The sequence below is a fragment of the Myodes glareolus genome, chromosome 6, assembly GCF_982192425.1.
Source record: "Myodes glareolus chromosome 6, mMyoGla1.1, whole genome shotgun sequence".
Lineage (NCBI taxonomy): Eukaryota > Metazoa > Chordata > Mammalia > Rodentia > Cricetidae > Myodes > Myodes glareolus.
In genome coordinates, this window is record NC_142031.1 from 19,166,502 (window position 1) to 19,219,246 (window position 52,745).

Consider the following 52,745-nt stretch of genomic DNA (forward strand, 5'->3'; position numbering starts at 1 on the left):
CACCTACTGCCAGCCGTGTAGTTTTCCTGTCCCACCTTGGGGAGGAAAGAAAGCCTGAGGGCTGGGTGTGAAGTCCAGGGACCAGGCACAGGTTCACAGGTTCACCCAAGCCTGAGATTCAGGACCTGGGAGGTGACTCAGCTGGTAGAGGGCTTATCCAGCATGCACAAGGTCCTGGGTTCAATCCCCAGCACTCCATAAATTGGGTATGCTTGTAATCCCAGTAGAGTTCAAGGTCATCCTTGACTTTGTAGCCAGCTCAAGGCCAACCTGGGCTACAGAAGATTACCCTTCCCCCAAAACTGGAGTGTAGCCCCTGCACTATGGGAAGGTTCGACGGCTCGCAAGTAGGGCAAGGGGGCTGGAGATTGAAACACATACACACACACAGACACGGGTCATCCTTGAAACAAGAATGCCAAGAATGCTCCCTTGAATCAAGAATGCCAACTTTATTGTGTGCCAGGGCAGCTTATATAGGGTCTCCTTGACTAATGGCCACACCTTAATTCTTAGCTGCAAGCCCACCAGAACCCACTCCCCTGCCATCAGGAAACTCGTGCTCAGGGCAGCTGCAAACACAGGAAAACAAGTTGTTTACAGGAAATTCAGGATCTGGGGGTCCACAGTCCCCAACACTGGACACCCAGTCACACACTAGATAATATTTTTTCTCCTCTTACACTTTACACCTCCCCTCACTGACGAGGAAGCTAAAGTCTGAGCTAGCTAATTCACTTGTCATATAGATGACAGACAGGTGGAGAGGCTGGAGTGTGAGCCCAGGCGTGCGTGCTGAGATTCTAAAGCCTCTGGGTTTCATGGTCCCATTCCTGTTCAAATGCTTTTCTCTGGACCACTGCCCGCAGAAGAGTTTTGTGCGACACCCCCTTCATCTTATGATGGACTAACGGGCCGTTCCAGGGTGAAGCCTCCCACAGAAGAGCAAAGAAGGGACCGGTGGCAGGGAGTGAGCCCTTAGCCACACTCTGTCCGGAAGTCTTGCCACAGTGCTGCCTCTGGCCTTGGGGGAAGCGCCGGGTGTGCTGGGCCCCCTGGCTTCCAATCCAAGCTATTTCAGAGAAGGTGGATACCTCACCCTTGGTTAAATTAGATTAGAGAGCTTGCTACAAAGCAAGTAAAGATAGGCAGCCTCCAGCCCAATGTCCTAGGAGCTGAGGGGTGGAGTGGCACGGGTCCCCAGGAGGGTCTCCTGCATTACCCAGCTCCATCTGTCTTACCTGCTGGCTCTGTGGCACAGGCCATTTGCGTATGCTGTCCGCCTGTCGTCTCTCCCTTAGAGCCTTCACCGTACATTCGTGTTCCCACTTGGGGCCCAAGTCTTCCTTTTGCTGGCTCTCACACCATCCCCACCTCTCCTCAACAGAGAGCTCATTAATCATATCACCACGGAGCTCTGGGGGCTGCAGGTGCCAACATATCCGGCTGGGTGACCAGCTGCTGGGCGGAGGACTGGTTCATTTTGTCCCACAGCTACAAGATCTTTTCAGAAACCACAGGCAGGCACTGCCTCTTGTTGTTGATAATACAGTTTTTTAAAATTTTTTTATTTCCTCCTTTATAATTTCCAAAGTTATCCAAGACTTGGCAACAAACAGCTATAATTTTATAAACCTTCCCACATCTTGTTTTTAGTAGGGGAAACTAGAAGGCAGAGAAATGTCCAGCTATGTACTGAGATCCACTGAGTAAGGCCAGCCAAAGTGTCTGTCATGGGCCGTACAGGCCCCATGTTGGAAGAAGCCCCGAAGGTCATCATCGGCGTGCCTGGCCTCCCAGGTCACCTAGGCTGGGACAGACTCTCTTCTATGTTCACCTTTGCTTCTTCCACGTCTGCTGAAGTGTCCTTCTCCCATCTCCACAGTCAAACTGTATTCACCTTTCAGGGCCCAACACTGTCCCACCCAGTCTGGAAGGCTGTTACAAAGCCCTGCATCTCCCAGTTGGGTTGGCCATTGCCCACTTCCTCTGATCAATGAAGATACCTTACTTGGATGCCTTTAGTGATCTTTATCATCTCTTTCCCTGCCTCAGAGTCACCTGCACCCAAGTCTGTTTCTGGGTGGGGTCTGCATAATGTTTACCTTTGTAGTTCCAGGGCCATCCTCAACCTCATGCTTCCAATGAGCGATGGATATACAGAACTTTGACAATCCTATTCTAAAAGATATATTCTGTGCCATGGGAGCGGAAGTGTTCACCACCATGTGTGGCCTCAACCTACTCAATGCCAGCAAATACTTCCAGTTGTGACAACCAAACTCTGTGTGCTTCGTCAACTGTCCCCTGCAGAGTAGAGGTGCCGCCTGCCTGCTGTGACCCACTGATACACATTGATAAGGGATTTTCATAAGGCCTTTCTGATTGATGAGAAAGGCAAGGCTTGTCAAGAGCTTTTGTGGAAACTGAGTCCTGTACCTCCAGCTTCCGATTCCTTCCTTCCTTCCCCCCCTCCCCCCCCGTTTGAGACAGTGTTCCTCTGTGTAGCTCTGACTGTCCTGGAACTTGCTTTGTAGACCAGGCTGACCTCAAACCCAAAGAGATCTGCCTAACTCTGTCTCCTGAGTGCTGGGATTAAAGGTGCTTGCCACCACTGCCTGGCTCAGCTTCTGATTTCTAAGGCCAGTGCCTACCACACAGCCTGGAGTCCTCTGAGGACTCCAGCAAAATCTTTGCTCCTCTTCTTTGGTGTATTGGATCCAGCTCTGTTATGTCCTTGTCCCTTCCCCCTGTCCCATCCCATAGCCTGTGCTAAGTTATGACCCACTGGCTGGCTTGCTGGTCCATGTTGGGTGGATCTCAGACGGTCCCTGGTCATTTCCATTACATCTTCTTCAATTCCTTGGGCTCTTCCCCGTGTTTGAACACGCTGATGGTGACCTGGCCTGTTTCTGAGCCATACTTGTTCTTGACAAAGATTCCATAGCGCCCACTGTCTTCACTGGTGACCTTTTCAATGGTGATGGTGACCTCAGTACCCTTCACCTCCATGTGGTACCGGTCAAGGAAGGAGACAGGCTGGTCATTCTTCAGCCAAGAGATTTCAGGGGCTGGGTCTCCTGAGATGACGCAGGTCAGGCACAGGGTCTGTTTTGATTGACAAGAAGAGAGCCATTTTACTTCCCTGTAACTTGAACTCAGCAGTCACCTTTATGCAGCACACGGAGAGCTACCGGTACAGACAGCTGCAATGAGCAAAGGTTATGCGTGCGTGCCTGCATGTGTGCACAGGTGTGTTTGCCTGCGCGTTTTAATGCTTTTTTTTTTTTTTTTCGAGACAGGGTTTCTCTGTAACTTTGGAGCCTGTCCTGGAACTAGCTATTGTAGACCAGGCTGGCCTCGAACTCATAGAGATCCGCCTGCCTCTGCCTCCCGAGTGCTGGGATCTCGCATTTTAAAAACAAGGTCTCAGTATCCTAGACAGGCCCTGAACTTACTAGGGAGCTGAGTTTGACCTCGAACTTCTCTATTCCTGCCTCTATATCCTAAGTGCTGAGATACAGGCATGCCATGTTTATGTAATGCTGGGGGTGGAAGCCAGGGCTTTGGGCATGGTAGGCTAACACCACCAACTGAGCTACACCCCCAGCTCTTCCGTGTGTTCTGTTGTAACCCATAAAGGGAGACGTGTTCTATTTCAACCCCACTTTCTCCAAACCTCAATCTTCTACAGGGAAAATTCCTAGGTAGACTCTTAGACAGTTCTCTAGCAGTGACCAACCCAGAATGGCCTGCACTCTGCAGTTTTGCTTTTGGTAAGATATATGTCGTTGTGACGTTACCACGCAAGTAAGAGTATATTGGTTTTTGTTTTGTTTTGTTTTTGAACCAGGGTTTCTCTGTAACTTTGGAGCCTTTCCTGAAACTTGCTCTGTAGACCAGGCTGGCCTCAAACTCAGAGAGATCCACCTGCCTCTGCCTCCCAAGTGCTGGGATTAATGGCGTGTGCCACCATCGCCCAGCTGATTATATTGTTTTAAAAATTTGTGTATGAATGTTTGCCTACATGTATGTATGTATGTACAGCACATATATGCAGTGCCCTCAGGAGTCAGAAGAGGGCATTGGATCCCCTCAAACTGGAATTGCAGATGCTTGTGAGCCACCATGTGGGTGCTGGGAATTGAATTTAGTTCCTCTGGAAGGGTAGCCAGTGCTCTTAACTGTTGAGCCAGCTCCCATCCCTGAAGACTGTATTGCTTTAACACAAAGGTTTGTGAATTGAGTTTGGAAGTTCTTGAGTGAGGTCTAAGGCAGAATACTATAATAATATAATAGTATATAACATAATAATGAAACACGCAGGCTCTGGAACTGGGCTGCTAGGGTATGAACCTCAGCTCTACCCATCAGGTTGTGTGACGTTCGCCAGTCCCTCAACCACACTAGGTCTCAGTTTCCCTGGCTGTCAAGAGCGACGAGAATCAATACTCCTTTTTCAGTGGTTGCCTCGGAGGCAAACTCAGCAGAGATATATACTAACACATACTAGTAGCCAGCAGAAAGCAAACACGAGACTTGAAAACACTATGGCTTTCAGGGGTTACCTAGTTGAACTCTTGCGGAAGCTCCCACCAATACTATGGAAAGATAGGACAGAGGCAGGTGGAGCACAGGGACCTGACATCAGGCTCCAATACACATATGATCATTGAGCCACTTGGCCAGCTGTGGTAGGTCCAACCTTTCCGGTCAGCCTGTCACCTTTGGCTCTCGAATCCACAGCACTCCACTCTATTGTGACCCCGGAGGGATCCTCAAGGGAATATAAGCATGTGGATATCTGACTGTGGGTTGGGAAGAATGATACCTTATCTTCCATGATGGTGGCCACATCTGGCAGGCCCCTCACCACCTTGGCCCGATCTGGAATGGAAAGAAAAGAGCCGAGTGGTGAATCTGGTAGCTTCTCTCCTGCCCAGCAGCTCCCCTCAGAGTGGAGGGCTGGTATCAGGGAGAGGTCCTCCCATTCCTTCCTCAACATCCTCTCCCGTGCTTCTTGTTCTCGCAGGTAGGAGATAGGTTATATGAGCGGCTTCTGCCATGGAGTTGAGGTCACTATGATTAGTGGTACCCAGGGGGTGATAGTGACTTGCCTCTGTCCTCAAGAGAAAGAGGGCAAATGAGATTGCTCTGGACTGGAACTAACAGAATCTACCCAATAAACTTTGTCTCTGACCCACGGTGAAGGGTGTGTGTGTGTGACCAAAAGGGGGCCCGGGAAAGCGGTAGCTTTTTGGACACCCTGTCTCTGGTCCAAGGAGGGTCCTAGCAGCCACAGGAAGACAGTGTAGCGATAAATTACTAAGTAGAGAGTCAAATGTATCCCTTAGATGCACCAGAGGTCGTGGGGAAACCTAGACCTCGTGTCTCTGAAGTGCAAAAAGTTTGCCATGTATGGCTGCTGTCTACTGGGCCTTAGGGAGAAGGATGGGGAATCAGACAGGGAAGGCCCCGGGGACCAACAGTGCAATGGGCAGGAATTTGCGCCGGCTTTCCACAGCTGAGGGTGCGGACCCAGCAACCACAGGTGGTCAAGTTTAAATTCCTTCTATGGGAGTCCTGGATGGGAGGGGACTTTTATGTCGAGCATATAACTAGGTGGTGGCGGGAGGGTCCCCACTCTCCTGAGCACACGGGAGGCTGGCTTTTGGATGTGTTGTCTCCCCCAAGGTTGGCTGACTCTGTGAGGTCACTTGGAACCTCGGATTGTCAGGGCTGCCGTTATATACCCAATGCCTGTCCTACCTGTCACTTGGGGACAGTGGGGAACAATGGCATCATGCAGGGAGGGGCACCAACATCTCTGTGTTGATGGTCCTGTAGTATCCTTGATGCGCACAGTCATCTGGCTCCCTTGCCTAGGTCCCTAGGCAAGACTGTGGGATTCTGCTGCCGCCACTGTCTGTCACCGAAATCCCTATTTCCCATCACTGCGCCTGGGACACCTACGGGCTATACTCCTAACACTGGGCTGTGCGAAGCTGACTGTGGGGGCACCTCATAAGTGAGGCAAATTTGAACATGGATTGGCGGGGTTTTATTGGGGGGTAGCTCAGAAGCTGTGTCACACCCCTGGACCTGAGGCTGCTTCTGGGCTAGATTCACCATCACCTCACCCCTGCCCCAAGCCATATTCAGGTTCCAGGCCACCCCCTTCCATGGCTGACTTGGAAAGGCCCAGGCTCATTCCTCTCAGTTCCCTGCCTTTGGGCTCCCATCAAGGTTTGTGTGCACCTGCTCAGCACCACACCCACACCAGGCCTGTCCAACCCGTGACGTCCTAATCTGTCTCTTTACAGCTAGCACCCAGGGGTCCCCAGGAGCAGCGTGAGGGTCCCGAACTCCACAGAGCCCACTGGGAGCTAGGAGGCTGGGGTTCTAGAAAAGCCGGCTTAGACTCAGGAACACAAAGAAGGAGATCACTGGGGACTCACTCTTCTCAATGACAGCCAAAGCTCTGAAAGACAGAAATGGGAACAAGGGCTTGTGTCTCAGGTGTCTGCTCTCACCACGTGAGACAGGAGGGTGGAGCTAGATAGGGCTCCCAGTGGGGGCCTGAAAGCAGTCCCTCCACCCCTGATGGGACCTGGGACCCGTGATTCACAAGGAGAGTATGGGGGACACTCACTTCAGTCTCTGGTGCTCTGCCAGGGCATCGTCAAAAGCTGTGGGACAAAGAGGGTGGGGCAGGGCTGAGGGGACTGTCTTCAAGGCCCCTCCCCTTCCAGGATTCTCCCAGGCCAGTGCCAGGTTTGGAGAAGGAGAGAGCTTCCCCAAACACCTGGGACCTTCTTTTCTCTTTCTCTTTTTGAGACAAGTTCCCACTGTGTAGCCAAGGATCTGACTTTGAACTTGGCTATCATCCTGCCTCCACCTCCTCAGGGTCAAGACCGCAGGGATGTGTCTCCCTGCCTGAACTCATCATGGAATTTTCTTTAAAAATTAAAAATTGTTATTGCTGGGCGATGGTGGCGCACGCCTTTAATCCCAGCACTCGGAAGGCAGAGGCAGGCGGATCTCTGTGAGTTCGAGGCCAGCCTGGTCTACAAGAGCTAGTTCCAGGACAGCTAGGGCTGTTACACAGAGAAACCCTGTCTCAAAAAACAAAACAAAACAAAATTTAAAAATTGATATTATTGAACACAGGTGTGAAGGCAGAGGACAACTTCATGTAGTTGGTTCTCGTCTTCCATTTTTTAAAAATATTTATTTATTTATTATATACACAATATTCTGTCTATGTGTATGTCTGCAGGCCAGAAGAGGGGCACCAGACCTCATTACAGATGGTTGTGAGCCACCATGTGGTTGCTGGGAATTGAACTCAGGACCTTTGGAAAAGCAGCCAGTGCTCTTAACCGCTGAGCCATCTCTCCAGCCCCCCCCCTTCCATTTCTACGTGGGTTCTGGAATGTGAAATCAGGGCTGCAGGTTTGGGTCCAGAGTGTTTTTAACTCCTGAGCCATCTTGTCCGTCGTTCCCCCCCCCCCTCCCCCCGCTGTGAGACTAGGTTGTAGTAGTCTGGGCTGGTCTCAAACTCACTATGTAGCTGAGGATGGCCTTGAACTCTGGATCCTTCTGCCTTAGTGTGGGGGCTTCAGATGTGTGCCACGGTGCCTGATCCCAGCAGACAGACAGACAGGAGGATGACTTACCTTGCCCAGACAGATCTGCTGAGAGCTGCCGGGCTTCCTTCCCGGCTGTGATCTCCAGGGTGTATTTGCCCTTATCTGAGTCCTTGGGGTCCAGGATGTGGAGCCAGATCTCATCCAGGGTGGTGCCCGCCCGCACCCGGTCACCACTCTCCAGACGCTTGTCTCTGCGTTCGAAGGCAGAGGATGGCTAAGGCTGGCTGTGGGCTGACTGTCCACAGCCCCTCTTTGGACTGTTGTTTTCAGATGGAGGGGACGGGAAGTGTGACCACCCACCAGCCGGTTGCTATAGGGCCACTCATCCATTGTTCAGTGTTTCATTCATCAGACGACCATGTATTCATTCAGCATCCAACCACCCCTCCCCTCTCTCTTTCCCTCCCTCCCTCCCTCCCTTCATCAAATCCCATGATAGATTAATTTCATACCAAAGCTGAGTCTCTATATGTCATATGCTGCAGGTTGGGACAATGAGCAAATGGTTTTCTTGGGGCAGTGACTTCCCTGCCCTTGGGAGCCATTCCCCCACCTCTTCATTCCCATCTTAACCCTCCTAGCATTTCTGCCCAGTCGCTCCTAACTTGGAAACCATCAAAGTTTTAACTCTTTCCCTTTTTCATTTAAATTTCCTCCCCGAAGGCCTAGCCCATGTTCCCAGTGCTCCATTGCCCAAGCCTCTTGTCACAGGGCTCAGAAACTCTGGCTGAAAAGGGGGCCCCTACCTCCCTGAAGCTTCCCGTGGCCCTCACCCTCTCTCACTGCAGATTTGCCCAAGTCAGTCCAGGCGTCAATACAGAATGGGTGCAGTCACGTCTGCTCCACAAGGCTGAGGCATACACATGACAAGATGCTCTCAGGAGATCCTACTCTCAAATTATCTGGGGGAAAGCTTCCCGATTTTCTGTCCTGACCCTTCCACAGCTCTCTCTGCCTGTACCTGCCCCCTGAGACTGGCGACCTGGGTTCGCAGAGGCCCACAAGTGCACCTTCACTCTTGGGACTGGCTTGTCCTGATTCCCACACCCTCTCCTCTTTTGGTTTCCAGTCACTACTCTGGGACCATAATCCTTCTGTTGTCATGGAGACCTCAGATCCAGGTCCTGCCACCAGCATTCCCATCTTCCCTGGGTGAATCTCTTCTATTCCTCTCATTCCTGTGTGAGAGCATCCCCTCTGCTGATTCCTTGGGTCTGGGACCTGTGGGAGGACTAGGTAGGGGGAGTAGGGGACTCCTAACAGGGCAGGTGCTAGGACCTTTCAGCTTGTACAGGCTCTGGACAAGGCCAACCTACTTGTGAAACCAAGCGGTCTTCATGTACTCCATATGGTAGTATTTGACCTTGCTGAAGAGCCGGATCCCCTCTTCAGTCCCCTGGATTTTCAGTGGGGTTGCTGAGAGAGCTGAGGATACAGAGGCCAAAGGTCAGTCTCCCCGCTACTCCCCGCCCCCAAACCTGTGTGTGGTGTGTTTTAGGACCAGCCTGCTTGCTCTGGACAGTAAGCTAGGAACACAGGACTGTGTGGGGGTCAGGGGCTTTCATCCCCTTCACCCCTTCACCGAGGGCAGACACTAGACCCATGCCCACAGCTGAGGCTGTTGGGGGGCAACCTTGGAGGCTCTTTAGCATCAGGACAAGGCAAAGAGAAGGGGCATGCTCACTTACCACCAATCCTGCCCAGCTCAGTGAGGAGAGCATCCAAGCCTGGGGAAGACAGAGAATGTTCAGCTGGGTGGGTTCCTTTGGGGGATGTCCAGGGGTGGTGGTAGTGGTTTTGGAGAAGGATGAGGGAATCAGAGCCTCCCTGAGGGTGGGGGCTCTGGAGAACGACTTGGGGATGGGAGGGGTCCTTGGGAGGTAAGTGACAGATCAGGCATCATACTGCTATCTGATAATTTTCTCGTTATATGTTCCAGCCAGCCTCAAGGATAACAAGGACCCTCTGTGGGTGCAGGGTCTTCAAGCCTAAGTTGACTGTGGCATGACACAGCAGCACCCATGCCGGGTCCCTGCCACTGGCTACTGTGTAACCTTGAGCAACTCACTTAACTTCTTCGTGCCACAGTTTCCCCAAGTGACATGGAGACCCCATAAATCTTAGTCGCTGACTCCAGTGTGACTCTCCACAGCCCTCGCGTCCCATCTCTGACATCACTGGCTCCTACCTTCACCTGTGAGGTCCAGGATGGTGTCATCTTCCCCTCTGTCATCAGACACCACTGCTCTGTAGAGTCCCTGGTCTTCTTTGGAAAACTACAGAAGAGGATGACAGTGTGTGCAGGGGTTCCAGAAGGAGAGGTGACAGCAAGTCAGGAGGTTCCGGTCCTAACCCTGCGTGCCTTCTGTTCTGGCATTGGTGGGTGTAGGGAGCATGTGCATGTGTGTCTCTGTGTGCGAAAATGTGTGGGAGAGTATGTGTATATGAATCTGTGAGTGTGTGAATGTATGTGTGAGAGCTTCTATGGGAGAACGTGTGTGTGAATCTGTCTGTGTGTGTGTGTGTGTGTGTGTGTGTGTGCATGCACACGCGTGTGTATGTGTCCTGAAGGTAGAAATGGACACCCTATCTAGATTCCCAGTGATTCCTTGGAGCCCTTCCCCGCTCATCATGTCCAGCCTGGGCAGAGTTCGTCTCTAGAAGACACAAACTCTCCAACATGCTTTGAGATCTCCCTAAGGCCCTGATGCAAGGGTCCCCTGCAAGTTCCCCAGAAGGAGGTGTGTTTTCTTTGCATCAGAACATGGGGATCCTTCTGGCTTGTGTTTGCAGTCTCAAATCTGAAGCAATGATCACCGAAGTGAGAACTTGGTTGCACTTTTGAGAACGTTCGCTGAGGATGGAACCTTGGCCCTCTTGCAAGCTGGGCAAGGCAGCTAAGGCAGTCTGGGCCCAGGGGCGTGCTTTGGGAGCAAGAAGCGAGGTCAGAAGTGACATCTTATCAGAAGGCAACTCCTTCAGGGCTCCTCAAAGGTTCTTCCCACCCAGGTCACCCCCACATAAAGACTTTGGGGAAGGATCCAAGGCAGAGAGAGGTAGGTCTGTCCCTAAAACACAATATTCTCCCACACCGTTTCTTTTTTACCCACAGAAGACTATAAAGTCCCAGTCCTACTGGGGTGGCCCTGGAAAGAGCAAAGGTTCCTAGAGCGGGCACTGGGGACAGAAAACCAGGGATGCCTCAGCTTTGTGGAGCGGATGTGGCTGCACCCACTGGGGAGTCTCCTGTCCTTGCACTTCACCAGTCAGAGCCTCAGTTTACTCGTCTGTGAAGCAGCTGGGGTGTTCTTGCTATGTGCCCCAGGTTCCACGAGGGACCCAGAGGTTAAAATTGGGTGAAAGCCAGAAAGCCCTGCCTCCACAGGACAGATGATTACATTAAAAATCCATGAGTGTTAGGTACCCACTGAGAGACACACCCCTTTCGAGGCGCATGCTGACAAAGGCTTACATGGCACTGTCCCCATCAAGGTGTGGGAGAAGACCCTGGACTTTACCATTTTCATCCTGGTTCGAACCCGTGATCAATTATCCAATGCCCCCAGCACCCAATCAGAAGGTTCTGGAAGTCAGCAGTAGACAGAGACACCTGGTGGGCGGGGAATCAGCCTTGCATGTCTCTCCCAACCAGCCTTAGTCATCTGGGGGCTGTGTGGAGGGACCTAGGAAAGAGTCTAACTCTAAACTTGCTTTTCCCTGGACCTGCAGCCCTGGGGGGCATCCTTCCTGTCCTCAACCCTAGACTGTGGCAGGGAGCTCACAGAGCACAGATAACTGTAAGGCTGGAGAAGGCCAGTGGTGAGCCTAAGGTTGCAAATGCTAGACCAGAACCAAACACTTATGTTCTGTTTTTGTTTGTTTGTTTGTTTTTGTTTTTGTTTTTTGAGACAGGGTTTCTCTGTAGCTTTGGAACCTGTCCTGGAACTAGCTCTTGTAGACCAGGCTGACCTTGAACTCACAGAGATCCGCCTACCTCTGCCTTCCAAGTGTTAGGATTAAAGGCCTGTGCCACCACCGCCTGGCCATGTTCTGTTTTTTTTTCTTAATATTTTTTTAAATTTTTTATTACATATACAATATTCTGTCTGTGTGTCTGCCTGCAGGTCAGAAGAGGGCATCAGATCTCATTTTAGATGGTTGTGAGTCACCATGTGGTTGCTGGGAATTGAACTCAGGACCTTTGGAAGAGCAGGCAATGCTCTTAACCACTGAGCCATCTCTCCAGCCCCCCATCTTCTGGTTTTTAATGTTAATTTTGAGTTTAAAATTTTTATAAATAAGGTTTTGTTTTTTTTTTTTTGACTCATGTAACCAAGGCTGGCCTCAAACACCCTATTTAGCTGACAATGACCTTGAACTTCTGATCCTCCTGCCTCTACCTCCCTAGTTTTGGGATTGTAGGCAGGCACTTTCGCACGAGGTTTAGGTGGTGCTAGGGATCGGAAACAGGATTTTGTGCGTACCAAGCAAGCTGTCTACCAGCTGAGTTACATTCCCAGGTCCTGATATTTATCTTCTAAAAAACATTCTCTTTAAAATTTTTGTGGGTGTCACGTTTGCTTGTACGCCTGCGCACCATGTTAGTGTAAAGAGGGCGCCATGGAGGCCAGAAGACGGCGTCAGATCCCCTGGGACTGGAGTCACATACAGCTGTGAGCTGTCCTGTGGTGCTAAGAGCTGGAATCTGGGTCTGCTGTAAGGGCAATGAGAGCTCAGAGCCGCTGCGCCAGCTCTCCAGCCCCTAGCATATATCTTGACTGGGTCTGGTGCCCCGTGTGACCAGCTCTGCTCTGCTCAGGCTCCACATAGTGCTCTCGGTACCGTTCAGGGTGCAGCTGATCGGGGTGAACCCCAAGCTCCCGCTGCTCTTACCGCTTCAATGCAGAGAAGTCCGGCTCCCGTCTGCGGGTCGTACTGCCCACTGGGGGCCTCTTTTTTCTGGAAGAACCACTGAAAACGAGTCTCCTTCTTGGTGTTGGTCACCTGAGGACAGGGAGTGAGGGATCTCCATCAGTCCATCAGACTTTTCAGTTAAAAAATAAAAACCCAACTCAGATAACTTCTTTACAAACACAACTCCTCCCACGGAGACCCACACACTAGTCCGCTGGTCCCCTCCTCAGGCCTCATGTCTCATCCGCTAGCCTCTGGATCCTGACTTTTGCTAAAGTTACTTCCTGCCTCTTGGCCCCTTCTGCTCTGTTTTCCCTGTAAGTAGTTAGGCTTCTTAGTGAGTCAGACGTCACCTCCTCCAGGTAGTCCTCCTCCAGGTAGTCCTCCTCCAGGTAGTCCTCCTGGAAGGACCCCAGAGAGTGCCTCTCCTGCCCTATAACTAATAATGTCCTGAATGTGTCTGATCATTCATAAAGCATGCCTTATGTTGTAATTATGTAATTCTGCCTTGTGTTGAGGGCTCCCCGGGGCCTAAGGGAACGATGTGTGCCCAGGACCTTGCTGAGCACTGGTGGTTTCTTCTCAGGAAGCGAGTGCTGGTGTGAGGTCCCCCTTGCACGTTATCAAAGGAGCTGCGAGATGCTGAAAGGACCGGGCTTTGGGGTCAGGTGACTTGGTTGGGACCTGGCTGCTGGAACCTATGTGTGTCCAGCTATTTTCCTGCTTGTTTTCTCATCCCTGAGGTGGGGTAGCAAAGTACAGAGGACCGCGAGGCAGAAGAGATTCAGTCATCCCTGAGAGCGCTGAGCAGCGTCTGGCGAGGGTTATAATGAACAGGAAGCCCCGTCAACACGTAGCCCTCGCTAGCTCCCAACCCCCTGGGCCCGGAAGCTGCTGGAGATCTGGTTTAAGGCTGACTCAACACACACTAATCCTGCTGCCCCCTACTGTGTGTATGTATGTGTGTGTCTGTCTGTATGTGTGTGTGTATGTGTGCATATATATTTGTGTGTATGCATATGTGAATGTGTGTATATGTATGTATATATATATGAACGTGTCTATGTATGTGTGTGTATGTCTGTATGTATGTGTATGTACACGTGTATAGATGTATAGGTATATGTGTCTATGTATGTGTGTGCAAATGTATACGTGTGTGTACATGTGTGTGTATGTATTTGTGTGTGTGTGTGTGTGTGTGTGTGTGTGTGTGTGTGTGCCACTTCCTAGGTGTGGGATCAGCCAGGCACAGGAGATAAATTCCAGGATGGAGGAGGCAGGGAGAGCCACTGGGCTTGGGGATGAGTCACAGGTCGTGCCTCACGGGGCTGATGGCAGAGCTGGAGGTGGGGTGGAGACTTGCCTTGCATGTCAGAAGCACTTGGCAGTCCTCTGTGACTTTCCACTTCAAAGGCTCCTGGAAATAGGGACCTGCAGGGGAAGAGAGGGCATGCTCAGGAGTCATGAGCTTCAGGCTGAGCCAGGGCGCCACCTGGTGGTCAGATCGGGGAAACGCAACCGGACAGGAGGCTGCTAAAGACCCTGGTCTCCAAGACGAGGACAAGGACGGGGTGAAGCAAGAAGCCTGGGGTCTCTTTAGATGAAAATAATTTTAAGGAGGTACTGGCTCTTGGGCTGGGAAAATGAAGTTTTGTTCTGTCACTAGGACAGGGTTTGACCAGATTATGGTGAACTTCCCTGGCTGGGTTGGTATTTTCCAGAGCGGATCAACCGCTCTTACCCTGTTTTCGCTTCCAGTCTCTTCGCGTTGCGTCTGCCTTCCTTAGCAGTTTGTCAAACTCTGTGAAAACATCGGGAGGAAGCGGCATGAGCGGAGAGAGCAAAGGTCCCGGGAGTGGGCACTGGGGCGGACGGGAGAGCAGGGATGCGCTCCGCAGACCCCAGAGCTGGGAGCCCAGATCCTCGGGAGGGTGTACAGGGAAGGATGGGGTCAAGTCAGTGGGGCAGGGGCTTCAGGGCGGGGCGGGGCCAGCTGACCGTCATCCACCAGGGCGAGCGTGATCTGGTTCTTGGCTTTTCCGTCTTGGAGCTGGGCGGTGTACGACCCTTTGTCATCCTCCGACAGTTGCTGGATGATCACCTCCACTAGGCCCTTCTCTCGGACAAAATTGATCTTGCGGTTCTGAGGGAACAAATCTCTGAGTCCTTTTTGGGCGTTTCCTGTTCTGGGTGCTCTGCCAGGGGTACACGTCAGGATGCGATCAAGATTGAGGTGCTATGTGCAGAACTGTCAGTATCCACGAACTGGGGAGGGGATCCTGGTAGCTTTTTCCTGCTTGAGTAGACTGGAGTCCCCAGCACCCTATGCTTGAATTAATTATAATAATAAATTCTGGACCTTTACTATGTCTCATTGTTGGTTATTTTCAATTTCTTTTACAATTTAAATGAAAAATGAGTGCATTTTAACTTGGTGTGTGTGCGCGTTGCATGGTGCGTGCATGTGTGCGTGTGTGTGTGTGTGTGTGTGTGTGTTGTAGGGGGTGGGGAATGCATAGGCCACAGCACATGTGTGGAGGTCAGAGAACAACCTGAAGAAGTCAGGTCTGCTTTCTCCTACTCTGTGAACCCTGAGGATTGAACTGATGCTGCCAGGCTTGGTAGCAAATGCCTTTACCTACAGGACAATCTCTCTCCCACCCCCAGTTTTTTTTTTCCTTAAGAGATTTATTTATTTCTATTTTATGTGTATGGGTGTTTTGCTTGTCTGTCTGTGCCCCATGCTCATGCAGTGCCATAGAGGCCAGAAGAGGGCATCAGATCCTTTAGAACTAGAGTTATAGACAGTTGTGAGCTGTCATCTGGGTGCTGGGAACCAAACCTGGGCATCTTTTGCGTGAGCAGTCAATGCTCCTAACCACTGAGCAATCTCTCCATCCCCCGGGCCCCATATTTTTTTTCTGAAGCAGGGTCTCATGTAGCCCAGGCTGGCCTTAAACTTGGCCTGTAGCTGAGGATGACCTTGAACTTCTGATCCTTCAGCCTAGACCTCCTCCGTGATGAGCTCACAGGCTAGCACTACCTACACCCAGTATTCCCCTTACAATGAAATACTCACACTCTAGAGATACCAGTTGCTTACCGCTTGCTGCGCACTAACAGTTTGAAATTTTATTCTCCGAATTTAGGTTCTTATGACTCCCTGGCTTTGTCTGCATGTGTGACTGATGGGAATGGCCTATTGTATTTTTTCTGTAAGGATGGCCAATTATCCAAATAGTGTACACTGAAGCCTCCACACCAGTGTTTCTCTACCTTCCTGAGGCTGCGACCCTTTAATACTGTTCCTCATGCTGCGGCGACCCCGACCCCCAACCATAAAATTAGTTTGTTGCAGTTATGAAATATGAGAACTGTAATTTTGCTAGTTCTATGAACCATAACGTCACTATCCATGTTTTCTGATGGTCTTAGGTGACCTCTGCAAAAGGCTTGTCCGAGCCCCAAAGGGTCGAGACCCACAGGCTGGAAATCACTTGTCTAGACCTTACAGTGCCCCAGATAACATGAGGCAAGCTCAGTGTATACTCTTTACACATAGCTTTCAAAACTCTCCCTGGCCTGTTCTTTTTTGATCCTAGGGAAACCTGCCCTGCTGTGCAGACACAGAGGGAGGCAGAGAGGGGACACGGGCCACCCACAGGGCTGGTTATGCATTCCCTGCATCTGTCTGATGTGTCCTCTGATCAAATCCATCACCCCCTTCTCTGGAAGACCTAGTCCCTCCCTCCCTCTCTCCCTCCTTTTTTTCCTCCCTCCCTCCCTCTCTCCTTCCCTCCTTTCATTTCTCCTTCCTTCCCTCCCTCCCTTCCTCCCTCCCTCCCTCTCTCCTTCCCTCCTTTCATTTCTCCTTCCTTCCTTCTCTCCCTCCCTTCCTTCCTCCCTCCCTCTCTCTCTCCTTCCCTCCTTTCATTTTTCCTTCCTTCCCTCCCTCCCTCCCTCCCTCCCTTCCTCCCTCCTTCCTTCTCTCCTTCCCTCCTTTCATTTTTCCTTCCTTCCTTCCTTCCCTTCCTCCCTCCCTCTCTTCCTTCCTCCCTCCCTCTCTCCTTTCCTCCTTTCCTTTCTCCTTCCTTCCCTTCCTCCCTTTCTCCCTCTTTCCTTCCTTCCTTGGTTCTAACTCAGGGTCTTGCCCATGCTAGGCGCATGCTCTCCCACTGACTTGCATCCCTGCTCTAGTCCGTGTTTTCCAGATAGCGGCTTTGCCATGTGGCAATGAAACCCACATGTGACAGGACACTGTTATGAGGCTCCATTTCAGGTAAAAACAATTGAAGTCCACAGTCCATTCTAGCAAACCTTTGCACCTTCCCTATGCATTAAAATGTAAACAATGTGATACTCGTGTATAAAAAGCATTTAAAATTAGACCCCATATATTTTGTCATATAGACTCTTGGATACAATGCACTACCACTGACCTTGCCCTGATTTGTAATGAGAGAGGGGAAAAGCACAGGACCAGAACAGGAAGATGGACAAGCACAGCATAAAGCAGCTGAGAGAAGAGCAGCTCTCCCCTGGATGTCTGTTAAGCCTGTATGAAAGTGCTTTAGATTGCCCCAACACAGAGGTTTAGGCTTGGGAAACCGTCAGCCCCAACATAGACTTTCCATCTCAGGGATGCTGGGGAGGAGTTTGAAAGACGTAGTGTGTGTGGAAAGTGCTTTGTGGAAATGTCCCCTGAACTGGTTAGTAACCAGAACCACTGTGCTCTCTCCCTGTCCCCGCCCACCATAGACTGAGAGCCAGGACTCCCCTGGCTAGGATGGCCAAAGTGGCAGCTATTTCTGAAATGACAGCCAGCTCCAGGCACCAGCTCACAGGTGAGGCCTTGGGGCAGGGGAGCCTCTCTAGGGACTGGGGGCACCATTTACCGGTGAGCTGAAGATCTCTTTCTCATTGAAGATGAGGTGCAACTCCGCGGCCGGCGACAGCTTTTCCACCTCCAGCCAGAGCCGCACCTCGCCTTGCTCGAGGACCTCTACATTCCAGCCGGAGATCAGCTTGATGACTGGGAGACACAGGGAGGGTGTGGGTGGGAGCCTTCTCCTCTTCGCACTCCCTGGCCCCACCCAGTCCCACCCTTGGCAGGGAATATGGAAAACACTTGCAGGGCCTGAAGAAATCAGACCTGGCTGGAGGCCCGGAGGCTCTCTATAGACTAAGGTGATTTCAGGAGAGCATCTTCTCTTCAAGGCCCCTTAAACACTGGAGTCTGGGCCTCACCCCTGCCCATTCTGACTTGGCTGGGACATGGCCTGGGTGCGAGATTTGGAAAAGTTCCCAAGCTGGTTCCAACATGTGATCAAGTGTTCGACTGGATTTAACGATTCCACCATCCAGAGACAGAGGAAGTGGAGGTTTAGATGATCTAATGTCCAGATGTCTCAGGAGCTGATAAGGATGTTGACGGTGGTGGTGATGCTGATGATGAAGGATGGGGATGATGGTGATGATGATGGTTGTGATGGTAATAGTGATGGTGGTGATGGTGATGATGTTGCTAGTGATGGTGATGGTGGTGATTGTGGTGATGGTGATGGCGGCGGTGGTGATAGCGATAATGATGATGGTGATGCTTATGCTGATAAGAGACTGCCTTGTCTTCCTCCTTTGCACATCTCTGGCTCCCTGCTGGCTATCCTTTTTCCATCAGTATTTCTCTGGTCTCTGGTCTTCCAGTCTATGGTTTCCCTACCCCTTGCTTCCCGGATACCCCTGGTACTCTGCCTGACTCAGTTCTGATCAGCACATGTTCACAGACCTTTAGGAACCACAGGGAGCTGCACCTCAGTGTTTACCTGGGTTTCTGATCTCATGACTCAACTTCTTCAGCTTGTTCAACTCTGGGACAGTGAGGGACAAGGAAGAAAACAGATACAACATTAGGACACAGGGTTCCATTAAAGCCATCCTGTGCTGAGCTGCTCCAAGAGAGCTAGTTCCCCATCGCCATCAACTTGGGGTTACATGCTCCACCGAGGCTGGTGGTGAGAACTGTGGGCTTTGGTCCTGGGGCACTGTGGGAGATACTGTAGCTACTCTTGACGACCCCAAGGTTGCATATGCTCCCCACCTTCTTAGAAAAGCACCTCTTAGATGCCAGGCTCTGCAGGAGTGACCACATTAGTACCCAGCTCTGGTCAGGCTGAGCCTCGATGTCCACCTGGCTTCTATGGGCACTGGTGCTTGGGTTCTGGATCAGGATTTGTTCCCCTGAAGAGGTGGCAGGGAGTGAGGCCATTACCTTCTTCTGTCAGTGTGTGGCTTGCAGAGGTGTCTTCATCAGCATCAGGGACCACCACTGAGTAGATACCCAAGTCTTGAAGGTCAGGTTCTTTCAAGATGACCTTGGACCTGGCAGAGAGAGGCAATCTGATGCTCTGAGATGGGGTTTGAGGCTCATGCACTGAGTGACAGGAGCTGGAGAATCTTGGCTCTCCTGGCCTGTACCCTGTCCCAGGTCCTGGCCAAGCTTGACAACAGGGACAGCTACCTTCTTGTGCCCCCTTGATATCTCCTGTGGACCAGCAAAAGCTCTTGAGTTGGGTGGGCAGTGTGGTACATGGGTCTACAGCCAAGCAGCCAGGGACTCCATGAAGGCTTGAAGATTTTAGGTGGTGGCACTCATGGCTCCCAACCAAAAGAGAATCCCCAAAGAATGTCTCCTTTTGACTGCAGCTGGTACCATCACAGCAGACGGGGCAGCCCTGGCCAACCTGTGTGTCTGCCTTCCAGGCCTGCCACTCTTGGATGCTACCCCCTCCCCCGTCTCCACTCACTTGTTAATTTCATCCTCCACTTCCACCCTCTGTGGGTCAGGTGGACCCTTGTAATCCTTTGACCACTGAAACTCAGAGAAGTCAGGGGCTTCCGGGGCTTCGAAAGCCAAGTAGATACGGCCCTCTTCGTCCACACCAACTTCGATCTCCCGTGCATCTGGGGGTGACATCCAGGAAGAGACAGTAAAGGGGCAGTTTCAACATTGTAACTGTGGTTGTGTGGCTTCCCTGATTAGAGCACCAGACCTCTTGTGATCTCCAAGGTCTTTCATGACCCTCAAATATCACCTCCTCAAGAAGTCCTTCTGGATGATTTTTCCTCTTCCTCCTCCCCTTCCTCTTCCTCCTTCTTTTCCTTCTCTTCTCCCTTACACCTCTTAATTCTTCTCTTTAACATAAAATTTTGGTACATTAGCCCAGATTGGTTTCGAATTCACTATGGAGTCCATGTTATCCATGATTCTACAACCTTAGGCTCTGTGGGACAATAGTCTTTTATCCTGTCACTTGTATTATTTTTAATAAAATGCTGATTGGCCAGTAGCCAGGCAAGAAGTATAGGCTGGGTGATGGTGACCAGGCAGGAAGTAGAGGCAGGGCAATGAGAATTCTGGGAAGGGGGAAGTTTCAGTCTGCAGTCGTCACCCAGCCACAGAGGAAGCCAGACACAGAGCAAGCAAGATGTGACTGCCTCGCCAAAAAAGGTACCAAGTCACGTGGCTAACACAGACAAGAACAATGGGTTAATGTAAGATGTAAGAAAGAATTAATAAGAAGCCTGAGCTACTAGGCCAACCAGTTTATGATTAATGTAGACCTCTGTGTATTTCTTTGGGACTGGACGACTGCAGGACCGGGCAGAACAGAAACCTTGGTCAACAGGAGTGCTAGGGTTATAGATGTGTACCTATAACCCTGGCTCCCGTCTCTAAAAATCCATTTTCTCTTTTCTTTCTTTTCATCTCTGCAGTGCTGTGACAAAATCCAGAGCTAGGCAAGCCCTCTACCACTGAGCTGTATCCCTACCTTACTCCTAGTTATCCTGGAATTTCCTTGTGGAACAGTTTGACATCTGCTTTTACTGTCTGTCAACTCCCTGCTCCCATCTCTCCTATTACAACAACAGAGACTTGCTTCCTCCACATCTGTGCCCCTGGTGCATGCAAACCTAGATCTGCTTCCTCACATCTGTGCCCTAGTGCATGCAAACCTAGATCTGCTTCCTCCACATCTGTGTCCCTGGTGCATGCGAACCTAGATCTGCTTCCTCATATCTGTGTCCCTGGTGCATGCAAACCTAGATCTGCTTCCTTCACATCTGTGTCCCTGGTGCATGCAAACCTAGATCTGCTTCCTCTGCATCTGTGCCCTGGTGCATGCAAACCTAGATCTGCTTCCTCCACATCTGTGCCCCCGTGCATGCAAACCTAGATCTGCTTCCTTCACATCTCTGTCCCCAGTGCATGCAAACCTAGATCTGCTTCCTTCACATCTCTGTCCCCAGTGCATGCAAACCTAGATCTGCTTCCTTCACATCTCTGTCCCCAGTGCATGCAAACCTAGATCTGCTTCCTTCACATCTCTGTCCCCAGTGCATGCAAACCTAGATCTGCTTCCTCCACATCTGTGCCCCCGTGCATGCAAACCTAGATCTGCTTCCTTCACATCTCTGTCCCCAGTGCATGCAAACCTAGATCTGCTTCCTTCACATCTCTGTCCCCAGTGCATGCAAACCTAGATCTGCTTCCTTCACATCTCTGTCCCCAGTGCATGCAAACCTAGATCTGCTTCCTCCACATCTGTGCCTTGGTGCATGCAAACCTAGATCTACTTCCTCCACATCTGTGCCCTGGTGAATGCAAACCTAGATCTGCTTCCTCATATCTGTGTCCCTGGTGCATGCCAACCTAGATCTGCTTCCTCTGCATCTGTGCCCTGGTGCATGTAAACCTAGATCTGCTTCCTCCACATCTGTGTCCCCGTGCATGCAAACCTAGATCTGCTTTCTTCACTTCTCTGTCCCCAGTGCGTGCAAACCTAGATCTGTTTTCTTCACATTTGTACCCCTGTGCATGCAAACCTAGATCTGCTTCCTTCACATCTGTGCCCCTGGTGCATGCAAACCTAGATCTGCTTCCTCCACATCCGTGCCCCTGGTGCATGCATACCTAGATCTGCTTCCTCCACATCTGTGCCCCCATGAATGCAAACCTAGATCTACTTCCTCACCCATGTCTGTGTCTCTGGTGCATGCAGATCAAGATCTGCTTTTTCATCCACAGCTGTGCCCGGCTGCATGCGGACCTCACCAAATACTTGTGAGTTGAACACTTAACAAAATGCTTTATAGTTAGCCATATGGGTGAGTTTGTCATCTGCTAGCTGTGGGCCTTGGTGGCTTAATTGTTTTGCATCGGAACAAGTGAGTTCCTCTGTATGAGGACCTAGGAGCAACTCTTGACATGCCTAACAAGAGGGACTACAGGACCTGTAAGCTCAAGAGAGGCAAAGCTACATGGAATGACTGAGATGGAGCTGGGTATCAGTTCAAGTTGTTGCATAACTTCATGCTTATGGCATCGAAAGAATGGAAGTCAGTGGAAAAGGGTAGTGAGGGGGGGCAAATCAGAAGGGAAAACTGAGCTGCCAGTGGGTAGAGTGGTGGGTGGGACAGAACCCAATGGGTCCAGGCCTCCAGCTGCAGCCTCATGTGTCCCCCATCTTCCCTCTGAGCATCTCCTGCACTCAGACCCCAATCCCTCAGAGCAATCTGGTACTCCCTGGTCATCCTACCTGGCTTGTCTTCAAGGAGCACAGGGTCAGTGGGGATCGATGGTTGTCCTAGACCAGCTGAGTTCATGGCCTGGATCCTGAATATGTATTGCTTTCCTGGCTGCAAGTCAGACACCTGGGGGTGGGAGAGCAAAACCTGAGGACAGGACGGATGGGCCTGCCCAGATTCTGTCCAGAGCTCCTGGGACCCCTCCTGGGCTGGGGCCGGCCAAGAATATGCCCTTTTCTTGGGATCCAGGGAGGGTTTTGCTTTTGTTTTGAGATAGGGCCTCTCTCTGTGTGTGGTTTATTTGGGAGCTGGGTGGCAAGCCCCCCAAAAAAATCCAAAGAGAAAAAAGCCAAAAGAGTAAAAAGAGTAAAAAGCAACATTTCGGTGTTCCAAGACAGGGCTAGAGTAAAAGAAAACCCACCACCAATCCTCATTCTTGGCCTCCAAGTCCTAATTTTTGTTTTGTTTTAAGACAGGATCTCTTGCAGCTCAGACCGATCTTTAACTTGCTTATGTATCTGCGGCTGGCCTGGAACTCTGAGCCTCTTGTCTGCATTTCCCAAGTACTGGGATTACAGGCACGCCCCAGCATGCCTGCCTGTCAGTCCCATTTTCTATTGGCCTCTCTGTCTGCCTTTATCCTCTGGGCACCGATGCCTGGAACCTGACTGAACATAGCTCACTGTCCTCCCATCTAGAAAGCCCTTTTTCTTCCTGCTTTTCTCATCTCTCCCGGATACAGCCTTCTCCTCAGAGACTCTGAGACAGACCTGGAGACACCTTCCACGTTCTTTTCTTAGCCCTAAACAAGTTATTTTTCTTTGCTCTCCTTAATGGCACTGGGGATTGCACCCAGGCCCTCCTGTATGCTAAACAAATACTCTACCACTGAACTGCATTCCTTACATAAAAAATTTAGCTAGGTGTGATAGTGTATCTCAGTACAAGTATCCCAGTACAGAGGCATAGATTTCTAGGAGTTTGAGGCTAGCCTGGTCTACATATAGGTCCAGGCCAGCTAGGCTACACAAAGAGACTGTGTCTCAAAATCAATCAATCAATTAATTTTTGGAAACAGTCTATGTAGTCAGACCTATAGTCAAGGATGACCTTGAACTATATGACCTTGAATTTGATGATCCTCCAGCCTCTTCCTCCTGGGCAAGATTGCAAGCCACCCTGCCTGGCTTCCATGATGCTGGGGACCAAATGCAGGGCCTTGTGTATCCTAGGCAGAGAGTCTGCTACCTGAGCCACATCCTCAGCTCTAATATTTTATTTTGAAATGGTCTCAATTAAGTTGCCCAGATTGGCCTTGAACTTTGGAGCCTAGGCAGGTCTTGAACTTCTTACCCTCCTGCCTTTGCCTTCAGAGTATCTGGGATCACAGACAGCACCGCCCAGTGTGGCTCCTTTACACATCTAGAAGGAGGCTGTCCTGTGCATGTCCCGGCTGTGCCTGGATGGAAACTCTGTTTCTGCTTCTTTGGATTAGCCCCACAGTTCCCTCAGAGGTATCTCTGCCCCCTGGGCCTTGCTCCAGTCTGCCTTTACTTCTACCGATCTGCCTATGCTTAACTCTTCTAGTGGTCTTCAGGGCAGCTTCCAATTCTGATGCTTATGACCTAACTTTTCCCAAAGTGCCTAAGCCTCTGCCCTCTTACTCCTATGTAAGTGACTGTCACTCTCACGCTCCCCCAGGGTCTCTGACCCTGGCCCTTGCTGAGGTCTCGGCCTGAACACCTTAGTCCCACATCCTTCTTGGTCTAACTGAGTCCAACCCAGGCTTCCTTGTTCAGCTGTGACCTATGCAAGGATGCCAGGGAGCGGCTTTGACTTCCCTGAAGTTCCCAGAAACCCTCTGATCCCTCCTGTCACCAATGCCCACGGCATGTTTAGCTTAAAATGTCTGGGACCTGGTCCAGATCTGGCAGTAAGTAGGTGTCAAGAAGTGGTTAGAGAGTTACTGAGTAGCAGCCAACTATCCAAGACGGAAACTATCCCAAGTCACTGAGGCCATCTGCCCTGGCCTGGGCCGACACACGGGAAAGGGCAAGGAGACCGTCTACCGTGCATCGACTGACTCTACCGTCGGGAGACTGACCCAGAATCTGACAGACTTCTACCTCTTTATTGATTTCACTTAATATCAATGCGCCAGTGTCTAAAAGACCTAATATCATCTAAACATTCCAGCCACCATTCCGTAGTGACGTTTGTTGGTATTAAGACTTTCCCTGTCTGTCTTCTTTTGTTTATGAGGCTCTTGTTATCTTGGTATTTGTTATTGCAACCGACTCCCCGGCAAATGCAGTAGCAGGGAGGACAGAGGGGCAGAAACTCACTCTGAGATGGGTGCCGGAGGTGGCGTCTGGGGTGACAGGCTTCCACTCCTCAGAGCCTTTCTCCTGGAAGCTGACCCGGTAGCCTGTGACTGGCCCGGCTCCTATATACAGCGGGGGTTCCCACTGCAGCATCACGGAGGTGGCCTTCACCTCAGACACCCTCACATCATATGGCGGGCCTGTGGGGGAATGAAATGTGGGCAGAGATGTGGGGTTGTTCCGCCAGGTGGCAGCTACCCCACAGCCTTCAAGCCAGACAGTAGGGCAATGAGTTATGCAAGTCAGTGTGTAAGTTGTGGGCAGTGTGCAAGCTGGGTAGCTTGTCAGTCATCACCGAGTCTGGAAGTGCCTCCTTTAGGCCAGCCTTGGTTACATAACACTTGACCTTAGACCTGAAGCTTGGCTAACTGTCTAAACTATGCTTAGCATTGCCTCCTTGCAGAGCCTCCCTGACCTTCCCCACCCCAATCTGAAACACCATGACCCCTCCCGGACTTTTGCCACTTTGATGGCAAGGATGCAGGTTAGACTGGTGATGACCTCCAGAGCCAGCCTGCCAGGGGCTACCTTTCCCAGCTCTACCCTTCCCAGTGATGGGGACTTGGAGTTATTACCTTGGCGGTCCTATCTCCTCACCTCTAAACCGACGTAACAACGGTTCCTATTAGATGGAGCCGTAGAAAGCAAAAGGGAGGCCATTCATAGAAAGCACCCACACAGCAAACATCCAGTTGATGTTAGCTGCTTGTAATTGCATCCCAGCTTGTAATACCCAGGGTACCCACATGCTAACAAGTGCTCCGCCGCTGAGCTATTCCCAGCCTCCAGGGAAGGGTTTATGTGGAACACAGAACTGAGACACACATGGTGCTTTGGCAGGGACTGTTTCTTCCTAGGAAAACTAAGAGTCTCCTTGGTGAGACAGCCCCGAAGGTTGCAGGAGGAGTGTTCAGGGTGGCTGACTGTCCATGTTTGTCTAGGACTGGATTTGGGGTGCTGGATTGAAAGTTCTGGGTGAGTCTGGCTGTCTTAACAGTGTGGCGTTGGGGCTAATGAAAGATCTGTGGCCAGAAAGAGGTCAGATGGTGTCAAGGTGGGTGATGGTTGGGCTGGGACCGGGTAGTGGTCTGGTTAGGGATCCCCCCAGGCAGGCTTAAGATAGTCTGTGTCAAGGTTTGTATCAGTAAGTCTCAACTTGTGGGTCATGACTCCTTTGGATGGGGTGTTGAACGATCCTTTCACAGGGGTCATATGTCAGATATTCTACAGATTAGTTACTTACATTATGATTCACAGCAGTAGCAAAATTATTGTTAAGAAAAAGCAATGAAAATAATTTTATGGTTGGGGGTCACCATGTTGTGAGGAACTGTATTAAAGGGCACAGCATTAGGAAGGTTGAGAAGCTCTGGTTTACAGGATCAACTTGTGCAGAATGTGGGGTCTGGATGCCCAGGGTGGGCAGTGGCATTTGTGTTGTTGGTTAGTGTGATGAGGGGGAGCGCGGACAAGTCTCAGGCTCTCACCTGGCTCGGGCATCGTCCACTCTTTGCATTCAAACAGGCTGCTGGGGGCCGACAGCTCACCAATACCTGCCCAGTTCACTGCCCGGGCTCGGAACTCATAGAAATGGCCTTCGTGAAGGTTGGTGACCTGCAGGGGTGGAAAGTCAGATTGTGGAAGCGGAGGCTGGGGCAGAGAAGTGGGAGGCACCAGGACAGTGGGATCAGAGGGAGGGACAGCTAGAGTGGGAGACCTGTGCGGACTTCCAATATGGCTGTTCTAGGGGCTACTGGGCGGCAGAGCCTAAGGAATTCTGAGGTTTTCCACCATGCTTTCTGTACCTTGCACAGCAGTAGTGATGGAGGCTGCAGTCACGTTCTAGCCTCACCTTGCACACCCGGCTTGGGATAGGCTGGCAGTTGAAGCCTCACCTTGCACACCCGGCTTGGGATAGGCTGGCAGTTGAAGCCTCACCTTGCACACCCGGCTTGGGATGGGCTGGCAGTTGAAGCTTCACCTTGCACACCCGGCTTGGGATGGACTGGCAGTTGAAGCCTCACCTTGCACACCCGGCTTGGGATGGGCTGATGGTTGACTGGGTGCCAGTCTGACTCCTCCGAATCATGCTGGTCCACGAAGTAGCCCAGGATCTTGCCACCTCCCCGCCGCTTAGGGGGTTTCCAGCCAATGACCATTTCATTCTTTCCGCAGGATAGGAGTGCAAAGTCATATGGGGCCGAGGGGGTAGCTGTGGGAGGCAGGGACTGAGCAGAGGGCTCCTTGGGATGACTGCACTGGGTAGTGGGGCCCCACGGAGCTGATCAGCCTCCCTGGTGGGTTCCCACTCTGATCTGGGAGTCCTCCCTGAGCCAGCAGGGTCTGCTCCCTTCAAGGGTGTCTTGGAGTCTGATCCCCGAGCCAGGGGGCTTTCCCACTCTCCGGGATCAGTACTCACTGTAGCCCCAGGCCACTGCCACTTCCTCCCAAAAGGAAAGAGTGAGCAAAAAGCTCCAGATCCCTTGAGGGAGTTCTGCGACCAGGGATCAGACCTTCTGAGTCTTGGCCTTGGCTCCTGCCCAGGTCAGGCTTTCCTGAGGATTGCAGGCTGAGTCTGCCCTGGACTCACCGAGAGCCTGCTTGACCCTGACGGGTTGTGTCGCAGCTGAACTCTCGCCAACCCCAGCCTCGCTGACCGACCTGATGCAAAATTCATACTCCTTTCCGGTCTTCAGCCCCGGAACCGAGAACCTGGGAGAGAAAAGTTTGGCCCTCAGAGGTGTCCACACTGCTGACTCTATCTGAACCACCTTAGGGGATGGAGAAATGGTCACCAACAAGAGACGAGTAGAAGGTTCTAGTCTAAAATATCGCTCCAGCCTCACAGTGATAAACGAAATGGCGCATGGAGGATGTTGTCCATAGGGTTGCAAAGAATGTCAGTTTTTCTAGACTCCATCATCCACATGGGAAGATGAGGGGCTGGGGATAGTGTGTAGCACATGTGCCTGAAGAAATGGGTTTGATCTCTAGCACCACCGCGAAAGTGGTGTGTGGTGGGGTATGTGTATAACTTCTGCTCAGGGTGTATGCGTTGGGTAGAGACAGGATCCCTATAGACTGTCCAGCCTAGTCTATTAGTGAACTCCAGGCTCACTGAGAGACCCTGTCTCAAAAAATAAGATGAGGTGCTGGACAGGTGGCTCAACCAAACACCCTGAGCTTGTTCTCTGGGATCCATATGATGGAAAGAGAGAACTAATTCTTACAGGCTGTCCTCTGACTTCCACGTGCACCCAGATTAATGAACAAACAAGATAAAAATTTTTTTAAAAGGTGGGGCTGAGGAGTTGGTTCAGTGGTTAAAGAGAGTCCTTGCAGAGCAAGCCTGAGAACAGGAGTTTGATGCCTCAGCAGCCACAAAAAGCCAGACATGGTAGTCTGAAGAGGCTGGTCTCCGACAGTAATCCCAGCTCTAAACAGGGCGGAAGGCAGATAGGAAGCTGACTGTGATTCTCAGGCCAGTTAGCCTGGGATACACGGTGGTGAACGAGAGACCCTAACTCAATCAGGTTGGAAGGTGAGGGCTGTTCTCTGGCCTCCAAGTGTGCACTATGTCATGTGCACACTCACATTCACACACACACACACACACACACACACACACATACACACTCATTTTATAAAAAGAAAGGGGGAGGTGGAGGAAGACTTCTAATGTCAACCTCTGGTCTCCACACTCATGTGCACGTATGTGCATATATGCACACAAACATATATATGTACACATTCACCACATCAAATATACAAATGATGCAAAGATGCCTGAATGGGAGCTGGGTTAAGGTCAAGGAAGCCTACCTGCGGCCCAGGGCTATTGGGTGCCTGCTCAGGACGCTGGCCTCAGCTTTGGAGGAGAACAGCGTCTGGTCTGATTTACACTGAGGCCATCTGTGATTCAGCCTCTGAGAACCCCGTTACACCCTCCAGATAACTATCATTGCAGGCCCTTGGCAGAAAACCTGGCATGCAGGAAACTGCCTTCCTTATCTTCTTTCCTCTGGATGAAACTGGAACCGTGGGCCCTCTTTCCTGTGCTCTATGGATGCCTGTCCAACAGAGGTTACCTCCACCCTCAGATTCCTGCTGACAGCACTCTCAATGAATGGATGTGTTAAAACAGACCCTCTGGGGCCAGGTCCCCCCTCCCCACCTTCACTTATTATATGAGCTTTGGCTAGGACCTTAACCCTACATGCCTCAGTTTCTCCTTCTTTAAAACAACAGTACAAACGACCATGTTAAAAACAGGATTGCGGCGAGCTAGGAGAACCCAGCACATGGAAGAGCTTAGAGCGGTGCCCAGCCTGGGTCATCCTGACCAGGAGCTGGTGAGACAGACTTACTTGGTGTCCAGGATGGGCTTGTTGTTCACTGTTTGCCACTCTGATGCCCCTGCTTCCCGGGAGTAGATGTAATAACCCAGGAGTTCCGTGCTGCCCTCCACAGGCTCCCAGGTAAGGGAGACAGAGGTCTGCGTGTCTCTGAAGGCTTGGACTTGAGTTGGAGGAGGGAGAGTCGCTAAAAACCAGAGAGGTGGAGAGAGGTCACTGAGTGATGGTTCTGATAGGTGAGGAGGGGCAGGGAGAGGAGCATGGGGGATTTGGGAAGACTTCCACAGCAGTCAAGACTGTGGTTAGACTCCAGACCTGCTACAGGACTTTGGGATCGCCCAAGCTGAGTGCGCCTGGCGCTCATTCTCCTGTCCTTCAGGCCAGCTTGCTCCTCACTCAAGCACTAGGGCCTTCTACATTAATCTCCGTCAGTCCCTCCCTCCCTCCCTGCAACCCCAGTATGAATAGCCTGCCTTTTCCCTCCATGGAGCAGCGTCACTTGGTACCTGGCTTGCCCTTCAGGGCAATGGGCTCGCTGGGTTCTGAGGGATCGCTCATGCCATACTGGTTCAAGGCTCGCACTCTGAAGACGTACGATTTCCCCTTCTCCAAGTCCAGGAGGGCGAATCTCGGGGACTTGATGGGTGTCTCTGAGCTGATGGCCTCCCAGGTTCCACTGCCAATGATGGACTGGAGAGCAAGAGGGATTGGGGCTGGTTCAGCGGCTGCCGGAGCCTGACTATGGACTGGGCGCTGCCCTGAAGGCTCGTGGGGCAGGTTGCGTGCAGGCCATCTGCTTCCTCAACCTCCTTACTCTGATGTCTGCGGAGCCTCTCCTGGGAGGCGTGGCCAGCACTGTAGGTTCCCGTGTGGTTCCCACAGCACTGATGGCATTAATACCTGCAGTCACTTGGGTCCAAACCATGGGCACAATAGGCCCAGACCTGTGTTTTAGCCATAAAGCCAGTTGACTCCACCTTCCAAACACATCCAGGGTCCAGTTCTAACTCCCCACCGGCCCCGTGGTCCAGGCCAACCTCACCTGCTGCTTGGATTGCTTATCCAGTCTCACTGAGCCCTTTCATTCAAACCTAGGCCTTTTTTTTTCTTTTTTTTTAGTAAATTTTATTAAATTATAAAAGTTTCCATTTCCGCCCCCCCTCCCAACACCCTCCCACTCCCCTCACTCCCCCCTCCTTCCCCTCCGTCCCCCAGGGCAGTCAGGGTTTCCTGCCCTGTGGGAAGCTCCAGCTCCCTCCCCCTCCCTCCAGGTCCAGGAAGGCGAGCGTCCAAACAGACTGGATCCCCAAAATCCAGCATATGCAGAGGAAACAGGTCCCAGTGTCATAGTCAATGGCTTTTCAGAAAGACCCCGGGCCAGCCACAGTCAGAGAATCCGGCCAAATTCCGAGAATCTGGCTAGATCACGTCCTCGTTCAGTCCCAGTCCGACTGGCCCTAAACCTAGGCCTTTTTTATTCTTTTCTTCCCTTCCGTCTCCCTCTCTCTTTTCCTCTCTTCCTTCCTCCTCCTTATTGCTATCTCCCACCCCCACCCCCACCCCCGCCGCGTTAAAAAAAAGATTTATTATTTTGTGTGTGAGAGTACCCAGCGGCCAGCAGGGGTCATCCAACCCTTGGAGCTGGAGTTCCAGGTGTTTGAAGAGCTCTGGTTTTCTGATGGAGCGGTCTGGACTCCATCAACTGTTGAGCCCCTTTCCAGCCCTTTTTGATTTGTTTGTTTGTTTGTTTGTTTGTTTTCAAGACAGAGTTTCTCTATGTAACAGCCCTGGCTGTCCTGGAACTCCCGTTGTAGATCAGGCTGGCCTTGAACTCAAAGAGATCCGTGTGTTGCTGCCTCCCAAATGTTGGGATTAAAGGTGTGTGCTTCCAAAGCCTGGCCGCCCCCTTTTTGGTTTTTGAGACAGGGTCTCATGTAGTTCAGGCTGGCCTAAAACTCATTCAAGGGTGACCTTGAGCTCTTGAATCCTCCTGCTGCTAGCTTCCAAGTGCTGTGATTATAGGCATGTACCACCATGCCTCATTCTGGTGTTTTCTCAGTGCCTGTCAGTGGGATCCTTCATAGTAACAGGTCCCTGTCTACACAGAACCCTTTCAAGCTCTCGTGTCCTTCTGACCTTTCACATTTTCCTGTGACTTGCTACCTATCTGGCCACCAGTCACTTGCCTTTCTCTGTTACCTTATACCTAAGTCATCCCGTTGCTCTCCAGAGGCCCAGGTCCTATCTCTGGGCCTTTGTACTTGCTGAAGCCTGTACCAGGAATGTTCTGAAATGTTCTTGGCTTCTTATTTCCTATAGACTTTTATGAAGAGCTCACCTTCTGGGGAGGCCTCCAATCATGCCTAGAACTTCAGAAGCCTCTCCTGCTTTCTGTCTTACCCTTTAGCAGCTCCCACTAAACAAAGGACCCTTGTCCTCAGTTTTACAGCCTTGGCTTGTCTCTCACACCTCCCCACCTCAGCGTATCCCGGGATCAGGATCAGAGAATGGGAGACGGGATGACTAAGCCAGTGAATTCCCAGGAAGTCCCTGCAAGGTGGACGTTAATTTCCACACCAGGGAGGGAGCGTAGGCGTTGAGGCCTTTTGATACCGTGTCTGAAGTCATCCATCAAGCCAGATGCCGACATAGCACGTAAGCTCAGGTGTGCGTGAACCCGTGCGGCTCACTCTGCAATGCCAGGGACTCAGGAGGCAACCACTGCTCCTGAGTTTCTGGGAAGATGGTGGGTAGAGAGTCACAGTAAGGACCTGCTGACCCTGCCTCCCTGGCTCTGCTTCTCCAAGGCCCACATGACCGTCAGGGCCTCGAACCCATCAAAGAATCCCCATAGGCATCAGTGGACCCACCATGCACATCATGTGTGCCGGGCTCTGCTCTCTGCACATCCGGATGACACACACCTCAGATCTACAAGGTGTGTGGGATTTATTATGTTATTATGTATCGTTATTATGAACATTGTTCCAGACAAGAAACTGAGGCACAGAGGATTAACGCAAACAGCCTGCCCAAGGTCACATTGCTACTAGTTAGCAGAGGTAGCCTTTGAGCACCTGCAGCCAGGCAGGCCTTACTCCACAGCCTAGGAAACAAAGTTTCTCTTTTGTGCATATGGTTGTGTGGAGGAATAGCATGCCCAGGCTTGTGAACAAGTGTCTGTTCGCCTGTGTACGTGTGTATGTGTGTGTGTGTGTGTGTGTGTGTGTGTGTGTGTGTGTACGTGTCTCTGTGTGTGTTGACACCGGATGACTTTCTCACTCTTTTTCCTCCTTATCTTTTTTAGACAGTCTCTTATTGAACCTGGAGCTCACTCACTGGCCAGCCCGCCCCAGGGATCCTCCTATCTGTGCTTGCACCAGCACGGGGATTACAGGAGCCCACTGCCACGCCTGCCACGCCTGTCATGCCTGGCTTTTTATATGAGTGCTGGTGGTCCAAATGCAGTAAGCACTTCAGCTGTCTTCCCAGCTTCACAGACTTTCAGTTATCTACAGCTTCCCTTATGCCAGACAGCTAAGGTTGTTTGTCTATTAGGTGAAAAGAGGACCTCTCTGGATCATCAGAGGTGGTGAGTCCTCCCTGGACATTTTAAATGCATGGTCAGGTAAGCCATTAAGTCATCTACTAACTCAGTCTCTGCCTTTAGGGAGGTGAGTGAGACAAAGTTGCTAGCCCTGACTATGTGTGGTGTTCTCCCCCCATCCCCCAGGGCAGACTTTCCAATATAGGACAGAGGACACTGAGTCACAGTGACTTTAGGAAGCTGGTCCAGACTCATACAGCAGGGCCTGGATTTTACTAGATCCCATCAATGCTGTCTTCTGCAAGAAAGAGGGCACGTTCTTCTGCAAAGGCCATCTTCCTTCTACCCCCTCCACAGTCTCCCCTGCTCCATCTCTGTCCCTAGTGAGGACTACCTAGTGCCCCCTCTGGTGGATATAAGCCTCACTTCTTACCCAACAGGGCCTTGAGTGCTGGGCCTAGGTGTGATGCTATGCCACTAACCTGGAGGTAGGAGGTGCCTAGGAAGCCAGCGGATCTCACTATAGTTACAACTGTCTGACCCTACTTTGGCTTTCACCACCAAAAGGCCATGCAGTTCATCCTCCTGCCTCAGAGTAAGGCTTAGCTCAGGCCCATCCATGCAGTAAATTCCCATCTCTGAAGATCCCAAAGTTGTTCCTGGGGCTCTCCACATTCTGCACTGCCTCCACCCCAGATCCACATAGCTGCCTTTGTCTTAGGCTATCCTGGGCTGTTTCCCAGTTCCGTCTGTACCTTTTCCAGAGAGTAAGTCAGTGGGGCTCTGCCGCGGGGACGTGGCTCCTCCCAGCTCAGAACTGCATAGGCCTCTCTGATCTCACTGGCGTGGACATTGGTTGGGGCTGATGGAATGGTCACAGCATCTGGAATCCAGAGTCATCAAGGGAGAGATGAGTGTGCCCTCAAAGACCCCTAATCTCAGCTCTGCATTCCACAGAGGGTGGGGAGGGGGATGGACAGAAGTTTGTCCTTACAAACCCAGACAGAGACAGCACCAGACCCTGGTCCCTGCCCAGGGCTCCTCTTTTTTTTATTTTTTTATTTTTTTTGAGTGTGTGTGTCAATGGCTCATGTTGTTAACTGCCCTTGTCCTTCCTCTCTGTTTCCGTTGTCTACTTATTTCAGGTATATGCCTGTATTGAAATCATAGGTATAAGCAGGGCTCCTCTTTATAAGTAATTTATTCCACAGAGACACAGCCAGGCAGTCTACAGGGACCCCATGTTGCTTAGTTTCCTCTGAGCTGATCCTCCTACACTCTGAACACAATAACTTTTCTGTTCTGCCAGCCAATTAACCCAAGTCCCGGAGCTGTGAGGGGCTGATTCTAGGGGCAGAACTGGGGAAGGTCACACATACCTTCGAAATCACTCTTGCTGATGGTGATCTTGCTGCCCAGGTCAAAGGGAATTTCTAGGAGACAAGACGGGGCACAGGGGATTGGGTTAGGAGCCAGCCAGTCACCTTGGGGTCTGTATCCTGCCTAGTTCTGCTTGGCCTGGCAGTCCTGGCCATGTAACTTCAGGACCTAGCTTTCTTCTGGGTCTAGCTTTCTTGGAGTCCAAAGTGGACCCTGTTGTTCTTGGGCAGATGGAGACAGACATAGGAGCCACGTGTTTAGACTTCATAGAATTGGTGCAAACCCAAGGCATGATGACTTCTAAGGGCTGGGAGAGCTATGTCCCTAACACTCTTAGGTGGGGCTCTTAAGGGCACCTCCCTCAAACTAAGGACCCCTGAAGTAGCAGCTGTGACAGCTGTCTCCTAGCGATGGGTTCTGTGCCTTCCTCCAGGCTAGCTGTTTTTTCTCTCTCAGAGGAGGGGTCCCTAAAGGCAGGCCTGAGCCTCCTCCACCAGACTAAGGGTACTTAAGAATCGAACTATGGGCTCTCATCAAGCTAGAGCTGGGAAGTGCCTTTCTTTCTTCCTCCCTCCCTCCCTCCTCCCTCCCTCCCTCCCTCCCTCCCTCCCTCGGTCCCTCCTGACCATGGATACAATGTGACCTGCTGCTTTGTGCTCCTAGGTTCTCCTGCTGTGAGGGACTGTACCCTAAAACTGGGAGCCTAAACAAGCCTTCCCTTTCTTACATTATATTTACTAAGTGTTTTTGCCACAGCAGTGACGACGGAAGCAGGCTACCTCTTTCCTAGTCTATTTTGAGTGCCCTGACTGGGTCCCTCCAGTGTCCCTCCAGTGTCCCCCTAGGATCTCTGTACTCACCTGTCTTCCTCTGGATTGCATCATGGTCACCCATGACAACTGCTTCTGAGGCCTTGGAAGGGAGACTGCTGCCGGCCTTGCTGATGGCACGCACACGGAATCGATAGCTCTGCCCTTCAGTGAGGCCTTGGATCGGGCACCGGCAGGTTCCCCCAGGGGCCTTGTGGCAGGGCACCCACTCCTCTGAATCACCCTTGCACCTATAGACATAGACCCTGGCTTTCAGCCCTTTCCAATCTGAGCCCTACAGGGCCTGTTTGCTGCACACAGGCCGCAGCTGCCTTCTGCCCATGCATGTCTCCGCCTCCCACTTAGAAACCTTGCTCCAGACTGGGCCTAGAGGACTTTCACCATCTACTACCATGCTGATCGGAAGATCCAGTGCTTCTGGAGAGCTGGCAGTGTCCCTACACCATGATGGGACCTTCACCCCCACTTCCCCACTTCTATTTTGTCTTCCCCCTGTTCCTACATACTTAGAGGACTAGAAAACTGAGTACAGGCCCAGACACACATAGCGGTCACTGGCTCCTCTTCTCCTAGGCCTGGTTTTCTCCCTAGCTCTGGCTTCAGCATCTACAGCACGTGAAGGATGTAGGGAGTTCTGTGTCTCCACCCATCCTTCCCCATCTCAGTGTGCCCCTCTCTGGGGTCTGACCTAGCCACCAAATTCACAGGTACTCAGGCTTCAAAGCACTTAATGGTTTTGTCCCAGAATTCTAGGCATCACTGTGAAAGAGATCTGGAAATCTGGACACCCTCGCATTGTTTCTAAACTGCTATCTGCTTGCCCTGTTCTAAGAATCGGGATGAGAGACCTAGCGCGGACTTTGGTTTTTTTTTTTCCACCTCTTCTTCTTCCCCCCACCAACATGCACACAAACTGTTTGTCAGTATTCTGCCCAATGGGCTTTGCCACCAGAATGCAACTCACAGCTCGATGGAGTAGCCCGTGATGATGCTACCCCGGGTGTCACTGGGTGGGGCCCAGGTCAGGGTCAGGCAGTCTCTATGCACATTCAGGCACCGGACATTTAGCGGGGAGCCTGGTGCTCCTGGATTCTCAGCTGCAGCATCTGACCCCCAGGAGGAGGAAAAAAAGGGACTCATCCTCAGCCTGGAAACACTGGGCAGCCAGATCTTCCCCCAGCCCCTGTCTGAACTCCTTTTCCCTTGAGTCCTCTAGGGCCTCAGATCTGACCTGGAGGACCAGTGACAGGGGGCTAACCTGGCCCCCATTAGACAGCAGCACTGGAAGGGGGCGATGTATCATGTATTAGAGTGCCATTTTATACCAGGCTCCGGAACAGTTGACACAATTAATCTGGGAACTCCAGAGCAACCTCCATTTTGGAGGAGCTGAGTCTCCCAGAGGTGGAGCAATGTATTCAAGGACACCCAGCTCACAGAGTGACCAAGCCAGGGGCTGAATACAGACAGAGTTAAGACACCAGGAGCAGAACTCCGACAGTGACCAGAACCGCCCAACACTGTAAAGAGCCCTCCCTCCTGGTCCCCACCATGTCTCCTACTAGAGACTGTGGAGACTTGGCGGTGCCTCTTAGGATCCACAAGATGCTACTGCAGGGACCCATAGAAACCAACCCAACATCCTCATCTTACAGCAAAGGAACCCAGGCTCCGAAAGCTGTAAGTCTCCCCTGCAGACCTGTGGTCTCTGGTCCCACCACCCCTTACCTCTTACAAAGACATAAGCACTCTGCTCCTGCGGCCCAAAGGGGGAGGAGACTCGGACTGTGTAGAGCCCCTCATCCTCCTTGTAGGCGCAGGACACCTTCACGAATGCCTGGCGGTCTGCGTAGAGTATCTGCCTGCGTGCTGAAGATCTCAGTAGCCTGCCTGTTAAGGGGAAGATGGTCCAGCGTGAGCTCATGAGGAGTTCTGGCCTCATCCAGGGGTCTCACAGAATCTCAGGGCTCTGGAGGTTCTGGTTGGATGTGAGAGAGGGGAGAGAGAGAGAGAGAGAGAGAGAGAGAGAGAGAGAGAGAGAGAGCGAGCAGCGCTGGTGTGGCCACAGGCCGAGGCTCAGGTTGGCAGTTGTGGATATTGAGGATTTTCAGGGCTCTGTCAGTGTGGACTCTGAGCTCTCCTCTAAGAGATCTAGAGGATGGGACCGGGGCTCAGGAAGGGTGGGGTTCAAGGGTAAAGGTTTAGCAGGTGAGGAACTAGTTCTGTGGGAAAAAGCTGAACCCTGCATGCAGCCTGGCGGTTTAGCAAGAGGGGGCTCAGTGGATGAAAGTAGTGGTTTCTTTCTTTTGGATATTGTCTCGTGTAGCCCATGACTTGCAATCCTCCTGCCTCTGCCCCCTGAGTGCTGGGATGATAGGCATATGCTTTCATGCCCTATTTTTGTGGTCCTGGGAATAGAAGCCAGGGCTTCAGGCTCGACAGGCAAGCCTACTTTAATGTCGAAAGTGGACTGACTGAGAGATGGGAGCTTAGAAAAGGCCAGGGTCTCACACAGTGAGGAGGATGGAGGAGTAGTCAACTGAGGTCATTAGAGACTCGGGATCTGTAAGGAGGCCCTTGAGTGTGGCTGTGGGAGTGGCCTTGTCCAGAGCTGCCTTAGAGAAGGGTCCTGTCTTCTTGCCAAGACCCCTCCCCCTGTCGGCACTCTATTTTGAGTGATGAACAGGTTTGGGAAAACACATCCGCCTTGTTATTGCAGCTGTCTCGCAGAGCTCCTCCATTCCACCCTGCCCCCAGCAGGTGCCACCTCCCTGGGCTCCAGGCAGGGGTGTGGAGAAGAGAGGGAGGCTGTGCTCCTTGTCCTTAGGCTGCTGGCCTGGTCACAGTCAGGACCAGAGAGCCAGCTGGCCTCTGTCCTCAGAGTAGCCGGCTCAAGCCCTTCGCTGAGCCACCCTAGAGCTCTTAACCTTGAACACACACACACATGCACACACGCACACACACATGCACACACACTCTCACATACACACTTACTCACATACATACTCATACAAACATACACATATATTCACAAACACACACACATACATACTCACACAATACACACTTACACACATTCTCACCCACAGCCACACACTCTCACATACACACACACACACACGCATGCACATTTACACATGTATGCACACATGCTCACACACTGTCTTCAGAAAGCCTGGGGTTAGCAACACAGCCTGCCCTGCTTCCCCTGGCCTTGGCCTCTGGTCCCTTTGTCTTAAACACTGTTGCTCATTCCAGGGTGGAGGTGACACATGAAGCCAGTGCTTGATCACAGCCCCCCTGGGTAGACCTCACTAGCAGTGGCTGTAGTGGCTTCTCTGACACACAGCTCCCTAAGCCCACGCTCGTCTCTACCCACTCCTGGACCTGAATTCAGAGTGGAGTCTTGGAGGGCCAAGTGGGCCCTGTTGCTCTTGGGGCAGATGGAGATGGACAGGGGTTGGGGCAAATCTGAGGCCGGGTGATTTCTAAGGGCTGGGAGGACTATGGCCCCAACACCCCTAGAGATGGTGCCCTTTAGGGCAGAAGGATTGCCTTCTTCAGACTGAGGGCACCCCAAGATGCAGCCATGATCCTCCCCTGGACAGCTGGCTCCTAGGGACATCAGACTGGGTGATTCTTCCCCCAGAGTAGGAGTTCCTAAGGACAGGACTGAGCCTCCTCCATCAGACAAGGGATGCTTAAGAAGTCTGAGTTCAGGGTATGCCTCTGGGGGATGGACTGCATTCATTGAGTTGGAAAGACCCACCCACAGGGGTGGTGCCTTTCCCTGACAGGGTCCTGGACTAAGTCAGAAAGAGCAGCGCTTAGCATGCATTGCTCACTCATGGCTGGCTCTCTGCTTTCCAAGCTGTGGATGGGATGTGAGCAACTGCTTGGTGCTTCTGCTGTCTTGTCTTCCCTGCCACGGTAGACTGCACCCTTGAACTGTGAGCTGAAATAAGCCCTTTCCCCCCCAAGCTGCTATAGTCAGGGTGTTGTATCTCAGCAACAGGAAAAGAAACAAAGAAGACTCGCAACTCCACCCAGTTGTGCCCATCCCTCCTCTGGCACTGCCTGGGGGGAGCAGCATGGCTGACTCCCATAGGTGGGGGCGTTAACCCTGGGTTAGGAGGGAGTGGGGCTTTGCCTTGGAAGGCCATGGCCTCACCGTCTCTGAACCACTGGATTCTCTGTTCGGCTTCTAACACATCGTCCGAGAACAAACAGGTCAGGGAGAAGGGCTCTTTCTCTTGGGCAAAGATGGGCTTCAACACCGATGTAAACTCCACACTGGGGCCGAACATAGATCCTGGGTGGCGACAGAAACATGAGGTCAAAGTCTTTTAAGACACTGACCTGTTCTGGGGCCTAAATATGAGCAAGGACTCTTCTGGGCTGTCCCCCGTTCCTCTGGTTCTCAGAGGCACATCTTCTGGGAAAGACATCGTGGGGTGGGAGGAAGGAACCATGTAAGTCAGCATGTCTGTCAGGGATCAGTGTCCGTGATAGCCTTCCGTGGATAGCCTTTGCGGGCCATAGTGATTGTTCTGAGGAGGACCACAGGGATCCCAGATGCCCTGCCCGTATCCATCTCCAGCTCACTTACGTTTAAAGATCTCTGAATCGAAGCCAGCATCTTTCTCAAGGTAAGCTGCAAAATTAAGGCAAACACAGCTGGAGAGGACTCGGGCACTCAGTCCTATATGTCTGGGGGCATGGTCTTGGGTGTGGGTTTGAGTTCCTACTTGTCAGTGATCCCTGAAGCACCTCTGGGGAAAAGTCACTTTGATTCCTGTGCCTCAGTTTTCTCATCGGTAAAAAGGGAGCTGTGGTTGCTCCCTGATGGCGTGGGTTATGAACAAACTGGTTTCCAGGAATAAAGCCCCCGGTCAGCACCCTGCACACAGTAGGTGCTTTGTAAATGCCGGTTTTCCTCCTCTGTCTGGAGTTTCTGACAGGATCATACACTGTCCTCAAAGGGGACAATCGTGGCCAGAGACTCTGGGCTTCAGGAGGTGTCATCACAGACAGAGACTGGAGGTCCAGAGTGAGATGGACGTGACCCCCCAGAGCCAGCTAAGGGTGGCGGTCCCTAGTGCTCAACTGCCGATCCTCACAGATGGAGAAACTGAGGCAGAGTCACCCAGCTAGCCCCAGCAGCCTGAGCCATGATGTGACCCTGGTCCCCAGAGTGAGGTCTAGAAACGGTAGGGGGAGGTTCCAGGTGGTACACAGAACTGGTGGGAGACTCAGTATTAGACCCTGGGGTCCTGCCTCTCAGCACAGGAACATGACATAGACACCGCCCTCCCCCATGTCACCATGGAGGGCAGTACCTGTGAGCTGGTGCCTTGGGCAGGAATCCTCGAATTGCGGGTGGCCTTGATGGAGGGAGGGAGGGAGGGCTAGATAGTGGTGAGTGACCAGTGTGTGACCTTGGCCTTCACTCTGGGCACAGCCTATGGGGCAGCTCAAATGTCTACATAGGGAATCAGGATTGGTGGTGGGGACAGCTGCCTCCCAAGAGCTATCTCAGGAATGTACAGAGGATTGAGGACTGCAGAGGACAGTTTAACAAGGATTGTGACGGGCAAGGAGGACAGGGCTGGACAGCTGCCTTGGCGGGCGCTGGGGGGGAGGGACACACACACACACGAGAGAGAGAGAGAGAGAGAGAGAGAGAGAGAGAGAGAGAGAGAGATATTCAGGGGTAGAGGAAGACAGACACACAGAGATAGACAGAGATATGCAGAGGTGGAGACAGAGAGAGACAGAGAGAATACACCAACTGGGGGCCTCTCACTCCAGAGCTCTGCGGGCCAGATGTGACATTCACAGAGGGACAGTGGACAGCTTTCTCTCCCAGGAGCAGTGTGTCAAACTTATCTGCATCATTTCACCGAATAGCATGAGCATCCCAGGCAGGAAGCAGGACCCCATTGTATAGGCAAGTAAACCACACCTCTGAGAGGTTAGGTGACTTGTCCGGGCCCACATGGCTATCTGGGGTGGAGCCAGGATGGGAACTCAGGTCTGGCTGACATCTGGGTGTCTGATCTGCTCTGAACTGTGATTTTTGAATGTTCATGGGGCAACATCTAGGAGTGAATGAGTCCGACAGGAAACTACACACAAGAAAGCCAAGAGGGGCAGTGGGGTAGGGCGTAGGGAGGGCTTAGACATCGCCTGTGATCCTGGACCACCTCTTGCGGGCTCTCATCTGGGTCGGGCTCCAACATGCTTATGGATTTGGGTAGACAAGGTCACCTGGTACAGCTTCTCCAGGGAGATCTGTCAAGGAGCACTGGGGCCTGAAACCCAGTCGACTTTGTCCTCCACTTGGAGGGCAGTCCCTTGTTTCTAGTCCATCCACCTAGTTCATTATACAAAGTTTAGTGACTGACCCATACCTGCTATGACCCTGTAGACAGAGTTAAGTTCAAGGCCAGCACAGGATAGAGAAAGTGTGTGTGTATCTGCTGGATACATTGTGAGTGCTCAGGGAGAGGACAGTGCCTTCCTTCTCCTCTTGGTGGCGCTCACACCAGTTTCCAGGGACAGAGGTTCCTACCTTGCCATGCTTTTGTGATCAACTTACCTAGCTGTCCTTGCTAGTCTGAAGAAGGAGGAGGTTCTCTCAGTCCAAGTCCCTCCCACCCTCATTCCCAATCTCAGCCAACATGACCCTTTTCTTCTGACCATAGGTCCAGACTCTCTGCTGGTCTTGGGCTTGCTGGACCCGACCTGCTGGGGTTGGATAGACTTACAGCGGATGAGGACTTTGGCGAAGGAAGAGGCCTGACCGTAGGCATTCTTCACCAGCACAGTGTAGGTGCCCGAGTCTTCAACCACACATCTGGAAAGGAGGAGGGGGGAAGTTCCGTAGGAGTTCATGCCCCTCTGCAGTTGAGAAAGGCTGGGTGGGAAGGGAATCTCGGGGGGAGGACCTGGGACTGTGTATCTTTGGACTGGTCACTGGGTCTTGTTGGCGGAGGCTGCTCATTCCTGGTTGTTCAGAACCGAAATAACCATGTAGAAACTGTATTATTTGCAAAACTGGCCAATAGCTTAAGCATATTTCTAGCTAGCTCTTACATCTTCAGTTAACCCATTTCTATTAATCTGTGTATCGTCACGTGGTAGTGATTTTCGTGGCTATGATTTACCGGTTAAAGTTTGGTCTGATCTCCTTTCACACAGGGTAGAAGATTTGCCGAGGCCTAGTGCCAGTCCATGCCAGAACCAGGCACAATGCCCGGATCTTTTGTCTCAGGCTTGGATCTCATCACCAGCCAGACTGGCCCCATATGTGCCTCCCCATTCCCCCCCAAAAACACGACTGGTTCCTGTCCAAGATACCTTGATGACAGAGTAGGCAATAGGATGTGTCCTTCTGGCCCAATCAGCAAGCCAAGAGTCCCTTAGTGTCCCTCTGTTCCCGACACTCAGGGCAAGATCTCTCTTGCTTCAAAGGCCAGTCTTACTGGACCCCCAGATTTCCTTCTGGTCTTTCAAGCCTTCTGAGCACGAGGAAACCCGGGTGCCAGAGTCCAGCTTTGGTCTCAGTGGTGTATGACCTGAGTCATGGAGGATGGGCCACACTGGGTCTGTGGTTTTACCTCCTGATTTCCAGGGTCAGCAGCCCGTAGTTGTTGGTGATTCGGTACTTTCCAGGTGGAAAGAGGCGGGGATCGATCCTGATGTCATTCTTGTACCTGTGGAGACACAGTAGCTGTGGGGAGCTGGAGGGATGCTGAGCTTCTCGGGGCTGGAATCCAGCCTCAGTAATGTGCTGCTCGCCGACTGGCAACACCCGTTCACTGCCCGCTTCAGCGTCTTCACCCAGGGAATGGGAGTGCACCGGGCTGGCCCTGCACAAGGGGCTGACCCTGCAGAACTGCTGTGACCCTGAGGTGGGATAACACTTGCTCATTGTTCTGAGATCCATTCCAGTCTGGGTTTGCTCTCAGAGGCACTCCCAGGGCACACCGGGAGTAGACCTTGTATTTTCGCTCCTCTTTGAGGGGCTTGTATCAACAAAAGCGCCACAACCTTCCTCTATGGCTCCTCAGGGCAGAGATTATAATTACTGTTATTATTTATTTAAGTTTTAAAATTGGGTCTCAGGTAGCCTGGGCTAGCCTTGATTTTGAAACGTAGCCAAGGATGACCGTGAATTGTTTATACTCCTGCCTCCATCTTTCCAGTGCTGGCACAAGTGTACAGCCACCAAACCTAGCTGTTGCTGCTTGTCTTTCTCTCCTCTTCCCCTCCCCACGCCTCCATCTCCCTGCTTCTCCTCTTCTCTCTCCTCTTTCCCCTTCCCCCTCCTCCTCCATTTCCCCCTCCTCCTCTTCTTCCTCTTCCTCTCTTTCCCTCCATCTCCCCACCCTCTTCCTCCCTCTCTTTTTCTCCCTTTCCCCCTCCTCTCTCTTCTTCCCCACCTCCTCCTCCATCCTCTTTGGAGACAGGGTCTCACTATGTAGCTCCCATGACCCTTGAATTTGAGATCCGCAGGACTCAGCCTGTTGGGGTTGCATGCACCTCCACATCTGGCTTTTTGTTTTTAATTTTATCTCTTAATTAAATCAACCAAGGAACTTTAAAGATCATTGCAGGGAGCTGGGTTGCAGGCTCAGTGTGGAGCATTTGCCTAGCACACACGAGGCTGGGGTTTGTCTCAACAGCACCGATGGCTCTTTACTATGTGTGGTGTTTGACACAAGCCTTGTGGGGTCTGCATCAGAGACCACCCATTCTTCTCCCATAGCGGTTTCCTCTACTCATAAAGAAACAGGGTTTACTGCGGAGCCTCCCAGCATACTGCCTGTCTCCTTGCCCTTCTTGCTGGGAGGTGTGGTCATGTGACAATGGTCAACAGCAAGTGAGGACAGGTGCCACAGGGCTGCTGATGACACACTCGGCCTCACTTTGACGTCCTCTGTGTCCTGGGGCTGGAAGAAAGCTGGGGTGCTGTGGGCAGAATTGCCGGTGGCCAGTGCTGTGTTCAGACACCAGGGAGAAGAACAAATTCCTACCTTACTTAAGCTTCTGAAGGACAAAACAAAGCAGCTCCACACTCAAGAGTCAGGCTGTGTCACAGATAAAATGAGAACTTCTGGGTATAGAACCTGGACACTGGTGTGTGTGTGTGTGTGTGTGTGTGTAGTCCTGCTGGGATTGACTCCTAGGTCCATTCATGCTAGACAATGGCTAAACTCTGAACACACTCCAGTATTTTTGTTGTTGTTGTTGTTATTATTATTGTGGTGGTGGTGGTGATGGTGGTGTGTGTGTGTCTCAGGGGTGGATGCAGAGATGTCTCTTCCTGCTCAAGTACTGGCAGTTGAAGTTGAAGAGGAGGGCATCCTTGTTGCAGACAGAGGGCGCCCCAGGCTGAGGACAAGCCTTCCTTGGATCTGGCCTGTTTGTCAGAGGTGCTTTGTTTATCGCCATGGTTACAGAACAGAGGCACGCCCACTCTGTCCCCAGGCTGTACCCATTTCAGAAAGGGGCCCAGCTAAGTCCCCTATGGGGAGGGCAGTGCCTAATCTGGGCACACATCTCTCCAGGCTCTGAGGGCCAGGCCCCTAGCCCACACCTGTCGGGAACATTCCAGACACCTCAGGCTGTCCAGGCTCTGTTTTCCTCTTAAGACACAGCTGCAGCTCCGGGCGTGGCCTGCACTGCCAGGCCCTCAGCCTCATTCTGCCCTTTCAGCGAGAGAGGCCTCATGAAAGAGACGTTTACTATTTGCCTAAATTGTATTGTTCTCTGAGACGGTGTCAGACTGGGTAGCCTAGGCCAGTCTCAGATTTGAGAACTTCCTGCCTCATTCAGTTTCCTGAAAGCCGGGATCACAGATCTGGGCTTCTAAGCTTAGCTCTTCCAGTGTATTTTGATGTTAGATTATATTTTATCTTTATTTTTTATTTATTTTTTTTTTGTTTTTGAAACAGGGTCTCTTTATGTAGCTCTGACTATCCTGGAACCACACCCAGCCTTTCTGTTATTGTTATTTGTTTTTGAAATTAAAAAATAATTCTGTGCAAGAGGTGTGTGTGGGATTGTACGTGTGAGTCCAGAACCATAGAAGCCAGAGACGTGGGCTTCATTGAGCTGAAGTTACAGACAGTTGTGAGCTCCAGCATGGGTACTGGGAATTAAACTCTGGACTTTTGGAAAAGCAGTCTCATTCTTAACCATTAAGCCATTTCTCTAGCCCTAGATTTCATTTTTAAGGGTACTAAGAGATCTATTTTAGGTGACTTCAAGGTTTATTTATTTCTGTGGGCTAAACATGGCCAGAGTGGGTCTCCCTTCACCTGGTCAGTTCTTGCCCAGATCCCTAGCTGCCTGGAGCTTCTAAGGCATCCTCTGCATTTTCCTGTGTCTCTCCCTAAGGCATCCTCTGCATTTTCCTATGTTTCTCCCTAAGGCATCCTCTGCATTTTCCTATGTTTCTCCCGAAGGCATCATCTGCATTTTCCTGTGTCTCTCCCTTACCACGTCTCATCTTGTCCCTGACAATGAAGCTGAGGACACTAGCACCTGCCATCACTCTCCATGATCACCCATGTACCGGGGCTGGTCAATCACAACATCTTGCAGGCTCCAGTCGGCTCTCCAGCAGTTGCTGTCCCCTCCCTTTGCCTGTCCCTAGCACCCTTCTGAGCTCTGAGATTTGGGTTTCTCTCTCCTGTTCACATGCAGTACCAAGTAGAGCCAGGCTTCCACTGGGCACCACCCCAGGACAGACCCCTCCGCCTGCCTGCCCTACGCAGCAAGTCCGTCGTCAGCCATGCCAGCACCAGTCTGTGTAACCAAGGGCTCAGCATGTTTGCCTCTCTAGGGAAAGTGTATGTTTGAGTCCTCTCAGTGTTTCTGCATCTGGGAAATGCTCAGTGGTTGCTGAATGGACTCTCTGGATAAGCCTGGATCTTGAGCAGGGACATCACCCTTAGAGACCAGTCACATGGTTCTGCTCCAGGATTGCAGAGTCAGGAGCCCCAGGGGCCACCAGACTCAGTGGGGCTGGACAGCCTGGCCTTGGCTTCTGCCTTTTCAGAAATGCTTGATTCTCCTTGTTGACTAGAGCAGAAAGCAATCCCCGCTTCCAGAGGTTCCCAGGGAATGCCCTAGTTGGGGACTTAGGAGCCGAGGTGGGCATGGCGTGGCTGCAGATGACCAGCTGAAACTCTGAACCCCAACTTAGCCCAGATCTGAGTTGAAAGCAGACAAGCAGACCTCCTGCTGGGGCCAACCACGTGCACATAGGATTGCCTTGGTCTCCATGGCACCTCAGTGCCCAGCACACTGTCCCATGCACGACTTTGAAGGTGTGCCAGCTGGAACTGGTCAGCCTGGAGGCCAGCTCCCTGTCACTTGGCAGATGTCTCTCTTAGTTGTGTCTCGCCTACATGCTTTCCATCCTCAACCTCTCAGCGGTGTGTGCTTTGAGTTAAAAAAAGAGAGAGAGAGAGAGAGAGAGAGAGAGAGAGATCTTACCTATTGATCTCTTGCTCTGTGGTTACTGGAAGGATTCCCGAATTTGAATCCTGGTCCAGTTTGGTTGTGTGACCTTAGCTTTGGCTCAAACAGGGCATGAGTGCTGAATCTCTGTAAAGTGGGTCCCAGCAAGATGCTGCCCTTTTTTTTTTTTTTTTTGTTTTTGGACCATGGACTGTTCCCCCTCCAGCTCCCATGCTACCTCTTCTGAGAAGAGGACACTTCGGTCCTGGACAGCTACTCCCCCGCTCTCCCTCCCGTTTGATCTGAGCAGGACCATGCATAGACTTCTCTGTGGCTGGTTCTCCCTAGGCCGAGCATTCCTTGAGGGTGAGACCCTGACAGGTACAGTGATACTGATGGGATGTTGTTGAGCCACCCTCCTTGTCCTGCAGCATGCCTGGCAATTGGTCCAAGACCCAGTGAACAGAGAGGCTTCACTCTGTGGACCACGTGCCTCCTTCTAGGAAGTGGCCACTATTCCCCCACATCTCTGCCACCTTGTTCAGGGGAACCCTCACAGTTGGGGGGCTTCTGGGGTTCCTGTTCTTGTCTCTTCTTAACCTAGTTCTTTCCATTTCTCTTTCTTTTAAAGACATGATCCTCCTGCCTCAGTCTCCCGAGTGCTGGGATCGCAGGCACGCACACCATGCCTGGCACTTTCCCAGATCTTGTCTAGTTCTAGGACTTCCTCTGTGGAACTTTGCAGGAACAGTAGGAAAAGGGGTCTTCAGTCCATTGTAAGAGCAGGAGCCACAGGCAAAGCCAGAATCAGATCTGGGAAGGTTAAGCCACACACCTGAAGCCGCACACTGAGGCAGCGGAAAGAATGCTAGGCCTCACTTGAGGCTCACATCCTAGATCGGAGCCTGTTCTCCCCAGCAGGGTCCTGGCCTCCCCACCTCCTCCCTAGCTTCTAGGCTCTATATCCTGACTCCCAGACAGTCTCTGGTGCTGAAGATGCCCGGCTCACAGCAGCTGCCTTCTCCTGCCATCAGAATCATATTTTTACAAGGGCTGGCGCTCCAGGGGTCCACTCTTCCAGGTCCAGGCTGACAGGAAGGTGACTAAGAATAACCGAGACCTGAGGTGGCCTGAGGCTCCCAGGCAGCTGTCATTGCTCTGTGTGTAGGGTGGGCAGAGCTCAGAGTCTGTGGGCTGTGACCTTGCTGAGACAGAGGAACCTTGGGTGAAGACGGAGGACCACAAAACACTCTAAGTGGGATGTCTCCGGGCCCAGGGGCTTACCAGGTGACCTGGAACGGAGGCGAACCCTGGACGGTGCAGGTCAGCAGGACAGTGGTGTGCTCCCAGACAGCATGCGAACGAAGCGGGATCCAGAACCAAGGGCCCCGGCCAGAGCACAGTTCAATCAGCTCCTTGGCCTCCCGGACCTTCTCCTCTGTCTGGAGATGAAGGGGTGTGTGACTCTTAGGGGCCAGGGATGATTTCTCCACCATGTTGCCCCCGCCCCCCCCCCAGGTCCAGCGTTCAGACTCTGGCTGAGCCCTCACCCACTCCACCTTGAGGCAGTGTTGCCCGGTGGGCAGGGAATGTGCTCTAGGACCAGCTATGGGATCATAGGCAGAGCCTCATTCTCCTTGCCTGTGAAATGAGGATGATGAAGGTATTTACTTGCTCACCCCCCCAGGGGGATTGTAAAGGGGGAGTAAGTGTCAATCTATGAAAAACACAGGGGTTATGTATAAAGTCGCCTGAAGTGTGACCTGGGCAGTGAGCAGGGAAGTGACATTGGACCCTGCACAGTTGTGAAGGTCTTCTAGATCTGAGGTGTCACTCTGCAAATATAAGCTCATTTAATGTCTGCCTCAGCACAGGGCTGTTACAGCCACACCTGAGTCACAGACCGGAAACAGCCTCAGGAACAGCCTGACCCTTTTCCAGGTTATGCAGCCAAGCATAGGGGCAGTGGGAAGGGGGTAGGAGTGAGGACAGGGCCTGTGGTGGCTGTCAGAATCAAGGTGCGGCGGGGGGGGGGGGACCCCAGCATCTCACCCGTTGACGCAGAGCCTTCCAGTCGCGTCTCTGGCGCAGCAGCCTCTGGGTCCGGAGGAAGGCCATCTCCATCCGCTCCAAGTCATTGCCAAAGCCCACCCGCTTCTGCCCGCGCTCCTCCAGCTCCACTGTGGTGGTCTGGCGCCTCAGCTTAGCTTCCCTGCAGGGTCAGGACTCAGACTTGGCCCACTGAGGCTGGAGCAGTCCTACCCCCCCCACATGCTAGTGGTCCTGGGGAATGTGCTTTCGGGACAAGCGCAGCCTTGAACTCTTGGTCCGAGAACTCAGGAGGTGGGAGGACCAAAAGTTTAAGGCCACCGTTGGCTACATAGCAAGTTTGAAACCAGCCTAGGCTACATGAAACCCTGTCTCAAGAAAATGTGTATGTAGGTGTGTGTGTGTGTGTGTGTGTGTGTGTGTGTGTCAGCGGTGCGGGGGGAAGACACCTGCTTACAGCCAGGGTTTAATAAGTATGTAGTCATGAATAGAGAGTGTGAGGTTCCTCAACAAACCATTGGTTGGTTTTCTTTTCCCCGAGACAGGGTTTCCCTGTGTAACAGCCCTGGCTGTCCTGGAACTCGCTCTGGCTGGCCTCGAACTCACAGAGATCCTCCTGCCTCTGCCTCCTGAGTGCTGGGATTAAAGGTGTGTGCCACTAGCAGGCCCAGTTTCTTTGGCTGATTTTGTACTGTGTCTAAGTGGGCAGGTGTTCCCCTCCCCACTTCATAAGAACAGGAAAGTGAGGTCCAGTGACTCGACTGGGGACAGCAGGATGGTGTCCCTGCTGTGGCTCCTCTGGAGAGGCACTCAGGGACCTTCCCTTCCTTATGTGAGACTTGGAATTGTTGCCAGCTCTGTAGCCCACAGCCAGCCCCTCCCTTACTTGTGTCACTTTTCAGTGATGGGATAACTGCGTGGGGATAGTCCTTTCCTGCCGTGGGAACACTTCCAGGGGGCAGGGTGACGTCTGGTGTGGAGAAAGTGGCTGGTTTGGACTCTGCCTAGACCTCCAAAAGGAACTTCAGACAGGTCGTTGTGTATCAGTAGGAACCCAGTTGTGTGGTAGAGGACGGGGGACATGGGATCAGGGTCAAGACAGGCCCTTCCTCATCGAGGGACAGCCACGTGACTTACCAGGACAACTCCGAGGAGGCTGTCAGGGCCAGGGCAGCAGCTAGGGCATAGTCTTCGGAGCTGAACTGTTGTTCCTCCTCACTGCCAGGAGAAAGGGAGGTCACCACTCTTGGGGGACTTCCTGGGGTTCCGGAGACCATGGCTGGACATTAGGGTATCAGCAGGCACCCCCTGAGCTCCCTTCTCACACTGAACCTCCCTCTTCAGGCTGGTGTCTCAGAGAGCAGGGGCATCTGCTCACCCCGGACAGGCTCCAGAGGACACGCTGTGCCCCCTGTTAGGGTCTGGATAGGAGGTGTCCCCTAAAGGACTTGTGTTGAAAACCTAGTCCTCAACTGGCAGATAACTCATTGAGAAGTGACTGGACCACAGGGCTGTTTGCTCCTCAGTCAACGCATCCCCTGATGGACTCAGTTCGAGGCTTTAGTGGGGCAGAAGAAACATCCAGAGGCAAACCTTAGCTGGAGGAAGTAGGTCTTGGGACTTTGTCATGTCCCAGGTTCCTCCATTCCTTCTTTGCTCCTGGCCACCGTTCTGCTATGATGCTTGTTCTGCCTCACCTCAGGCTCAAAGCAGGGAGCCAAGACTGGAATGAATCCCCGAAAGGGCCATCCAAAAAAAACACATAAAAACTCCAAACCACAAAACACCCACTTCTAATGTGTTTTTCTCAGGTGCTTCGACACGGTAGCAAAAAGTCCCCAACACATTCCCCCATCAGTCTGTGTGTCCTCTCAGACAGACAGACAGACAGACAGTCCTCTCAGACAGGGCCTGTAGAGAACTGCCCCTTCTTTCTTTCGCTCAGATGGGGCTGGGGGTTATCTCAGAAGGCGGCCTATGCCTCCCATCCTAGATAGGAATCTCGGGACAGCTGGTCTATGCTTCCCCTTCAAACTGGGGTCCTGGGGTGGGGAGGGGCCCCCCGGCCAGGGATGGGTACCCCACCTGCTGCGGTAGGTCCGCCTCTGCGCAGAAGAACCCATGTGCAGGCTGTGCTGCCGCTCCTCTGTCTGCTCCTCCTCCCGCCTGTGTTCCAGTCTGTGGACCTGCACGGCCTGGGAGGCTTGGGGTTCCCCAGCATTTCCAGGACTGTGGGGCAGAGTCATGGCTGCGAGCGTGACAACCTGTCGAGGCCAAGGGGTATGGTCACCCTACCGCACACCTCCCCTCCCTTCCCAAGTGCTCTGGGAACATTCCGGAGATTTCCTAATACTGTGACCCTTTAATACAGTCCCTCATGCGGTGGTGACCCCCCCCAACCAAAAAATGATTTTATAACTGTAAGTTTGTTACTGTTATATGAAATGTAATGAAAATATCTGATATGCGACCTCCAAAGGTGTCGCGACCCACAGTTTGAGAACCACTGCTCTAGAGGCACACAGGAACGGAGGCCTGAGAAGGTGAAGGACCATGGTGACCAAGGCAGACACAGGGAGAGCCTGGCTTCTCTCCTATCCCATGTGCCTTGGCTGTGCGTGAGAAGAATCCCATTGAGGAGTAGAGCCTTAGCTGCCAGCTGCCGTCCTGTCCCATCCATCCCCTTCTCCAGGGCGTGGCTTTCCAGCAGATGCTGCCTGAGGCTGAGTGCGGTCTCAGAGTGGGCAGGCATCTCCTCTTTCCCTCTCGCCCTCCCCTTGTGCCTATGCAGTACTGGGTTCCTCACCCCAGCCACCCTCCCAAGCCCAGCCTGAAGGTGCCATGTTAACACACGGTGTCGAGACTGTGGGTCAATGACCAGGTGCAATCCCATGCCCCTAGTTCCTCATTCCTGCTTCCACATGCGTGCCCTTGGACTGTATAACTTGACTTCCTTATCTGTAAAATGTACTCATCACACTCCTGGGACAGGGGAATAAAAAGGGTCATTGAAACTCTGGAGAAGTCGGTCCCATCCCAGTGTCGGTCACTGCCACCATCTTCCTTGAAGCCTCGTGAAAACACAAGAGGCCTCCTAGAACTTCCCTTCCTTTCATCCTTTTGGTGTTTTAGATCTGCACCCTGCACGTTTGTCCTCCTTCAGAAAGTGCCCCCTCTGACTACTTCCTGTCTATTGTAGGCTGTACGGGACTTGGCGGTGGTGGGGCTCAGGCTGCTGAGGGTCAGTCGGTGGGGCATGCATTTCTCCTACTTCCTTAAGATCTGGTTTCCTGCCCACAACTGTGACATTCGGGGAGGACAGTGGCTTGCGCAGCCTGCAGTCATTAAGGGCTGCTTCAGAAGGTCTGCTGGCTCCTGACAAGTGGCTCGGCAGAGCTGAAGAACAGCTGCCCACTTAGGCTGGCTCTGGTCCTCCTGGATAGAAAGCGTCTCTGCTCCCAGAGCACTAGCCAGACTTGTTCATCCCACACTTCTTCCTCAGCCACACGGGTTGATCTGGGGAGCGAGGCTCCCCTACTGCCTGGGACACTGGCCACAGCCCCAACGGCAAGGGTTCATGTGCTCTGCCCTCAGCACTGGCTCTCTCCCTGATCTGTTGTCCTAATGAACACAGTGGCCCACTGGCAGTCAGTCTCCAGACCCCCTCCTCTGCGGTGAGCCATGGATGCTTTTTAAAGCGCTGACTGAAGTGTGGGATTAAGCAGGGACAGGTTTGTGGCCTCCATTGCCCTTTGGGAAGGAGTATTGGCCGGGCTGGAGTGAACGTATCCTGCCCAGTGGGTCGGCACAGGCTGGGACATGTAGAGGCTCCCCAGAGGCTGTGATGATCTGGCCCTGGTTAGTGGAGCCTCTTCCTTTCCCAGCAGAGTCCCACGGCCCCATCCCCTATGCCAAACAAACCTGGCAGACCTAGGATTCGGGATTGCAGGACTTGGGCTTTTTCTCTGCCTGTGGGGTTGAACAACTAGGGCTCATGCCCTGCTGGACCTGCCATCCCTGGTCTCTCTGACTGGCTTCCCTGTGCAGCCAAGGCTCCAGTTCCAAGTGTACCCCCAATGGTCTTTTCTTTTCTTTATTTTTAGCTTTAAAATCAAGCAGGACTTGGAGCAGACCACTCAGAAGACCTGGGGCTACAAAAGTGAACTAAGGCCTGGAGGTCTGGCTCACCTGTCTTCATCTGGGGTGCTCCAAGCCCCTTTCCAACAAATTTACATATATAGACATGATAAACACACACACAATAGATATACACATCATACACACTTAACACACCGTGTTATAGACACACACACCGTAGTCACAAAATACTACCACTCACTACACAATACACACACACAGCATGAACACATTCACACATCATAGACATACATGTAAACCTATGCATAGACCACCCCCACACCATATACTCATATACCATCCCACATACCATAAACACACATACACCACAGACCTATAAACTCCACATCCACCATACACACCACCCCCCGTTGGTCGTTCCCTGTAAAAAGCTGGGGTCTCTCTCAGACCCTGATCCCTGTGTGTGACTCACA

At 52.1% G+C, this 52,745-nt stretch overlaps 1 protein-coding gene across 1 annotated transcript; it reads right to left on the reverse strand.

Moving 5' to 3' along the window:
* Nucleotides 1-1,534: 1,534 nt before the first annotated feature.
* On the reverse strand, nt 1,535-50,432 carry Myom3 (myomesin 3). The gene is made up of 36 exons (XM_048443119.3): nt 50,260-50,432; nt 49,312-49,392; nt 48,178-48,337; nt 47,410-47,567; nt 42,273-42,368; nt 41,421-41,509; nt 39,260-39,304; nt 38,822-38,962; nt 36,379-36,540; nt 35,615-35,756; nt 34,681-34,880; nt 33,820-33,873; nt 33,196-33,323; nt 29,400-29,583; nt 28,906-29,080; nt 27,129-27,250; nt 26,563-26,750; nt 26,026-26,152; nt 24,500-24,678; nt 22,166-22,280; nt 19,373-19,529; nt 18,838-18,947; nt 18,392-18,436; nt 17,465-17,601; nt 14,568-14,712; nt 14,311-14,370; nt 13,933-14,000; nt 12,546-12,656; nt 9,841-9,928; nt 9,341-9,379; nt 8,969-9,077; nt 7,680-7,843; nt 6,653-6,689; nt 6,459-6,481; nt 4,832-4,887; nt 1,535-3,108 (listed from the first exon to the last, which is right to left on the reverse strand). Exons 1-36 carry the CDS (start codon nt 50,418-50,420, stop codon nt 2,845-2,847), a joined length of 4,320 nt encoding a protein of 1,439 aa, XP_048299076.3. The 5' UTR covers nt 50,421-50,432; the 3' UTR covers nt 1,535-2,844.
* Nucleotides 50,433-52,745: the final 2,313 nt, after the last annotated feature.

Excerpts from the sequence above, each read along its gene's own strand:
- Myom3 (XM_048443119.3), bottom strand. The coding sequence starts at position 50,420 with ATGACTCTGCCCCACAGTCCTGGAAATGCTGGGGAACCCCAAGCCTCC. Across the intron at positions 12,657-13,932 it reads AAGTGCTTCTGACATGCAAG|GTGACCAACACCAAGAAGGA; the intron begins GCAAGTCTCCAC and ends CCCTGTCCTCAG. Across the intron at positions 9,078-9,340 it reads TGAGCTGGGCAGGATTGGTG|CTCTCTCAGCAACCCCACTG; the intron begins GTAAGTGAGCAT and ends CTGTATCCTCAG.